The 72,089-nt window shown below is 44.6% G+C and overlaps 1 protein-coding gene across 1 annotated transcript; it reads left to right on the top strand.

Annotated features, from left to right (window-relative positions):
• The first annotated feature begins 17,371 nt into the window (after positions 1-17,371).
• On the top strand, positions 17,372-43,413 carry LOC147737352 (uncharacterized). The gene is made up of 6 exons (XM_086923707.1): positions 17,372-17,395; positions 17,762-17,902; positions 19,814-20,238; positions 28,577-28,756; positions 29,098-30,034; positions 43,393-43,413. Exons 1-6 carry the CDS (start codon positions 17,372-17,374, stop codon positions 43,411-43,413), a joined length of 1,728 nt encoding a protein of 575 aa, XP_086779833.1.
• The last annotated feature ends 28,676 nt before the right edge of the window (positions 43,414-72,089 follow it).

Genomic DNA, 72,089 nt, shown 5'->3' with positions numbered 1-72,089 from the left:
AGGCAGACCTTTGAACGTTTACAGAGTATTGGGGCACACTAACCTTTAAGTGATGAGCAGTGTGCTCTTCTCCCTGCTAGGAACCAGGCAGACCTTTGAACGTTTACAGAGTATTGGGGCACACTAACCTTTAAGTGATGAGCAGTGTGCTCTTCTCCCTGCTAGGAACCAGGCAGACCTTTGAACATTTACTGAGTATTGGGGCACACTAACCTTTAAGTGATGAGCAGTGTGCTCTTCTCCCTACTAGGAACCAGGCAGACCTTTGAACGTTTACAGAGTATTGGGGCACACTAACCTTTAAGTGATGAGGAGTGCGCTCTTCTCCCTGCTAGGAACCAGGCAGACCTTTGAACGTTTACAGAGTATTGGAGCACACTAACCTTTAAGTGATGAGCAGTGCGCTCTTCTCCCTGCTAGGAACCAGGCAGCCCTTTGAACATTTACAGAGTATTGGGGCTCACTAACCTTTAAGTGATGAGCAGTGTGCTCTTCTCCCTGCTCGGAACCAGGCAGACCTTTGAACGTTTACAGAGTATTGGGGCACACTAACCTTTAAGTGATGAGCAGTATGCTCTTCTCCCTGCTAGGAGCCAGGCAGACCTTTTGAACGTTTACAGAGTATTGGGGCACACTAACCTTTAAGTGATGAGCAGTGTGCTCTTCTCCCTGCTAGGAACCAGGCAGACCTTTGAACGTTTACAGAGTATTGGGGCACACTAACCTTTAAGTGATGAGCAGTGTGCTCTTCTCCCTGCTAGGAACCAGGCAGACCTTTGAACGTTTACAGAGTATTGGGGCACACTAACCTTTAAGTGATGAGCAGTGTGCTCTTCTCCCTGCTAGGAACCAGGCAGACCTTTTGAACATTTACAGAGTATTGGGGCACACTAACCTTTAAGTGATGAGCAGTGTGCTCTTTGATACATAATACATTACAGTGAGTATCTGAGGACAAATGGAGTAAGCTCTTGGTCCCCCCCCCCCCCTTGCTTTTTTATAACTCTAGGGATTATGGTGACACAGATTAACAATTTGTGTTTTATTTTGTGCCTATTGAGCCTTATAGGATGAACACATTAGGATGACCTTGATAATGGATGACACTATCTTTTCTGGGTATAAGGTGGCACGTCTGTACTGTATCACACTTGACTTATGTATAGTATAATGTTTGCATGTGTTCGGTCCAATCAATGTCCATATATAAAGAGTTTGTGTCGCCTTGGGCTAGTAACCGATGGACGTTTCCATACATGTTTTTTCCAGGTCTTCCCAGGGTGTTTGAGAACTTTTTTGTGTGATAATCTGCGGGTCCTGATGAAGGTGGCCTTATTATATGCTTATATTTGTTTAAATATCTTTATTGGTATTTTCTGATTTTATAATAATTGGCATCATATTTTTTTACTGTACTTTCTGTTGCCCACCGCAAAATTATTTAACCCCTGTGACATTCAATAGTGCAAGTGTCAACAATGAGAACATAAAACCAACACTGCAGTCCTGCTGCCAGATACATGCATTATGTTGGACACATATGGAAAAATCTCAGTGTGCTATTACTCGCCGGTGCTGCTACTTCATGGTCTATGAATCAGAAACAAGGCCATACATAGCATAATCTGTACATATCTTATCGGGGCCAGTACTACAATATCTGATGTACATTCTATCCTAACACACAAAAATAACCTGTTGTTCGGACTTGAACAACAATATAAGGGAAATATTATAGATTGGCATTTCGCAGTAGGTAGACACTCGTGGGTACAATTAAGACCTGTACCTCCAATAAGCATATAATCAAAACTGAAACATACAATACTACTAACTGCTATCTAAACTATGTAAGTCGGGTTGCAGTTGCATATCTGAGCATAATGATTCATTATCTGCACCTTATTATCTTTTGGCTCGCCTATGCAGGGGCTAAACAAAGGCATGTGCCTACGTATAGCCATAAAGACAACGGCTAGCACCTTCCCTCCCAAAAGTGTGCAGGACCTTGATGGTTACTACTGATGTACCAGGGATCTTATGAATACGTGATTATCAATTAATCAATACATTTATAGAGAGCGCTATTCACCTGTGAGGGTCTCAAGGCGCTGAAGGGGGGAGGGGGGTCACTAACTGCTCGAATAGCCAGGTCTTGAGGTGTCTCCTGAAGGTGAGATGGTCCTGCTTCAGTCGTAGGTGTGCCGGGAGGGAGTTCCATGTTTTGGCTGCCAGGTAGGAAAAATATCTTCCTCTGGTGGTGGTTCTGCAGATTCGTGGGATGGTGGCGAAGGTCGAGGTTGGCGTAGCAGAGCTGGCGGGTGGGGGTATAAAACGAGAGGCGGCTGTTGAGGTATTCGGGGCCTTTGTCGTGGAGCGCTTTGTGTGTGTGGGTGAGGAGCCTGAACGTGATCCTCTTGTTGATGGGGAGCCAGTGCAGGTTTCTCAGGTGGGCCGATATGTGGCTGTGGCGGGGGATGTCGAGGATGAGTCGTGCGGAGGCGTTCTGTATGCGCTGTAGTCGTTTCTGAAGTTTGGCTGTCGTTCCTTCGTATAGGGCGTTTCCGTAGTCTAGTCGGCTGGCAATGAGGGCTTGGGTGACGGTCTTTCTGGTTTTGGTGGGGATCCACCAGAAGATTTTTCGGAGCATGTGCAGGGTGTTGAAGCAAGATGATGAGATGGCGTTGACTTGCTTGGTCATCGTGAGGGAGGAGTCCAGGATGAATCCCAGGTTGCGTGCGTGGTCCGTGGGTGTTGGTGCGGAGCCCAGTGCTGTGGGCCACCAGGTGTCGTCCCAGGCCGATGGGGATTGTCCGAGGATAAGGACCTCCGTCTTGTCTGAGTTCAGTTTCAGGAGACTGAGCTTCATCCATTCTGCGACGTCTTTCATTCCGTCCTGGAGGTTGGTTTTGGCTGTGGCTGGGTCTTTGGTGAGGGAGAGTATCAGTTGGGTGTCGTCGGTGTAAGAGATGATGTTGATGTTGTGTTTGCGTGCGATGACAGCGAGGGAGCTCATGTAGATATTGAAGAGGGTTGGGCTGAGCGAGGAGCCTTGGGGTGCGCCGCAGATGATCTTGTTGGCTTCTGAGCGGAAGGGAAGGAGGCGGACTCTCTGGGTTCTGTCGGAGAGGAATGAGGTAATCCAGTCTAGGGCCTTTCCTTGGATCCCGGTGTGGAAGAGGCCGGTTATTAGGGTGCGATGGCAGACGGTGTCGAAGGCTGCCGAGAGGTCTAGGAGGATGAGAGCGATTGTTTCTCCTTTGTCCATCATGGTCCTGATGTCGTCTGTGGCTGCGTTGAGGGCGGTCTCGGTGCTGTGGTTGGCTCGAAATCCGGACTGGCATGGGTAGAGCGAGTTGTTTGCCTCGAGGAACGCAGTCAGCTGTTTGTTGACGGTCTTCTCGATGACTTTAGCCGGGAAGGGAAGAAGAGAGATGGGGCGGAAGTTCTTGAGGTCTATGGGGTCTGCTGTAGGTTTCTTTAGGAGGGCGTGGATTTCTGCATGCTTCCAGCTCTCAGGGAAAGTGGCTGACGTGAAGGATTTGTTTATGACGTTCCAGAGATGGGGTGCGATGATGGTGTCGGCTTTGTTGAAGATATGGTGGGGGCATTGTTCAGAGGGGGAGCCGGAGTGGATGGAGTTCATGACGTTGGTGGTGTCTTCGGTGCTAGTGGGGATCCAGGCGCTGAAGGTGTTGGTGGGGGTTGTTGGTTCGGTGACTGGAGGTGGAGTGTGGGGTCCGAAGCTGTTGTGTATATCTACGATCTTCCAGTGGAAGAACGTTGCAAGGGAGTTGCAGAGGTCTTGCGACGGTGTGATGTCGTTGTTTCTGGCGCTGGGGTTGGAAAGCTCTTTGACGATGTTGAAGAGTTCCTTGCTGTTGTGGGTGTTGTTGTCCAGCCGCTCTTCGAACTGTGTCTTTTTGGTGGTGCAGATCAGCTGGTGGTGTTCGCGAGTGGCGTTCTTGAGGGCTGTCATGTTTCCTGTTGTCCGTTCTTGGCGCCAGGTTTTTTCGAGGGTGCGGCAGGATTTCTTTGAGTCTTTGAGGGCATCTGTGAACCACGGGGTTTTCCTGTTTCCGGTTTTGCCTGGGTGGTTCTTCAGTGGAGCGAGGTCGTTGGCGCATTTGGTAATCCACTGTCAGAGGTAGTGGGCATCGAAGTTGATGTCGGCGGTGTCAGTTGGCGGGTTCTGTTTCAGTGATGCGAGTAGCTGGTCTGTGGTGATTTTGCTCCAGCATCTGCTGGGGATTTGTTGCGTGCGGTGGTGGGATGTAGTCTTTTTGAAGGTGAAGTGGATGCATCTGTGGTCGGTCCAGTGTAGTCCGGTGGAGTGGCTGAAGGAGACGTGGTTGCTGGCGGAGAAGATAGGATCAAGCATGTGGCTAGCGAGGTGGGTGGGGGTGTTCACCAGTTGTTTGAGTCCGAGGTTGGCAAGGTTGTCGAGCAGGGTGGTGGAGTTGTTGTCGTCTTTTTTCTCCAGGTGGAAGTTCAGGTCCCCTAAGAGGATGTATTCTGGTGAGGCTAGGGCGTGCGGGGTGACGAAGTCGGCGATGGTTTCTCTGAATTGTGTGCGTGGGCCCGGGGGTCTGTAGATGAGCTTTTCTCTGAGGGTGGTCTTGAGGTCGGTGTGAATCTGGAAGTGTAAGTGTTCGGCGGCAGGGAGTGTGTCTTCGGCGTTGGTCGTGATGTTGATGGTGTTTTTGTAGATGATGGCGATTCCTCCTCCGGTTGGCTTGATGCGGTCCTTCCGGATGATCTTGTAGCCGACCAGGATGGCTATGGCGATGTCGGAGGCCGAGGAAGCGTTAATCCAGGTTTCCGTGAGGAAGGCGACGTCTGGTGCTGTTGTGTCGAGGAGGTCCCAGATTTCGATGGCGTGCTTGTGGAGGGAGCGGGTGTTGAGGAGGATGCACTTGAGGTGGTTGTTGTTGATGTTAGGTCCGGGCGGTGGTCTGCAGGTTCGGAGGCAGGTGAATTTGCAGGCTTGACAGGTGAAGGTTCCGTGTGTTCGCTTCGGGGTGGCTTGGTAGCAGGCGGGTGGTCGTCCGATGTTGAGTGCATTGAGGGCGGCGGTGTCGTATCTCAGTCGAGGTCCTCTGCTCCGTCCGGGGCCAGGGGTTCTGGCGTTGGACGCGGTCCAGGCGTGGACAGAGGCAGACGGGCTTGCTTTAGGCGCGCCTTCGGTGCGCTGGCGGCGCGCCCGCTGCACGGCCTCCATATGAGGGGCTGTGGGAGGGAGGAGCAGCTGAGAGGCAGGAGCGGGGTGGCGAATGGGAACAGCGGGGGCGGGGCCGCAGGGGCACAGTGGTGGGAAAATAGCACAGAGGGAGGTGGGGGGAGAAAGGGCACAGAATCAAAAAATGGGGAAGGGGGCTCAAGGGCACAGAAAGCAAAAACGAAGGGAAGGGGGCACAGGACACAGAAGCAAAAAACAAGGAAACTGGGGGCTCAAGGGCACAGAAAGCAAAAATGAAGGGAGGGTGGCACAGGGCACAGAAGCAAAACGAGGGAACGGGGCTCAAGGACACAACACAGCAGTACAGGGGAAAAAGCGAGATGCAGTTGGCAAGGCCTCACGCAGCAACAGGCAGCGGGAGCAGGCTACAGCAGGCTACAGCGTCACTGGAGGTCCGTGTGGCCGCTGGGGGGGCAACCTACCTGTGGACAGGACAAGGGTCTGCATGTCTGGGCACAACATCGTCCTGTAATCATGACACTGGGTACTATCATGTCTATTGCAGATCAACAGGTTGCACACCTTCATCGTTCACCGCGGCATCGCTTCAAAGGGCAGCTAGCATAGAGTCCCAGTCCGGCGCTATAGGGTATTTACGAAGCCCTGCCGTTTCCTCCCTATGTAGCGCCGTGCTCTCCACCTGTGCCCATGTGAACTTTTCCAGCCAACCATCTCTCCGCATGTTTCCATTTTTTGGTTATTAGTCTTTTTGCCGCGATTAAACCCAGATCCCGGAAACTTGAAATGATTTTATTGTGTTTTGATCTGGCATAGAGTCCTAAAAGGCAAATCTCCCAAGACAGCGGTAAGGGCGTGCCTGTGCATAAGGATAGTGTAGTAACTACCCCCGCCAATATTGCTGCCGGGATGGGCAGGCCCAAAGCATGTGTAGTAAATCCGCGTCTGGTTGTTAGCAGCGTGGGCATGCAGAGGTGGCAATGTGGAAATAGCTATTTATCTTATCAGGCGAGAGATACGCCCTCTGGAAGATAAACATCTGTATACGTTTGAATCTTGAGTTTCTTGGTATGTGTCTGGAGCTTGCTAACACAGCATCCCATTCCTTATCAGTCCATGGCCGACATCTATCTGTTTCCCAACTAACACGAAGTCGCAACATGGGCTTGAGTGTGTGCATGAGGAGCGCTTCCACTAACCAGTGCACCACATGGCAGCCTTCCCCCACTACATGCAGGTATTGAAGTAGCAAGTGTGTCGATGGTGCCACCGTTAAGTCCCCCCAGACAGCTGATAGTGCTTTCAGAAGGGAGGCATGTAAAAGGAATTGACCTGCCGGCAACTCAGCGTCTTCAGGTAGTGTCGCAAAGGGCAATAGCCCACCGTCGCTGTAAAGATCACCCAGCGTGGTCAAACCCGCAGCGTGCCAGATCATCAGAGCTGTTTCTGATGTACCCAGCCTGCCACGTCGCGTACCGAGCAGTGGAAATATAGGGGCATATGGGAGGGTCGCATGGGTGATATATAAGCTTCTCCTATAACATTGTATTGCCAATCCGAGATGTAGTTGTTTTGGCCTTGGAAGTTTCGCAACAGAGTGAAACAGATGGCAGATCTGAGAGTGGGTCCAGGAACGTGCCATGGCCGCCGTGTCCTCCATATTCTGACCAGCAAGCCATTTTGTTGCCCATTGGAGTTGGGCAGCCAAATAATACAGTTCCATATTAGGGACAGCCAGTCCTCCCCAACCAGTGTGAGCGTGCAGTTTACACAGAACCACTCGTGGCCTCCCGTTATTCCATATGAAATCCCGGAGGAGCTATTCTAACTCTCGATAGCTTGAGCGGAACATAGAGCAGGAGATTTGAAAAATAATACAGCAGCTTAGGCAACACAATAATTTTCAACAGCGCATTACGACTCATAACGTTTAGGGAAAGTGTCTTCCAGAAGCGCATCTGATCCCGTAGTGCCGAGATTGCTCTCATCAGATTACCCTCAAATAGGTCGTCAGGCATCCGATATACAAAGATCCCAAGGTATCTAAACGTGGTGGGATACCATGTGAGAGGTGAGCCATGTAAGATCACAGCTTCTTCTGCTGTGGCAGCGCTGAAGGGATACATCTCTGACTTGGTCCAGTTAACCCGGAGTCCAGACATTTCCTCAAAAGCTCTCAGTATATCTGCAATGGACGTCGGGATCGCAGTGATATTCCGAAGATATAATAATAGGTCATCCGCGCACAGGGAAATAGTATGTAGCCCATCCCCTAACGGAATGCCTCATGCCTCCCCATCTCCTCGGAGCATCACCACCAGTGGCTCCATTGCTAGGGAGAATAGCAACGGGAACAAGGGACAGCCCTGGCATGTCCCACGCTGATTGGGTCCGTGATCAACCTACCGATGCGGACTCGGACATTGGGGCGCTGATACAATAGGCAAACCATATTTAAAAAGTGATCTCCCAGTTCAAATTTGCCTAAGACTGCTGCCAGATAAGGCCATTCCAGAGAGTCAAAGGCTTTCTCCAGGTCAAGAACTAAGCAACCCGACCTAGGCCAACTATGCGTTGCATAATGCTGTATTCTAAAAAATCTACGAATATTAAGAGAAGTGCACCGGGCTGGAACAAACCCGTTTTGGTCAGAGTGTACCAATGTTTTCACTACGGGAGATAGACGCCTTGCCAATAGTGATGCAAAAACGTTGTAGTCAGTGTTGAGGAGTGCTAATGGGCGATAAGAGCCCTATCTTCCAATTTAACCTTTTAATGGCAGACAGCAGCACACACAGAGGTCAAGGGTACTTACCCGAAACGCGTTTGGCGAAACATGACAATATTGCAAGCTAAGAGGATGGTGTTTTAATCTGCAGTCTGCCCAATAAAAGGATAAACCGATGTCGTGTGTGGCTCCTTCACTTTTGAGCACCTTCATATGGAATATATATGGCCTGCTCCGGCCAGGAAGGCGTCCTACTGCAAACATGCAGGTCCGTGCCTAGAAACTTGAAAGGTGCGTGTGGAACAGCGTGTCCGTTTGGGGTGAGGCGAAAAATAATGCAGAGGTTAACATCACCTACAAAAGCTGCTTAATGAACTTTTCTAACTTTTGGGAAGTATAAGCGGCATTCACTATGGTTGTGATAAGGCTGAACTGCACGAATCACAATGCTTAGCGCGCATACGCACATTGGGGCGTGACTTTAAAAATCAAACTCGAGTGCGACAACAGTTGTTGCCATTCTTCCATGCTGCCAGTGTTTGGCGAAACATGGACATTATTGCAAGCTAAGAGGATGATGTTTTAATCTGTAGAATGCCCAATAATGGTGTCAGTCAGGCCCCTGTAATGTAACGAAGGCTGTTTTTAAAATTACAACTTTGGCATCAAATTAGTGCACAGAGGCAGAAACTACAGGGCTGGTTGCTTATCTAGAAAGCCATTTTTGGGTAGTTTGGGTGACGAGGATTTGGATGTTGATGAATGTTTGTGGCAGCGATGTTAGACGCTGTCCATGATGATGCTTGTGCTGACTCAGGAGTGGTGCAAGTTAACAAGGACTTCATAGATGGTCTCCCCTGGGACTGGTGTGTAAGTGCTGAGATGTTTGGGTGTGCTCAAGTGGCGGCAGAGCTAACTGTGGCTCGGGTATGGTTGTGAGACCCGATTCTTTTGTGCTGCTTGGTAAGCCGAGACCGTGCTTGTTGAATATTCATCCAATGCGAGTGCTGATATCCGAATTGCTGGTCTGCCTGAAGTTGTGATGCTGCTGACAGTAGCGTGTCTGCTAAAAGCGATGGCGTGACTGGTGGAACTATAAAGCCAAATAAGAGAAAGTTATCTTCTGACACCGCAGTCTTCGTGACTGAGACCAGTAATACTGAAGACTCTGAGACTCACAGCAGTAATTTCTCCTTTCAGAGCGTTATTGCTGCAGATGGAGTGAAGCCAAGAAGTAAGCACATTACTAAGGTACGAACAAAGATTAATGTTTTTCCTTTGTATTAACTGTTCCTCTTTTGCAGCTTTTGAAAATGCATTTTCTAGTTGTGATGCTTTTTGTTTAGTTTTTTCTTGTAGGCTGTTACCTTTGGTTTAAAGGGAAAGATGTTGTAGTGTGTGACCTTAATGCTGCAGTTTGCATTTCATTACCATCATTCGCTTACCCTGGAGAATCTCCAGGGTGCAGGAGGTTTCCTGTTCCAGAGTTCTTTCATAAGCTTCTGGGCAGTTGTCACTCTGTGGCGATCTGTGGTCCTGTTTTTCTGCTCTTCTTGTAGTAGCTCCTATCAGAGCTTCATCCTCCCGCCAACGAAAATAAGATGCCAGGCATCACCCAGCACACAACACAGCCTATGAAGGGCTACGTCTATCTGCTTGGCACAGTTAGAGCGAGGATAAAGTTCTCCGGATCTATCAGGCTTTGACTGTAACCTAAGGGCTTAAGATGAAATGAAGAGCTCACCTCCTTCCTGAGTGGCTCCAGACTGCTGCGTGCAGACCCGATAGCTTGCAGCACCCTGGAGTATGTATGTATAAATGAGATTATGATGGAAGTAACCTGCAACACAGCGGCAGGCAGCACCCTGCCAACAAGTAGGATTTCTCATAGTATTTTATTTCCTGACACATTAATGGAGATAGTCTTTTAACTGGCAGAAGAACAACACTGACCATACATTTCCTGGCACCGTCTTTAAAATTACGTACACATTAGGAATGGCATTTCGTTCTGCTGGAATAATAGCACAAGTTATCTTGTACTCTATGTTGTTGCATGGATTGTTGGCTGCAATGCATTCAATGTTTCATTCAAACATGCTTTCTACAGGGCACATACATGATTTGCTGCTGTAGAGAAATAATGCTCCTGTGTAATCAGAAATATTAAAAATCTTCATGATTTCTCTTTCAGCACTTCATAGTAAAACCTTTCATTTTTTGACTCAATCATTTGGCAGAAACATAACTTAGTACCATTAAAATAGTTGTGATGGGGAACATTCATGTGGGGTTAGGACTGGCTCGACCAGAGTGCTTTCTGACTTGGAGGAGTATGGAGTTGACCACCTTGCCTGGTCCGGTGTGGAACCAAGCCAGCGATGCTTTGCTGCAGGCTCATTTGCCCTGATGGCTGGTCAACTGTTTGAAGAGGAGGAGTTGAAGAGCTGGCTAAGTGTGCCATAAGACCGGCAGTTCAGTACATCCCTGAGAAGTGAGCTTTGAGTCAATGTAGTGTTCCTCTTATACCACGTGCAATTCATCCTCTCCAAAGCCTCAAGAATTCCTGGGTGTGAAGGGCGGCTGATTCTGATTGGGTGCTTGATAGTTTTCCAGAAACTCATGTTCTTGATTGTTCATGTTTGTCAGTAGTTAATTAAATACGCCCTGGGGTTTTATCTCTTTAGTGACACAAGCTGCAATAAACGTTTCTTTGTTGTTGCAAAAAAATATGAATGGCCGACGAGCCTCTGTAGGTCAAAGAATGGAAGGGCTGGGGAACTGTCATTCATCTCACTGCTAAGCAGAGCCGTGTCATCCTTCACCCTCACTCAGGCCTCTGATTTTGGCCACTGGGACTTTAGAGCCCATCCTTTTAATGAGAAAAACAAAACTACAAGTCCCATAAGCAATAGTGGTGGAAGGTGTCTGTCACGCATGACCTGGGACAACATCCGATTCAGCACATCCAGTTCCATTTTTTAAGTATTTGACACAATATTGAATTTATAACCTTTGTTTTTTATGGTCATGAGTCACCAGAATACTAAAAACGTGTCTTTTATTTTCAAGGTCAAAAAAGTAATGGTCACTTGGAAGCTCTGTTAATTCTTCAGTATTTGTCATTGATCTCCACGTGTGGCTGGTTTGGGTCTGCCCCCTGCATCTTTCCTGATAACTCGCACAGGTAAGGAGCTTGTAGAAGCAACATGATAACGCCATACTCGTCTGTTAGAAGTGCGCTCGGAGGCAGGTATCTGATCATTTTTGTGAAACGAGCAAGCGCCAATATCTGCTATGTACATTTGTTAAAATAAAACAGTCAAATCACAGAATATTGTTCCGCAGGTTCAGTATCAGCAACATTATCTGTAACTGAACGCAGACACCCTAGGAAGCATGTGCTTTTAAGTCAAGTTGCGTTCACTCACCTAAAGGTGACATGCTTCATCATTGGGCTATACTCCTCACCAGGCCGGCGCTACAATGCTTGGCGGGCACCACAAGAGGGCACTTTGTTGGAATCTTTTATTTAGTACTCCGGATGAGCATAGTAGGACAGAGGATGTTGTGTCATAAGATGTGAGATTGGTGAAAGTCTGAATATAAGATCAACTATCGACCAGTTGCAGCAATATAGTTAATGTGATCTTCCTGGTCCATGTTGAGATTAAAAACAGTGGCAGAGAAATTGAGGAACTAATGGCCCCTATCACTGTGTGAAAGTGTTGATCACCTATTGACCTGCTGGTAAGCTGGGGTCTGTACATCAGGTCAACTTTTTTCCTGCTTTGTGTAGTCATGGAGCAATCTGTTGGCATTTCATCAGGACCAAATATGGGAAAATGGGTAAATGTGACCTAATCTTCTCCACAGCGTGAGGAGCTCTGTAACTCAAAGCCTTGCACCGTGCATAGGTGATAAGGTGCCTATTAACATCTTACTACCACAGGTGAGCACTCTCTAACAGAGTGCACTAGATACGGTAACCACCCTAAAATTCAGGACATATTGACTTATCCAATACCGAGGACGCCCCATCAGAGGGCAACTGGTTTGAAAAGCACATGCTTCCTAGGGTGTTCAGTTAGAGATAATGTCTGTGGGACTGAACCTCCAGAACAGTATACTCTGAGTTGATTCATATGAAGAATGTGTATACTGGACTGTCATTTTCCTCGTCATCTCTTGTGATATGTAAAATAAAACACAACACACCTGGAGGCCAACAAATCTATCACACATTAAATGCAAAAATAGCAAAAGGCCAAGCAAACTAACAAGTGACAATTGTCTTTGCAATGGACGAGAGCATCCACCCTACAGCAAGTTGGAGTATATAATGCTAATGCTACACAATGTATTTTTATACACTTTTCTCCTAATACAAGTCAATGAAACATGAACACGTGATAGAAACAGTTACTGAAACAACACTAATGAGGAGGAGGCAGGATCTTCCTTCGAGGGGAATGTGAGGAGTCTGTGAGGTGCAGATAAAAGATACACAGACAAGCTGCAGAATTCACTGTTTCTGGAAATAACACTTCTGTTTCAATTTACTACATGATGCAGGAAAGTGTTCAGATGGACATCACTAAATAAAAGGGTTCTGGTCCCTAATAGAATCATGTAACTTTGCAGGCATATTAAGGCGAACAGACACATCAAATTAATATAAGAATATTGTAATTTGGTAATGTAATATATCAATGCACGTTGTGGCATTAAGAAACCAGTATATCCAGTTATGCTTTCTCAATTCTTCCTTCCTAGAGGCCACCACTGCTGCTATCCAGCTGTATTCAGCAGTGCCTCCTGTGACCTGGAATCCTGCATTTAATCAATACCAAAGGTTGTCAATGCTTCTAGCCAATTCCGGTCACTGGTGCCACTCGCACCCCACCACCCTTGGGCCTGATATTCTTTTAGCCGGCTCCAGTCAGTAGTGGCGCCTTCGACCTGTATGTAAGCCTACTAGCCAGCTCCTGTTAGTACTGGCCCCTGGGACCTGTTATCATTCTAGCCAACTTGAGTCATTAGTAGCACCTTGGGACTAGTGATCATACTAACCAGCTTCAGTCAGTCATGGCTACATGAGACCTATTATCCTGCTTAGTAACTCCAGTCAGTAGTGACCCCTGTACCTTAAATCCTGCAAATATTTAAAACCAGAGGTTAACTCTACTGCCAACCAGTTCCAGTCAATATTGACATGTATTGTTACCCTGCCTGTAATGAATACCAGAGGCCAGCGTTGTTGCTAGCCAGCTCCAGTTACCAGTGCCCATCACATATTATCCTCAATAGGATCAATGCCCAAGGCCTGTGCAGTTGCTGACCTGCCCTAGTCAATAGGGAGATTTTAACTATCACCTAGAACTGTTAGACAACCTAGACTCCTCCAAACTACTAGACACCCTGGAGGCGTATGGGTTTAGTCAAATAGTCACAGGATCGACTCACAAGGCAGGCCATACTTTAGATGGCATTTTCACCAACAATCCCAACCTTAAGTTCCGAGACATAAGGCCTTTGACTTGGACGGATCACAAGGATATCTATTTTACTCTCAGAACCACAAATCCGGGCCGAGAGCCTGTGACGAACCCTGGTAAAATCAAGGTTCGAGGTTGGAAAAAGGTGCAGGGCAGTGTTTTTGAGACCGCTCTGAATATGGGCCCTGACCTACCCTTATCTGATATTGACGCCGCTGCCTCTGCATTCAACGAATGGATTGATAGGGCAGCTAAACAGGTAGCCCCTGTGAAAGAGATAGCCTTAAGGAAGCCAAGGATATCTTCTCCTTGGTACAGTCCTCACCTTAAGGCTCTAAAAGTTGAAAGTAGAAGAGCGGAAAGCCGGTGGAGACAAGATTATAGTGAGAGTAGCAAAATAATGTACAATCTTGCATTGCAGAAATATAAAAATGAGATCATCTCTGCAAAAGAGCATTATTTTTCCACCAAAATTAGAAATGCGGCTGATAGTAGTAAAGAACTTTTTAAAGTAGTTAACTCTTTGTCAAAACCTCAGCAGAACAATGCTTTTAAGGCTGATCAGGAGATATGTAACAATCTGGCCCTTTTCTTTCAAAATAAGGTACAGATGATATATGATGATCTTCTAAAAGCTCAGGGACTCCAGTATACTATCATACGCAATGCACAGGATGCCTGGCCGGCGACGCAATGTAAACTCTCCTGTTTCCCTGAACTGGTAAACAAGGAGGTGCAAGAGCTGCTCCTCTCTATAAAATCAGGTTCTCCAAGCGACCCTTGCCCCCCTGCCATCATGCATCTAGCCCCTAAGAAGATTTGCGAAAAGTTGACGCCCCTTATCAACCAAGCACTGACAACGGGATTATATCCGGCTCGGTGGAAACAAGCGGCCATTAGGCCCTTACTAAAAAAAAAAAACAACCTAAACCCAGAGGTTTTAACGAACTACCGCCCGATTACCGATGGTGGCGAAGGTCATTGAGAAATCAATGAACAAATTGCTGGGTGATTATTTAAATGCTAACAAGCTATTAGACGCTACTCAACATGGTTTTCGCGCCTGCCATTCCACTGAATCGGCTCTGATTGTTGCAACTGAGAAAATTCTACGGGTGGTCGACGAAGGGGGTAGAGCAGCCCTCCTACTCCTAGACCTATCGGCTGCATTTGACACCGTGAATCACACGGTGTTAGTGCAACAGCTGAAGGATCTGGGGTTGTGGACGCTGCCTTTTCCCTGCTCACCTCCTTCTTGGAGGGGTCCAAATGTGTGACCTCCAATCCCCGCTGCATAAGTCCTAGTCAGTGTGGCCAAAGCCACTCTGCTATGTGTAATGGCTGTGTTGAAAGATTTAACAAGACCATGAAGGGCATGATCGGTGGACTTCCTGAAAAACTCAAAAGAAGATGGGATGTCTTACTTCCATGCCCACTTTTTGCCTATTGGGAAGGGCCATAGAAGGGAGTGGGGTCCTCCTTATTTTAGCTTCTGTTTGGGTTTCCTGTCAGGACCTCTGTGCCGTGTGAAGGAGGGATTGGAGAAACCTCTTGTTCAACCTTAGCAATATATAGTGGACTTTGTGCTTGGCGTTTGCTCCAGGATGTCTGAGTACGTGGAAAAAGCAAGCAAAAACGTTGCGGCCAGCCTAGAGCTCCAGAAGCTCTGGTAATGCTAAAAGGCTGCTATGGTTGAGTTCCAGCCAGGGCAGATGGTGTGGGTTTTTGGGCCTGTGGTTCCTTGGGCACTGCAATGTAAGTGAAGTGGACCCTACCCTATCCTAGAAAGGAAAGGGGCGGTCACCTACCTGGTAGACCCTGGTTCTGACAGGAATCATAAGAGGGTCGTCCATGTTCACCGCCTTACACCCTACTATGACATGGCCGATGTGACCTTGCTCATGGTTACAGATGATCAGGAAGCAGAGAGTGAACCTGTCCCTGACCTGTACAGCAATCCAAAAGATGGGTCAGTGGAAGGTGCGGTCTTGTCAGACACCCTACCTGCCCATCAGGAGGCTGATTGCAGGCGAGTCCTAAACCAGTTTGCTGTGCTCTTCCTTTTGACCTCTCGACAGACTCGCTGGTGTATCCATGATGTAGATGCTGATGAAAGCCTACCGGTCGAGAATAAAACATACAGGCCGACTGAACATGTGAAAGAGAGCATCAAAGCTGAAGTAAGCATGATGCTGGAATTGGGAGTTCTAAAGCCTTCTGAGAGCCCCTGGACCTGCCCAGTTGTCTTAATCCCCAAGCCTCATAGCCAGGATGGTAAGAAAGAAATGAGGTTTTGTGTGGACTATTGGGGCGTGAATGCTGTGACCAAAAGCGATGCATACCAAACTCCATGGGCAGATGAACTTATTGACAGGTTGGGAGCAGTCAAGTATCTGAGTATGTTTGATCTCACATCAGAGTACTGGCTGATAGGTTTGACTCCAGGAGCTAAATAAATATCTGCATTTTCAACCCCAGATGGGTATTACCAGTTCACTGTAATGCTCTTTGGTTTGAACAATGCATCTGCCACTTTTCAAAGGTTGGTGAACTAAGCCCTTGCTGGATTGGAATCCTTGAGTGTAGCATTTCCACACAACATTGCTGTCTTTAGCTCCACCTGGCAGGATCACCTGATCCACCTTAGGAAAGTACTGGAGGCTCTGAGAAGTGCAGGCCTCGTTATCAAGGCATTCAAGTGCCAGATAGGGCAGGGAAAGGTTGCATACTTGGGTAACCTTGTTAGTGGAGGCCAGGTTCAACCCTTACAACCCAAGATCTAGACCATTCTGGACTGGGTGGCTCCAACTACCCAGACTCAAGTGAGGCCTTCCTTGGTTTCCCTTCGACCATAGGAGGTTTGTGAGGGATTATGGCACCATTGTGGCACCCCGCACAGAACAAACTTCCAAAAGAATGCCGACAAATAGTGAACTTGACTGTGAGCTGTCTAAAGGCTCTTGAAACGCTGAAGGAAGCAATGTGCTCTGCAGCTGTTCTGAAAGCTGCAGATTATGTCAAGTAATTCATTGTAAAGACTGATGCCTCTGAACATGGTATAGGAGCAGTGCTATCCCAAAAACATGACCAAGGGCAAGATCAGCCACTGGCTTTCATCAGTAGAAGGCTAATCCCCAGGGAGCAGCATTGAACTGCCATTTAGATGGACGACTTTGCTGTGGTTTGGTCCCTTGCGAAGTTTAGGTCAAACCTGTTTGGCTCTCACTTCCTAGTTCAAACCGACCACAGGCCTCTCCGATGGTTAATGCAAATGAAAGGTGGAAATCCCTCATGGCTAAAGGAGTCCATCTCCCTACAGGGAATAGACTTCGAAGTGAAACAGAGACCTGGGACTGCCAATGCAGATGGACTTTCCAGGTTGTCCCATTTAGACGATGTTAAATGCTATGCTATGTTAAAAATACTTATAAAGCGTGCGTACACCACAAGGTTTCAGTTCGCTGCGGACAAGGGAGTCCTGCCGCTAAGTGATTCATTCATAAGTCTGGCGAAAGAGCCAGGTCTTTAAGATTTTCCAAAATTGAAAATATGATATTATCGATCTAATGTCCTGAGGGAGAGAATTCCAAAATTGAGGGGCCAGAACCGCAAATCTTAGTTCCCCCAATGTCTAGTGTTTAAAGGACGGAGTAGCTAGGGGATTCCAATGGGAAGACCTAAGATCCTGAATGTGGATATATCTCTAGACCCTAGTAAATACAGACACTGGGCAGTTGCCATGGAGAGCTTTAAAGAGGAGGCATCCCAACTTGAATGCACTGAGTTAGACTACCAGAAGCCAATATAACTTTTTCATAAGAGGGGTGACATACTGCATTCTTGGCTGGCAATAGATTAATCTAGCAGCCTGGTTTGGCACTAGTTGCAGTCTTTTAGATTGATATGCCGGAATGCCAAAGTAAAGAGTTAGTGTAGTCAATTTGCGAGATGACTAAGGCTAAAGCAACTTGGGTAAGAGCTTCAGTAGTGAGAAATCTGCTGTTCCCCAGTAATGGGGAATCTTTCATAGATTCACATGCTTGAATTATTGCCTGTCGTCGAAGTGGGAGTCCCAAGGTACATAGAATAGCAATAGCATAGCGAAAGCATAGTTAAAAGAGCAATAGGAAGTATTGTAACATAGACGTTTACAGGAAAACACGTGTCACTTTAATAACTTGTCCAAGTCATTAGATATGGTCCAAACTCCAACCAATCAGGCGACAGCACCCTCTGGAACCTTCTCCTCTGAGGCTCAGGTTCTCAGATTTTCTACTGCACGTCGTGTGAAGGGAGTCTCCCTGAGCTTTGCTCTGTACCTCTACTTTTTCTCTTCAGAAACTCTTCAGAATATCTTCACTGCTTTGTCTACTACAAAGAGGTCACTCATCAGACACTATGAGTCTTGTGGGAAACTCCGGCTTCATTCCGAAGACCCCCACAAAAATTTGTATCTACGGCCTCCACCCTGAAAGTCAGGTGAGAGATTGTAAAATTCTACAGGACTTTCCCTCAAAAGACTTTAAGAGGCAGAGAGGGACGTCTACCTCTGTGGTTACAGAAACTCACGACCAAGGATAACCCCTTATCAGGTGTTGAGAGTGATTCCGCTCTCAGGACTGTCATCTCTAAGAAGAGGGCTAGTGAGGCGGAGATGGTATCTACTAAGGTGCTCAAGAAAGACCACACCTCTACTCATGAAGGTCAGACTTCTTCCTCAAAAAGGGTTCCTGCTCCTTCTAAGGGACTACCTGTGCCCTCTATGCCTCCGAGATCTGTCTCTAAGTCTCAGGCATCTAAGTCTCTTCCTGAGACAAATTTGCCTAAAAAAATGGGTCCCTTGTCGACGAAGACTTCCGTCGCCACTGCTACAACGACTACTTCCACCTTCTCTTCTCCTCAACCTACAATGATTATGTCATCAGAGTCCTCTCCATTGACGTTTGTCATGGTGTCGGTGAAGCCTCGCTCGTCTGCCACCTCCCTCACTTCGTCGTCAATGAAAAAGAGGACAGTCTCCGGTCGGTCGTCGACAGATGCCTCTTCGCCGGCGAGACGGTCGATGGCTCTCAAGGCTCTACCTGCTTCGTCGACGGATGCCTCGATGTCTGTAACGACCTGACATTCCCAAGATCGGGGACAGACACCCACAGAACACAAAACCACTTCTTGTGAGTTTCAGGATTTATTGATAGTGTGCAAGGTAGCGGGAAGTATATACATAGAATGTTATTTTGAATTCACCAGGTCTGTATTCGTTACCCCATTCACAGCGCTGGTGTTATGCACCGTCCTCCGCAAGTACAACGGTCCCGTTGTACGCCAACGGAGGGCACTGTGCTAAAAGCGGCCGACAATGCCGTTCGATAGCGGTGAGGGGTCTTGATCTCTGACGTTGGGGTAGCAGACGTGAGGAAGGTGGGAGTCGCCCAGCCGGGTTCTCTACCACTCCTTCCTTGGGGATACGGGGAGCAGCCGCTCTACCGGTATCTCAATCAGGCGATTCTCGCTGCTTATCACCCAAGAACCAAAAGAGAGAGGTGGTCGAGAGCAGCCGCTCGATCAGACCTACCTCTGGATGCTAGGACCGTGGAGACGCCGCAAACTCCTCCCGGAGTGCGTCTCAACACTAATCCCTGACTAGTACAAGGACGGGGGCTGGGAGCTACGGCTCACACCAACCTCCGTTTACCTGGCCTCCGAGAAGACCCTTGGACCGGGCTGGGAGCAGCCGCTCCTACCAGCCTCAACTCGGGATCCTGAGCCGAGCCTCGCTGACTCGTCAGAGTCAGAGGACGCTTACGCGCTGCAGACCACTGTTCCGCAAGTAACAGAGACACGGGGCGTTCCTAACTCCGTTCTCTTGAAGATCCTTGATAGTTTCTACAGTCTCTGCTCACAGAGCGCTCTGCTTCAGGATACGTTGGCTTTGGAGTCTGAATATCCGACACGGCGTCCTTTCCCTTTCCGCCTATATAGGCGGTCCTTCATGTTATGCAACACGTCTATAGGTGTTGCGTAATCACGCCGCGCTAGGCTTCCTGGGATTTGTAGTCCGCTCTGCCAGCAGCGCGCGACAACGGCAAAGGCATGACGAGGGCAGGAAATCATGACAATGTCGAAGGTTGCCTCGTCATTGACGGGTGCTTTGTCGACGATTGCTTCGTCGGCGGTTGGCTTGTCGGCGGTTGCCTCATCGACGGTTGCCTCGTCGACAGCACAGAAGCTTTTTCTTACGGAACTTCAACCACGCTCTTCGTCGTTGACCGCTGAATCGGTGGCGGCATCCTTGGTTCCACCTTCAGCTTTGATGTGTCTAGTCCTCTTGAAATCTTCAACAAAACTTTTGCCGCCTTCAGGAACGACGGATGTTTCCCTACTTCAACGTAGGAACTCTTCTTTGGGTCTATTGCCAACTCAACCATCACCAAATCTTCCTGTGTAGCTTTTGACTATGACGCTAATGAGGAGGATTTGGAAGAGGATGACCGGTTCCGTACTGCTCGTACTCCTTCCGAGCTTCTCATCAAATGCCAAGATATTGATGATGACCAAGGATATGATTATTACCCTGAGCCTAATACTCAACCACCACTTGAGTATCCAGCTGTGCAGATGCCCATGTCTCTCATCTCTAATTTGCAACATATGCTTGATTACTACTGCTGTCGATTTCCTCCCTCGGAGTCGGCCTCATCTGTCCCACAGATGCCTCTTCCTCTACCTTCATCGATCATCGGGCCGACCCCTCCGGTGGCATCAGTGTCTCATCACCCGGAGGACGCACACACAACTGACGACGACAGAGAAGGGGAGTGGGTGATAGATCCCTCCTTACTGAGTAGGACAATTATCAAATTCATACTCTGTCACCTTCCACTCCAATTCCTGTTGAATCTCCGCCAGCTGACATAGGTGGGTTTCATGTTCTCATGGACAGGCCGGCCAAGAGATTACAACTTCCTATAGTCACGAAGGACGACGACTGTTTCTTGTATGATTTCAAAGACCAGCCACGGAAACTGATCTGGGCTATCCCAATCATTGACTTCATCTGGCAGGACGGTTTGAAGGTCCACCCCTCTCTCTTCTGAATGAGTCCCTATTTCAGGGTTGTGTCCCTAAGGCCTTTAAAGAGGCAATTGTGGTTCCCCTTCTGAAGAAATCAGGGGCAGACTCCCAGATCCTGTTGAATAACTGCCCAATCTCCTTGCTCCCATACCTGGTAAAGGTACTGGAGGCTCATGTGGTGAAGTGCCTGTCCAATTTTATTGAACAATCCAACTATCTCGACTCACACTAAGCTGGGTTTCGGCCTGCCCACTCAACGGAGACTGTAATACTGGCGGTATTGGACTCCCTGCGAAAGAAGGCTGACATGGATACTCCTCAGGCTCTGGTGCTGTTGGATGTCTCGGTCGCTGTTGACATGGCCGACCATGGGATCTTGGTGGACCGTGTCAAGGAGGCCGGCATTCAAGGCTCATCCTTTGGCTGGATTAGCTCCTTTCTAGAGGATCGATCCCAATCAGTCTAGAGCGAGAGTCCACCATGAGCTGACCTCGTCTGGATTCCTCGATGTTACCTCCAGCCTCTGCAAGGAGACTCCCTCAACTGTGACCTGCTCTGTCAGGTCTTGGTCTAGTGCGTCTCGGTCCTCATTTGTTAGCATTGGCAGGGTCAGGCCTTTCAGGAAGATTCTCCCAGTATTTCCATCCCCTTGTTGTCAGTGTCCTCAAGGATCCAGTTCCGTCCTTTGTCTTGTCTCTCTAGCCATGTAAGCAACTCATTGGCTTTATCACCAACATCATAGATACAATGCTGGGTAGCCAGGGCATGAGTGCCCGCTATTTTCAATTAGTGCTCTTAATGTGTGCTGCTTCAGTTGATGGTGAGAAACTGATTCCCCACTTGCCAAGCGTGCCTCCAGGAAAGCACATTCCCTGCCTTGAATTCACCCTATAGCACGCAAGCTGATTCAACAGGCCGCCCGTTCTCCTTAAAATAGAGGTCTGTTCCATCTCTCATACAAGCTTTGAACGGATCAACCCTTGGGGGTAGCATGAAGTCTACAACCGGACCATCGAGTTGCACCTCCACCAGCGAATCGTCTGAGATTCCCCCTGCTATGTGTGTAGCGGCACTAAAATCATCTTTATGGACAGTCTGGGTGAAAAGATAGTGCAGGCATGCCAGACTATCATGTGCTGCAGACAGGTGCGTCCGGTACTGATACCGTCTTCCCCCTCTAGGGGCATTTAGGAGTATAATGAATATAGTATAGGTGCAGTTCTGTCACTCCAGTCACCCCAATGCTTATACAGGATGATAATCTATTCTAGACCTATGATCCCCTGCTTGAAAAGTCCATGCTGGTGGCGAATATTGAGGAAATCGCCCATTTAGCTCTCTTAGACCTATGGTTTCTAATTCTAATTATGGTTTTTTCTAATTCTTTTACAAGAGTCTTGCCGATGTTTTCATTCTTTTGTTCCCTCATGCCCATTGTTGATGAAAGACTTGGAATTGACCATAAGTAATTTTGCCGTTGTATTTCAACATTTCTATCATAAGACCATTGCATATTCATGTTATAAACACCGGTAATAATAATCTCAGGTTGGGTGCCATTGTCCAGTTGCTGCAATATCATAATTATCAAATTTATCAAATTGGTCGCCATTGTTCTTCGTAATTATATACGTTGATTACTACAAGAGATTTAATTATAATTTTTTACTTGTATCGTATTTTGACAATTAGATAATCCTTTTGACTTTGGACGTCCATTTCACTTTCCATTTTTAGCTCAGTTGATATAAAAATAGCCAAACCCCCAAAAGGTCTGCCATAGTTACTTGTTCTCTTAGCTAATGAGTAATAACCCTATAACCTTCCCATCTAAAAGGAACTAAAGCCCAAGTCTCTTGTAAACAAATGATTTGAAAACAGCACAGAGTAGCTAGTTCGTTATTCTGAATCTTTGCTGGAACCCCATTTATATTCCACAAACATAATCTGACCCTTTCATTCATAATTGTTGGGCCCCTTAAAGGAACTTCAGAGTGTAGATGTCAATCCTGCCTGACATTATGGAGGGCTGCTGATAGCCAACCTAATTTGACAGTGTCATATAATCGGTTTTCTATTTTTACGTCTACGTCATACCTATGGGGTTTTTAATATTGAATATTTCTTATTATTCTTGGTTCTCATTTGGTTATGATTTTGTAGTTTTGATGAAACAAAAGGGCTAGGATAGGAAGGTTGCAGGGGAGTTGTTATTTTTATTCCCCAGTCCTGAAAGAGATTATGTCCTTGCATAATACGGCTGGCGGCAGTAGAAGATGTCTAAGTTACTAATGTTGATTCACGATTATTATTCTTGATTGTGAGGAATTCAATTGATTCTATGTCGGTACATTTAATTTTCTTTAATGAGGGTACTGCATTACACAATTTATTGTAATATGTTCCCACGAGTCAAGATATCATTATTACTCCTAGATTTATATTCCGGCGTAATAATTACCTGCACCACTCCTTCTTTTTGATCTGGGTTATTTTATTTATTTGTTGCAGGCTATTTTCACCTTGAGCATGCTCAGTTAACCTTCCATTATGATTACTAACAGTTTGAGACCATGATTGTCGATGTTTATGTAACTGCTCCGTTTCGGTTCCCAGATCTTGTGGTAATTTAATATCCTTCCAGGTTTTTAACAATTCTCTATTCGTTTCATCCCCTCTGATACTCTCCCTCTTTGCTCTATTTGTTTCCAATTGCGATGGCTTATCTTCCACCTGTTTATTAATTTCCTCCACTTGCAGCATTTCTAAGGACTGAATTTTCCAATTCTCTATCATTTTTATACTATCAGCTTGATTGTTTAGGCATTTATTTTTCATAACTAAAAGGGTTTTGTTGGAGACATTTGTTTACCCTCACCTTCACTATATGATATTTGGTCATGGTTGTTTCCAGTGTTCAATCTTACTATATCTGATGCATTTGTATTTTTTTATACTTTTAAAAACTTTATTTCTTGCTACCGTTGTTTTTTCGTTTCTCTTTTTGATAGATGAACTTCCGGAGCTGCGTCTGTCATTGTTGATTGTGTCGAGCATAGGTTTATCACTTCTTGATCTTTTGTTATATCATCTATTTTTTCTTTAACAACAACAATATTGTCTTTACATTTTATTGTATCTTTAGCGTGGCAGTCGGTCTTGATGGGTTGAATTCCCACATTAGGAAAATTCGCTTTTACATCGTCAATTATTGTTTTTAAAATATCCGGAATGGTAGTTAGTTTGTTAGTTAGTGGGGCACAACTACACTCTGCATACGTAGATATTGGCTGAGATTGCGCCCTTACTATTAGATTATTTTGCGTTTTTATCTTCTGCTCAATTCTGGTAACAGAGGATGCCATAGCGCTCAAGGTCTATTTGGACCTCCTTTTTGTTGGACTGATATGTTAAAGCTTCCAGAGTTAATTGCGAGGTTTTGAAGAATAAATCCCAAATTGCTCCTGCGTTCCCACTTCCTGGTGCCTGAGTACCTGGGCTATGGTGTTGCCCATTTATGAATGATAGGTCCTTATACTCCTCTTTTTGTGGTCCTTGAAAATCATCTCCCTCTTCACAAGAATTAATGAATTGTGGCCTACTATTGAAAACGTCTTTTTGATACGGAGTACTCCAGCGCTGCAGAGTTTCTGGATTGCTGTTGTATTCGTCCTTATTAATTTGAGATGCATTATTTTGATTACATTTCGTCTGGTACTGTTTTTTAGCTGAATTTATTTTAGACAGAGTAAGATCCGATTTCAGTGGGGGTATTGGCTTCCCTTATGATTTTCACCACACCATTTAGTTAATTTGGAGCATCTTGCTCTTGTTGATTTATTTGGCCCAAATTAGATGGTTCCCCTATCCCGTTAGCTTTTCTGATTTTTACTTGCACTTCTATTGGCATTGGCTGCCTAGTTTGTAGTAAGTGCCGAGTATCTCCCATTGTTAGATTTGTGCATTTTGCGTCCTCTTATTGTGAACGACCAGTAAGTGGAATAGTTAACATCTCTAGGTCCGTTATTTGACCCCAATGGTTGTCTTGGTCCTTATTTGAATTTGACATTCGTTCGACTTCAGCTTCAGACTCAGGGTGGCCTGGTTCACTTACTCCTTGCTTAGGGGATATAATATTTGTTCTACTCAGTGGTTTAATTGGAATTTGAAGATCACATGGGTTAGTTAGCACTGTTAGCATAGCACCAGTTGGATCTTTCATAAAATCAAACTTTGACTGCAACTTTACCTAGTATCGCAAATGTATGGACCTTAGATGATTTAAAGGACTATATGTCACCTGCCTGTTTTATTTTAAACGTATCTAGTATTAGTGTTTGTTGTATTTTTCTTTTCCTTTTGATAGCAGGGAAAGGTGGCCGCTCCTTTCCTGACCTCATAATAGGTGAAGAAGTCTTGCTTCTTTCAGAGAATCAAACGGGCCAGTGACAAGACCAAATGGTGCTTTGATTGGACAAAACACCACCAAATACCTTCAAGGGAAAACACCCCCAAAGCACACCTCGGTACAGAATCTGCTGGTACTGCTGGTTACTTAATTAATTAATTAATTAATTAATTAACCGATTCATTAATATCCGGGCTCCAGGTAGGGCTGGAGTCTAGGCATGCAGAGTAATTCAGGGGTCGAGGGGTGCTTCAAGAGGGTCAAAGTCTATTGTCACTTTCCCCTTTGCATAATTTCTCAGATTTTGTATTACGGACTTGTTACAGGCTCCAATGGCTCAGCGACTTAAGGACCGATCAACCTTAACTACTCGCCACACGCCACACACCTCTTGCCACTTGTCACTCACCACTCACTGTTCATTGCTTGTTCGTTGCTATTCACCGCTGTCAAGAGTACAAGGGAGAATGCTGGGAATCCTTCAGGAGCAAGAGCGGGATCCAGAGCCAGTCCCACTACAGACGGCAGATGTAGGCACTTCACGCCACTCCTCGGCTCAGCTCTGCTCTGCTCAATGCTTTGTGTATACGTAAAATCAGACGGCAGTTCCCTGAGATCTGAGGAAGAGAAGGGAGGCTCCAGCTATTTCCCTATGGCACTCTCATCTTTGGAGACTGCTTAGCCTAGAACGTATGGCTCATATTTTCAGGGATAATGATAAGAATTTCGAATTTAAATGGGGCCCCCTTGTCTCCTTCCTCTCCCAGGGCCGTCCGTCTGCGGTGTGTCCCTCCACCATCGAAGCCCGCCATCTCTTCCAGTTTTGATCACAATCCCAGTGTCGACCTACCTCTCGTTAGTATGAACACACCGCCACCACGGATGGGGTGGGGGGTGGATTTTTTTTGTGTTTTTTATCTTTGTTCCTTGTTAGATTCATAATTACTTATCCCATGTTAGGATGAGTTTGTCCACGCTTTTTGGCTATTCCGCATGCAACACCTCGGTGGAGCAACCTGGAGAAATTACCGTTACAGAAGGCCGTTAAGTTCTCTTTAGACCTATCTGCTGGCTTAGCAAAGTTGCATGACGTTCTTCTTTTTTATCTCTCTGTCTCAGCTCCGGGGCACTTAGAAGCTGTATCTTTCATCTGACTCATCTAATAAGAGGAGGAGCTGGTTTATATTAATCGATGTACTTTGTCCACCTGTTATAATTCTGTTGAGGCTTTCTGATCCCCTGCGTGGGACCAAGTGATGGTGTAATTTTTGCCTGTGGACTGTGGAAAAAAAAAATGAATGAACACATTTTTGACATAAATCAGGTGGCAGGCCAAGGCTCCTCTGTGCCTTGCAGCAGCCGCCGCACGAGCAGCACCACAAGCGACTTAGCGCCGCGGTGCCGGCAGCGTCCGTTCCTGCCCCCAAAGCAGATCTGTAGAACTTAAAGCGCCCGTATAACCGGACGCGGGTGAAGCGGGAACCGCTCACAAAACAAACCCTGGCAGTCGTCCCAGGCTCCGCTCCGCTTGCTCGTCAACTCCTCTTCGGCTCTGCCCCTCGGCTCTAATCGATACGCTCTGCACTCAACGCCGAATCACAGGCCGACAACAAATGTGAACACCAACAGAGGGAACAATTCTACAAATCCTCACTCCTACATCCAATTACTCTCATTCTACCATTCTACACTCTACTCTGTCTGAAAAGCAGCTCAGCATTTTCAAAATTCTGCATTGATTTGGCTTGTAAATTATATTTTTGGAAATGCACATGTATTAACTATTTAATTTTAATACTATAGGTGATTGAAATTACGGACGAAGAAAGCAAGGTTTGAATGTCAGTGCCAGAAGAAGGATTATTTTGAAAAACTGAAGGACATCCAGCATTCTACGTTTAAACAATTTCCAAAAATCTAAGTGTGGCGAGGAAAGTACTATACCTGTAAGTGAAGTCTCTAATTTTGCATTTCATTAACCCAGAGCAAAGCCATATCTGTGCACACAGCATCAGAAATAATGTAGAAAGACCGCTTCAGCATCCTCATCTGAAATATTATCAGAAAGACAAATTGCCTCAGCATGACAGAATAACGTACATCTAAAGCATCATGTAATTCTAGAGAGGAAGCACACACTGCATAAAAAGTTACAACTAAAGGTTTCTTCTGCATACCATCAAAGAAAAGACGCTGAAAGAAGACTCCGAAGCTGACACGTTAACAACTAAGAGATTGGAAAATCGCCTTTGTTCAACAACCGTTTTAACCAGTTATGCAAGTTTGAGACTATCTGCCTCGGGATATAACACCACGACCCACTCTGATCACTCTTGCGAAAACCTTAAAAATTCACCACTTTATTGTGTTAATGACCATCTCAGATTGTTTCCTTTTTATTGTGTACTGTTCTGTAATTCTATGTAAATCACCTCAACATTATCTGTTGTGCAGTAGTGATATGTAAAACTGTTAAATATAAAAATGTATTAAAGGAGCACCGTTGCGCTATAGCTAATGTAAATAAATCCTCATCTTCAGAACTACAAACCTTAACCTTACCCCAAACATAGAAAGGGTAGAAGGAACTGATGTTCTGCGACTAATGATCCACAATAGTACTGTGCACGTTCTAACGCCTTCAGTTACTGCCATTACATCAGAGCAAAAAGGTACTTATCAGTTTAATCATTAAATATCAGACTAACACCTTATTACTGCATTGCTAAGAACCTATACAAATCGATTTGAGAAAAACTTCAGTCACAAATTTAGTTGCTGCCGGAGAGGCTATAACCTAAAGACTATTATCTGCTAGGAAAATTTCAACAGGTGTTACAGGACTGCTTCCCGACATTTTTTGCTCAATTCAAGTGTTGAGAAATTTACACACAATTTCTTTTAGAGATAAGTGCTGAACATTATCTAAACAAGCCCGACTCTAAAATCGAGGCAAAATAACCGAAGTTGGGAAAAAAAGTTACCTGTGTCATAAAGATACAGCCATAAATCTTATCTCACAGAATTTGACAGAATGCACACAGGGGTAAACCACTTTCAGTGCAAAGTATGCCAAAACGTTTTAGGCGTAAATCTTATCTCACTGAGCATATGAGAATCCACACTGGGGGAAAACACTCTCCGTGTAAAGTATGCCAAAAAAGTTTCAGGCGTAAATCTTATCTCACTGAGCATATGAGAATCCACACTGGGGGAAAACACTCTCCGTGTATAGTATGCCAAAAAAGTTTCAGGCGTAAATCTTATCTCACTGAGCATATGAGAATCCACACTGGGGAAAAACCTTTTCAGTGCTCTGAATGTCAGAAAAGGTTTAGTTTCAAACTGAGTCTATATCGACATGCATTAACCCACTCTGTGGAAAAACCTTACCAGTGCGCTGAATGCCCAAAAAGATTCAACCAAAAATCTCATCTCACTGAACATATGAGAATCCACTCTAGGGAAAAACCTTACCAGTGCTCTGAATGCCCAAAAGATTTAAAACTTAAATCACTACTAATGGCACATGTGAGATTCCACACTGGGGAAAAACCTTATCAGTGCTCTGAATGCCAGAGATGTTTCATTGACAAATGGAGACTCACTAAACATACAAGGGCCCACTCTTGGGTAAAACGTTATCGGTGCACTGAATGTGACAAATGTTTCAGTGAAAAAAGCAGTCTCGCTCAGCATACAAGAACCCACACTGGGGAAAAACCTTATCAGTGCTCTGAATGTTACAAATGTTTCAGCCAAAAAAGCAATCTCACTGAGCATATAAGAATCCACACTGGGGAAAAACCTTATCAGTGCTCCGAATGCCAAAAATGTTTCAGCCAAAAATCTCATCTCACTGAACATATGAGAATCCACTCTGGGGAAAACCCTTATCAGTGCTCTGAATGCCAGAAAAGGTTTGTAAGAAACAGAGTCTATCTCGACATGCAATAACCCACTCTGTGGACAAACCTTATCAGTGCCCGGATTGTCAGAAATGTTTCAAAGACAAAAGCAGTCTCACTCAGCATACAAGCTACCACTCTAAGACTAAGGAAAAACTTTATCAGTGCTCTGAATGCCAGAAATGTTTCGGTAATCAAAGCACTCTGACTCAGCATACAAGAACCAACACTGGGGAAAAACCTCATCAGTGCACAGAATGCCAGAAATGTTTCATTGACAAAAACAGTCTCACTCGGCATACAATAACCCACACTGGAGAGAAACCATATCAGTGCACGGAATGCCAGAAATGTTTCAATGAAAAACGCGATCTCACAGTGCATATAAGAACCCACACTGGGGAAAAACCTTATCAGTGCTCTGAATGCCAGAAAAGGTTTTGTTACAGACAAAGTCTTTCTCATCATGCAATGACCCATTCTGTGGAGCAACCTTATCAGTGCTCTGAATGCCAGAAATGTTTCGGTAATCAAAGCACTCTGACTCAGCATATAAGAACCCACACTGGGGAAAAACCTTATCGGTGCTCTGAATGCCAGAAACGTTTCAACCGTAAATCACTTCTAACTGTACATGCGAGATTCCACACTGGGGAAAAACCTTATCAGTGCTCTGAATGCCAGAAACAATTTAACCGTAAATCACTTCTAACTGTACATGTGAGATTCCACACTGGGGAAAAACCTTATCAGTGCTCTGAATGCCAGAGATGTTTCAGTGACAAAATGAGACTCACTAAACATACAAGGACCCACACTTGGGTAAAACGTTATCGGTGCACTGAATGCAACAAATGTTTCAGTGAAAAAAGCAGTCTCACTCGGCACATAAGAACCCACACTGGGGAAAAACCTTATCAGTGCTCTGAATGCCAGAAATGTTTCAATGAAAAAAGACATCTCACGTTGCATATAAAAACCCACACTGGGGAAAAACCTTATCAGTGCTCTGAATGCCAGAAATGTTTCAGTATAAAAAGTAGTCTCACACAGCACATAAGAACCCACACTGGGGAAAAACCTTATCAGTGCTCTGAATGCCAGAAATGTTTCAGTATAAAAAGTACTCTCACACAGCACATAAGAACCCACACTGGAGAAAAACCTTATCAGTGCTCCGAATGCCAAAAATGTTTCAGCCAAACATCTCATCTCACTAAACATGTGAGAATCCACACTGGTGAATAAAATTATCAGTGCTCTAAATGTCAGAAAAGATTCAGAGGTAGAGATGGTTACAAGCGCCATAAGAAAACACACTGTAGGAAGGTGGATATCTGAGTATGGTTACCCCCAACTTTTTGCCTAGTGTTTAGCTGGTTTTCGACTTAGTTGGCCTGGGATCCTGCTATTCAGGGCCCCAGGCTATCGGCTCTCTCCTTAAAATGGACTCCATGTACCTTAGGTACATACACAATTGGATATTGGTTCACCTTATGAGTCCCTGTATAGTGTACCCTAGGTACTCAGGGCATAGGTGCAACCAAGGCCTACCAGGGGCTGCAGCATGTTTTATGCCACCCCTGGCTGGCCACCCAAATAGACACAACTGGCTGATCACTCAGCTGGGGCAAGGTCGTGTAATTACCCCTTGCTTAGGTGTAGTATTCCTATACCTACATACATATAGATACATAGTAACCTATAAGTCACTCCTATGGCAGGCCTTAACAATCCTGAAGGCAGAGTGCTTGGTTATATGTGAGATGGTGCTCTAGCATGAGCTGAGCCTGTCTGCAGCGTTCGGAACTACTTCCTTATAGCTGTTCTATGATATTGCCATACTATATACTCTTAAGTGCATTATAATCCTCGCGGTTAATGCTAACTTTGGTTTGGCTTTATCGAAACATGTCGTGTAAGGTGTCATACGCTTTGGAATACTACCCCCTCGCCAATTCTGGAGACGGGGTTAGTATTCCACTCTTCTAGACGGAGAAGACATGTTAGTTCTGACGATCACGGTTAAAGTTAACCAGAGCCCCAGCGTTACAAAATGAACGCTGCTGCCCCAGACACAAGTCTGGCCTCCTGCTGCTGGGAGTCCTTCCAGCTAGGGAGGCCTGGACAATAGGTTTACTGCCTGGAGAGGTGCGAGCACCGCCCCATACAGCAGTTTGTGTATTAGGACAGGGAGGGTTGAAAAGAAACACACTGCCTGGAGCACTCTAGGTGCTCCATGCATACCCCAGTTCAAACCGGTTGCTGGGGCAACCCTGCCCCAGCTCTGGCGCGAAACTGGAGAAAGGAAAGGGTGTGTAACCACCCCCCTTCCTGGTCCCACCTATAGGAGGGACCTAGTAGGTAAACTAGCCCACTTTAGTTGTATAAAGATAGGAGCTGACCCAGGAGACTTTAGATTAATCCTGGAATCGAACTGAAGACGAAACTCTGGACCCTTCGACATTCACCTGAGCTGAAGACTGAAGAATCTCCCTTGTGGCCAAGGAGTGACCACCCTGGGCAACCAGGCACCATCCAGCGACTTGAAGGCTTGCTTTGCCCCCATTCCCGCCGGAACCCGAGCGCAGTGCCTGACAAGATCCTGACTCCCTGAGCCCTCTGACCCCACTGCACGACTCCAGCACAGCTGAGCACTGTGGACGGTGTTGGACCTTGTGGACCGGACATCTTGAAAAGTCCTTCTTCTTGCTACCAGCGCAGCTCCTGAGGCATCCTCGAAGCTGTGCACTGGGGACTGAGACTCCCCGAGACTGAGCACCACCTGCACCGAAGATCAGCCCTCCGCATTCCACGTGTTCTGCGTGGGGCCCTTCTGTTTGTGTTCTACTCGACGTGTTGTCCCGGTTGCTGGCCAGTTGGCTAGTAGCCCTGAGACGACTATGCTTTAAGAAATCCATCGCTGGTCTGGTTGCTCCAGACTGGCACTTGCTTCCCTGAAAAGGTGAAGTACCTCAGACCCTCCTGGCCTGCACCAGAAGCCTTTTGTGTATTTATTTATTTATTTTGCATATTTGTAGAGCGCTCTGATACCCGGAGGTGTCCTGGCGCTAGAAGGATAGACTGGTGTGAGGGAGCGAGCTTACTGAGTGAAGAGCCATGTTTTTAGACCTCTTCTAAAGGCCATCAGATTCTGGGTTTGTCTGAGCGCAAGAGGAAGTTTATTCCAGGCCTCAGCCGCCCGAGAGAAAAACTCCTGCCTCCCCAGCGAGCTTTTTTAATTCTGGGGACCGTAACCAGAGCCAGTTGTCCTGACCTCAGGGTTCTTGCTGGTTTATGCCAGCAGAAAAGTGATTTCAAGTGCCTAGGGCCCGTATCGTGGAGGGCCTTGAAGACCATACATACTGCCTTGAAGGTGATTCTTTTACGGATGGGTAGCCAATGTAGCTTAGCCAGCTCCTGAGATACCGAGGCAAATTTGGGTGTGTCAGTGATTAGGCGGGCGGCTGCATTTTGCAGAAGTTGGAGTTTATTAAGTACGCTCTGCTGGGCGTTTAACATCAGTCTGTTGCAATAGTCTAGGCGTGAGAGCACTAGACCAGTGACTATTGTTTTCCTGTGTTTCTTCTCAAGATAAGGTAACATTTTTCTAATGGTTTTGAGTTTGAAGTGGAGGGAGGAGGAGAGGGTGCTCACCTGGGATTTAAAGGTCAGGGTGGTGTCCACCAGTATACCGAGATTTTTCACTTTGTCCACCGGCTCGGGGAGAGGTCCCATTTCGTCTGGCCACCACCTCGGGGACCAAAAGTTGTCTCTGGCACCAAAGAGCAAAACCTCAGTCTTTGAGGAGTTTAGCTTAAGGCAGCTTTGTGCCATCCAGCGACCTACTTCAAGCATGCAGTTTCTGAATCTATCGGGTGGGTATCCTGGGTGCGTTACCTTTGCTTAGGCTTGTTGGCTCCGATATTGAAGTCGACCCCTCCTTCTGCGAGAACCTTCGAGGGACAGCTCCTCGCTAGCGCCTGGCCGTTCTCGACCCCTCCTGGTCCGCGTGGCTGCAGAGACCAGCTTCACAACAGCACCTGATTGCTCCTCGACGACGTCTGGTTTCTTCCTGGTTCCACCCGGTCACTGGCTAGTGACCTAGACTCGTCCCCTCTGCTTTTAGGCCCTTTTTCAACTTCGATCCACCCTTGGATCCACCCGGACATCTTCCTCCTGGTCGCCTGCAGCATCTTTCTTCACGGCTCCATTGGAATCAACGGCGAAACCTGACACACTTTGACACCTATGCACCCGCAGCCCGTGGGTGAGGTAAAGCGAGTACTTCGGTGCTCCTGTAGGGATTGACTATCCTAGAGTCCAGATTTGCTTGTAGTTTCCTCCTATCTAAACCGGAAGTGTCCTATAACTATAATTACTTACCTTTTAAGTTCCCATAGACTTTCTATTGACTCCCGCGTGAGTGTTCCGACTCTGCACGCGCCGCCTGTGGGCCTCCTACTCCTAACCTAAGGGTCAGATAGTGTAGCCCCAGCGATGCCCTAGGCCTTCTCCTTTCACAAGTCGTGGTTCTTATACCACTTAAATTAGTATATAGTTTTACACGCCCCTAGGGCCTAACTGTAAATTGTGCTATTTAAAGTATTTCTAAGAGTAACTTGTTATGTGCTTTTGCCTCTGTCCTCATAAAGAGTTCAGAGGAGTGTGTTAGTGAATAAATACATATATATTTTATATATATCCTGTGTGGTGTCCTTTCATTTGGTATTCAAGCGGTTACGTATGGTAAAACAGCTGACTTTACACGCCCTCTAGAGTTATAGCCTAAGACTGCTCTGTCCATGTTACCCCTAGGATAGCTGGTCTATAAGGTGTCACGTGTTTGTAATTATACCTTCACACTGTGTTAAGTTAGCATGAGCGTTTTACAAGTTTAAAAGCCATTTTCCTTTTCTGCTGCCTCTGCACACGGCACATTATGTTATTACAGCTTTTCGCCTAGTTGCATATTTTGCTTGACGTGAGAATAACAAGGTTTGCTTGATAATCTATGTCTGTACAGTGAGTGCCGAGGCCTTCAAGGTTTTTCAACACAGTGCTGGTTGTTCGAGTTGATCAGCGCACGGTCTAGACATAACACATATGCAGCTGTGGCCAACTTTGGGTTTGAGCGGGTTTAATAATGCACTGCACAGAGAAGTAAAACACACTTGATGGAGCTCGTATGCTGAGTGTTGGTGCAGGAGATGATGTGATCCGTTTCTGCTAAGACCAAGAGGTATGGGTCTGCCCTTCTAAACCCAAAAGAGACCTTCTTTAGATATAATATAATATACTGGCTAGGGAGGTTAAACTTAGGTTTAATGTAATCTTTTACTATTAGCATTTTGACATGCATTCTCCTTTTGTATTTTATGGAATAGTAACAATGCTGATAACCTTGTTTTTGATAATATGTTTCCTTGTATTATCTAAGACACTGCGCTTAAGAACACGGCATTAGAAATAAACATTTCAAAATTGCACGTGTCTTCATTTACTCCTCGTTCTGGACTGATATGTTGGTATGACGAAAGAGTGTTCATGTATTCCACTTTACCTGAGGTGTTCTGAGTTCATGTTCTGGGTTTTCTAATCATTGGGGATGAGAAAGAACCAATGAGACACTGATTGCTAGTCTGGTAGGAGATTTTGGATACTGAGGTGAGTTTTTGGCACACCCTCATTCACTGAGGTTCTGGGTCTCTATGCACAGTTCTGTATAGGTACAGAATCCCTGCTACAAATGTTGACTTTACAACCATCACCATAAGGGTTGTTGGACTTGTGCAAGGTGCTCACTAGAAGAGTGAACATCATTTATGTGTGTTCTGAATGTCAGATAAGGTTTAGTCTTGAATACAATGTCATTTCACATGAGAATTCACACTGGACTAAAGCATTATACAGGAGGGGAAAGCCAAAAACGTTTTACTCAGAAAGGAGATCTCACTAAACATGAGAAATGCATCCACACCAGGTGAAAAGTAAGGCGTATCTTGAGTTGCAGAAAAGCTTCTAACAACCTGACTTTACATGAGAGAGCACATATTGTAGTTGCAATAGAATTCATCAAGAAACTCTGCATGATAACCTAGGCTGCCCGCTTGCAACCTCCAAAGAAATTTCAGGCCTGGAAATATTTTTCATTGAAACAGAATCCACAATTTGAGTATATGAAAGTTACAAAACTCTCAAGGTCTTTACTTTACACAGAGAAGTGTTAGTGCTTGCAAAAATCAACTAATTGCCCAAAAAATCACAATAATAATGTCTTAAATTTTACTCCATCCAAAAGGTTTCGGCTCACCCTTGTTTCTTAACATATGACTGATATCTATTTTTTCATGATAAGATTAAGCCTATGTGGAGTTCTTCAGTGAGGAACTCCGCAAAGTGACAAAAAAACTCTGGCGGTCTACGCGGAGTTCTGCAAGCAGCGGAGTGCGTAAGGTTCATGCAGTTTGTGGTGATTTCATCCCATGTCGGAGGATCATTTGGCCTTTCTCTTCCAGGAAGTTATGGATCTCTTTGTCAAGGGAGCTATCAAACGCATCCCTGTGCCAGAAGTAGGTCGGCGTTGCTACTCCCACTACTTCTTGGTACCCAAGAAGGACAAAGGCCTGCATCCTATCTTTTTCCTCAGGGACATCAACCGCTTCCTCCGAAAGGCGAAGTTCAAGATGTTAACCTTGGCTCATGTCTTGTCTGCCTTCGACCCTGGAGATTTGATGGTAGCGTTGGACTTACAGGACACTTAATTTCACTTCCCCGTCTTGCCTGCCCACCGGCATTACCTACGGTTCACGGTAGGCCACACGCATTTTCAGTTTACCACGCTCCCCTTTGGCCTTACCAGCCCCCCCCGGGTGTTCACGGAAGGGATGGCGTTGGTCGCAGCACATCTGCGCAGATCAGGGATTCCAGTCTTCCCCCCTCTCGACGACTGGCTGTTGAAGGTGAGCTCGCCCAGGCTGTCGTCTCCCGCCACCAGACTATAACGGACTTCCTGCATTTGCTGGGGTTCTCAGTTAACGTGCTGACGTCGCACCTGATTCCCTCCTATAAGCTCCTTTTCATCAGAGCGGTTCTGGACACAGCACAGTTTTGGGTCTATCCTCCCTGTGAGCAAGTCCAGGATATTCGGGCTATGATACCGATGTTTCAGCCTCCATCCCGGTGTTCTGTGAGAATGACCCTGAGGCTGCTGGGCCTCATGGCCTCCTGCATCCTGCTGGTGCATCATGCCAGATGGCATATACGTGCTCTGCAGTGGGACCTGAAGTTCCAGTGGGCGCAGCACCAAGGGAATCTTTCTGATGACTTTCAGATTTCGGAGGGGACTCAAAGTTAGTTGCAGTGGTGGTTCACAAACCAGGATTGGGTCAAGGGCAGATCCCTCTCCCTTCCCCAACCTGAGTTCACAGTAGTAATGGATGCGTCACTCCTGGGTTGGGGCAGCCATATGGGAATGGTGGAGATCAAAGACCTCTGGTCTCTGGCGGAGTCCAGGCACCACATCAACCTTCTGGAGCTCCGGGCGATTTGTCTTGCACTGAAGGCATTCCTTCTTTCTGTCAAAGGAAGAGTGGTGCAGGTGTTCACGGACAACACCACCGCCATGTGAGACTGTAACAAACAGGGCAGGGTGGGGTCGTGGACCCTATGTCAAGAGGCTCTTCGCCTTTAGACATGGCTGGAACATCAGGGCATACCTCTGGTGGTTCAACGCCTAACAGGTTCACTGAACAGCAGGACGGACAAACTCAGCCTCCAGTGCATGATGGATCACAAATGGCATCTTCACTCGAAGGTGATGCTAGGTCTCTTTCAGTAGTGGGGAGAGCCTTGGTTAGATCTATTCGCCACCGAAGAGAACGCTCAATGTCAGCAGTTCTGCGTGTTAGAGTTTCCAAGACGGCTTTCGCTCGGCGACCCTTTTCGTTGCGAGTGGAGTTGCGGCCTCCTGTACCACTTCTGCCAAGATTGCTGAAGAAGATCAAACGCGTTCAGTCCTGGTACCCCGAACCCTTGAGCATGGTCAACAATCCTATTGTTAACAGATTTTTGAAGTGCATTACTCTTCTCTTTCCTCCTTCTCCTTTCGTAATGCCCTAGTCAAGTCAAGTCAAGTCAAAAAGATTTATATAGCGCGCTACATACCCATAGGGTCTCAAGGCGCTTGAGGAGGGCTGGGGAATTACTTGTCGAATATCCAAGTTTTAAGTTGCTTTCTGAATGCTAGGTGGTTCTGAGTAAGGCGAAGGTGAGTAGGAAGAGAGTTCCAAGTTTTAGCTGCCAGGTAGGAGAAGGATCTGCCTCCCATGGTGGTTTTGTTGATGCGAGGTACAGTGGCAAGAGCTTGGTTGGAGGATCGTAGCTGACGGGAGGGGGTGTAGAAGGACAGTCGTGAGTTGAAGCATTCAGGTCCAAGTTCGTAAAGTGCTTTGTGTGCGTGGGTTAGGAGGCGGAAAGTAATCCTCTTATTTACGGGGATCCAGTGGAGGGTTTTCAGATGACCAGAGATGTGTTCTTTACGCGGGATGTCTAGTATGAGCCTGGCAGAGGCGTTCTGGATGCGTTGGAGTTTTTTCTGGAGTTTTGCGGTGGTACCGGCGTAGAGGGTGTTTCCGTAGAATCTTGTCCTCACTTATCTTATGTTTGCTCCCTTTGAGCGCCTACATAATTGTCCTCTTCGCCTCCTTTGAAGACTGCTTTTTTGCTTGCCATCACCTCTGCTTGCAGGATGGGTGAGCTTCAGGCTTATCTTCCAGACCTCCCTTTCTTGCTGTCCATCCGGACAAAGTAGTCCTCTTTTCTGCCCAAAGTGATTGCATCTTTCCACATAGGTCTGACCATCACATTACCTACCTTCTTCCCACCTCTGCTGTGTTTTTCTCTGCCAGGCGCACAACATATAGACTGTTCACACACTTTCTGTAGTATGCTTTGTTCTGGGCAGATAAACTCTAATAACCACTCTACTTCTATCCTCGTGTTAGTGCAGCCCGATGTAAACAGTAATTGTAATGTATTTAGATTTACATAACACTTACTACCCCATATGAACTTTGAAGCACTTTTTCGGCGAGTAGCACACTACTCTAGGATCCAAAAATGATTAGTGGTGAATTAGTATAGGGAAATATAAAATGTATTTGAGAGCTGTACATGTTGGTCTGTTAGTTGGGTTAAAGAAGATAGTGGGGGGATAGAAGATGGAAGGTTTTGCATTTATATAGCGCTTGCTGTGAGAAGTTGGCCTGGTATATGATGCTCACTAGTTCTAGTGATCACCTTGTACCATGCCAAGCAACCCTTATGATGATTGGTTTTAAGTCAACCTTATAGACCAGCTATCCTAGAGGTAGCATGGACAAAGCAGTCTTAGGCTAAACTCTGTAAAGGCATGTGAAGCAAGCTGTTTTACCATATACAATCCCCTTGAATACCAAATGAAAGGACACCACACAGATATGTATTGAAAATAAATATATATTTATTTACTACAAGTAATCCCCTATACTCTTTATGAGCACAGAAGCAAATGCGTTAAAACAAAACACTGTTTAAATATACAAAAGTTGCACAATATGGATAGGCCCTAGGGGCCACTCAACTCATATACTAAAATAGTGGTATAAGTATCACTAATCGAAAAGGAAGTAGGCCTAGGGCCTTGGGAATCGCTGGAGCTATGCGGGAGTAGCAGTGATGAAGTCGGGAAAGGCCCGCGGGACTCGGGTGCAGCGCTTAAAGCACACGCATGCACCAATGCAAAGTCAATGGTGCGTAAAAAGTACAAAGTTACTGCAAAGGAAACCTTCCGGATGACCTAGAACCTAGCAACGTGGAACAAAGACACTAGAGGTGTATTGCTACCCAGGAGCACCGGAGTGCCAGGGTTACCTCACCCAAAGGAAGCGGGTGCATATGTCTCAAAGTGTGTTGGGTTTCGTTGCGCTGGTCTATGGAGCCTGTAGATGAAGATGCTGCAGGCGGGTCGTCGAGAAGAGTTCCGGTGGATCCAAGGGTGGATCTGAAGAGGTGAAGACCTGAAAGCAGAGGGGACAATGTTCAAAGCAACTAGCCAGTGACTACCGTGTAACCAGGAGGGAACCAGGCGATGTCGGGTGTAAACAGGTGAAGAAGTGAAGATTGTCTCTGGCGCCACGTGGACACAAAGAGGTCGAGGATGTCCAGGAGTCGATCACGAGCTGTCCCACGAAGGCTCTAGCTGATGGCGGTGTCGGCTTCTTGATCGGAGCAAACAGGCCTTGGCTAATGCAAGCCACGCAGGAAACGATGCAAGCTTCTCACTCGGACCAGCAAGGTCAGAGGGGCTGCTCCTTTTTACAGGAGTGAGGGCCAGTCTGGAGTAACCAGACCAGTGGTGTTAATTTCGGATTTTTTTGCCAAGATGGCCACTAGCCAACGGGCCAGTAACCGGGATGACGCGTCGAGTGGCAAAATGCAAAAGGGCCCCACACAGATTGTGGAGATGCTGGGGGGCTGATCTTCAGTGCAGATGCTGCTCGGTGGCAGGGCTTCTCAAACCCCAAAGCACAGCGTTGATGGTGCCTCAGGTGCTGCGCAGTCAGCTCCTCATGGATCTTCCAAGATGGCCGGTCCCACATCTCTCGGTGCCTCCACGGGTCTCTTCTTTTCAGGGACTGTGGATCGGGCTCTGAGATGTCTGAGAATCCAGGTCTTGTCGGGCTCTGGGCTCGGGCTCTGGCGGGAGGCGGCGGCAAAGCAGACGTCGAGTTGCTAGATGGTGCCTGTATTCACAGGGTGGTCACTCCTTGGCCACAAGGGAGATGCTCTTCAGTCTTCTGTGCAGCAGAATGTGGAAGTCCAGTTTTCTTCTTATTTCAAGTCGAGTTCTGGATGATCTGAAGTCTTGGGACACAGCTCCTACTCTTATTCCAAATCTAGGGGCCGGAATCCTGTCTGGGGTGGTGCTAGCACCTCCCTAGGCAGGAAACTCTTTGTCCAAGCCTCCCTCACTGGAAGGACTCCCAGCAGCAGGTCAGACTTGTGTCTGTGGTGGCAGCATCCATTTTGTGATGCTGAGGCTCGAGTTAACTTTAACCGGGGTTCAGGTTATGTACATGTCGTGTCCTTCTAGAAGGGTGGAATGCTACCCCATCGCCAGAATTGGCGAGGGGGTAGTATTCCAATTCGTATGACACCTTACTCGACATGTTTTGATAAACCCAAACCAAAGTTAGCAAGTAACCGCGAGGATTATAATGCACTTAAGAGTATATGGTATGGAAATATCCCGGAACAGCTAAGGGAGTTGTTCCCGACAGCTGCAGACAGGCTCAGCTCGTGCCAGAGCACCATCTCACATGAAACCAAGCACTCAGCCTCCAGGATTGTTAACAATATTGATAAGGGGGTTATACCCAGTTAGAGTCACGGGGACCTGGGTGGACAATTAGTGATAGGAAGGGGTCCCAGTAACATAGAAGTAATGCTCACACGATACAAATGGAATCAAGCAAAAAGCAACTTAGTCCACAATGTTTTATTCACGCTGTGGAAGCATATTGAATATACAATGATTCAAAGCAATTAGTGGTTTTTTGCAGTGCCCCAAAGTGGTAGAGAAGAAAGGGAGTGGGTGATAGTGTAAGGAGGTAGTGAAAAAAGGAGGGGGAAATTTTAGATACTGGTGTAATCAGCAAATATAACGATTAATTGTATATGTTACATAGAACTTTACACAAAACAGGACCGTTAGGTTCATACAACTGATTCAGGCAAAAATCATACTCCACATAGTTCATAAATGAAGGCAGTCTGGAGTGGAGTTGATATAGAGAGACTGGTAGTTGTCGACGTTTCGACCCTCATATATGCAGACAATAATATTCTTGCTGTAGGGTCTTCATCAGGACAAGGAGAGTGGGACACAAAACCTATTTAATGTAAAAATATATAGTTTTTAGAGTCAGGAAAAATTATCCCTATGTTTAGTACGGACAAAGAGCACATCGGCACATGGGGAGGTGGATTGGCATATTCCCGCCCAAATTTACTAGGGCTAAGACTGGGAAAACTTAACATTGCGTTAAAACGTCACAATTATTTAAATCTCTGAAGTCAAGAGCAGTTGGGAATAGGCTGGCCGTCATCAATGGACATGGACAACACACTTATAAGGGAAAACATTCTAGGGGTTCAGAGCTGTTGAAGTCATAGACTAATGACCTCTGAATTAGTTCAAGACTGATCATACATTCATCGAATGTCGAACTTACCACGGGAGTGGTATAGTCAGGACCCGATGTCGTCTGTATTAAGGTCGATCTAGTAGATCTATGGGTTAAAAATTCAAAGAGGGACGATGTAATCGTAATGAAATAAAAAGGGTCAGTACGTCACATGGTTGGTCAGCCGGAGATAGATGACTCACCATATTGTAAAATTCATAATTTCTGTTGTTTAAAATGCCTGTCGTAGTCCTGGCTTCAACGATGATGCCAATCCTGTCAAATATAATGATAATTGGCCATTTAGGGAATCATATCACCTCCCGGATAACTACTTGTCATTTCACATACAAGAGAGGCACTCACCCGATCGCCGTATTTAAAACACGTCCGACGGGACTGGGGTTGGTTTGTAGATTAGTTCGAAAAACAATCAAGATGCGTCTGGAAACAAGGGTTAGAGTAACGTTAGGGACATTGCCCGTACAACCGTTGAAATGGACTATGACTAGCGAGTACGATTGTTAGGGATTTTCGATAATGCTTACCAAGTACGGAGTGAATCACGTCCTGATCGCTGCTCCAAATCGCAATGGCGAAGTTGGGTTCCGGCTTTGGTAATATCACCAAGGGAACGGGATCACGTGATCTACTCAGACCGTATCTGCATGGTAGATAGACTATTATGGGTTGCTAAGTTACCGCTTGTCAGCCATAGACATGGTGAAAAGACTGTCCGCGTCGCTCAGTAACATACACTCTGTATGACACCTGGTTGGAACGTTTAGTCAAAAGTTGTTGATATAAATATAGGATCTAGACCTCAGTATGACATTTGAAGGCGAACCACGGGTCAACGTTGTGATAAACATTAGGTAATTGCAGGAGATGCATAGCACCTGATACATTGATATTGATGATCATAAATACATTATGTCAAATAAACCTTTTGAGAGAAAAAAGAGGAAAAAAGAAATCTGTCCCCTTGTAAATGCAATATGAGCCAAAAATGGTGTACCTCTCACAAGAGGGTATAGGCCATTTCTTGGATCCAGAGTGGTGTACCTCTCACACGAGGGTAAAGACCACATCACCTGGTCGATAGATTATAGAGAGATTGAACATTAGGTGGCGACTGTGTCATTCATTGGAGACATATAAGGTTTGCTACATAGGAAACATGGAATAGCTATACATTAGTACAATGTCCCAAATTACGAGAAATGACGTACCTCTCACATGAGGGTAAGGCCATACCCATGATAGATGAAGCGGTAATTACGATAAAGTGGCTAATTGGGAGAAAGAGCTATCCTGTTCATTGAGCCCAGATTCTATTGAGTCTAATGTGTACATCCATTTTAACTCCCGGGTGTTGAGGATGTTGGCGATATTCCCACCCCGGGGTCCCAGTGTGGCCTTTTCAATGATTACCCATGTAAGGCTCTCAGGTGAATGTCCAGCTGTGGTGAAGTGATCTACCAACGGAGCCCTTGGCACTTGGCACCAAATTCTGCTCATATGCTGGAGTATTCTTACTTTGGCTTTCTGCTGTGTCTGGCCAATGTATATCAAGAGACAGGGACAGAGGATGGCGTAGATGATATTTGACGAATTGCAGTTAGTGTGCGTCTTCATTAGGATCTTGTGATGACGGTATGTGAATTCTTTGGTTTGAATGGTGCTGTCACATGCTTTGCAGCTGCCACATCTGAAGTGACCGACTATAGGGGGTAGGTTCCACAGAGTGGTGACAGTAGGATCCATTGGTGTCTTGAGGAAAGAGCGGACCACATGGTCTTTGATGCTTCTCGCTTTTTTGAAAGCATGTAGAGGCGGGTCTGTTTGTTTGATATCATCTGATATGAGTTCCCAGTGGTGGTTGATTATGCGTCTTATTTTATTACTTTTGGTATTGAAAGTAGTTACACATACTATTCTTTGTTCTGGGTGATCTAGGTCGGCCTTGGGAGTCAACAATTCTTCTCGGGGGTAGAACCAAGCCCTCTTCCTTGCTCGTTTGATTAGTTGTCTGGGATAGCCTCTGCTTGTGAGTCTCTGCTTGAGTTCTTCTGATTCCCTAAAATAGTAATCTTTGTTCGAACAGTTTCGCCGTATACGTAGGAATTGCCCGAAGGGCAAGTTGTCTCTTAGGGCCCTCGGGTGATGACTGTCATAGTGTAACAGTGAGTTCCTTTCTGCTGGTTTGCGGTATAGTTTCGTTAGTAGGTGTCCAGAATTCTCATAGATGGTAAGGTCAAGGAAATTTATTTGGTGATTGTCAGATTGAATGGTGAACTTTAAAAATTGAGACTGCGTATTCAACCAATAAAAGAACCTTGTTAATTCCTCCAGATTGCCATTCCATATCAGTAGGATGTCGTCTATGTATCTCATCCAGAGACCAAGGTGGTCTCTGAATGGATTCACCTGATTCAACACAGTGTCTTGCTCAAAAGCTGCCATGTATAGGATAGCTACATCCGGTGCAAAAGGAGCCCCCATTGCTACTCCCGATGTTTGGATATAGAATTTATCCCTGAAAATGAAAAAGTTTTTAGTCATGGCTATACGGAGTAGAGCCACAATGAATTCCGTGGGCACTTGAACTGGCGCTGGTCGCTGTTGTAGGCACCGAGTGATGACCATCAATGCTTCATGTTGTGGAATACACGTATATAAAGATACAACATCGCAAGTCGCCAAACGTTGTTGTTGTGTATCAAAGGATACGTTTTCAACAATGTTTATGGTGTGCATGGTGTCACGAAGATATGCTGGTGTGGCCTCTGCAAGCGGTTTAAGAAAGAAATCCATGTATTTTCCCAAGGGCTCAAGGATGGAGCCACATCCCGAGACTATAGGACGGCCTGGAGGGTCTGCCATGGATTTATGAATCTTCGGTATGGTGTAAATTGTAGCCAACCGGGGGTGCTGTTTGTTTAGAAAATTGAATTCCAGTTCCGATAGGAAGCCTTGGTCAAGGCCAGCCTTGGTGATCTCCAGGATTTCTAGAGCAATGGCTTTCGAAGGGTCCGCTCGTAGTTGTTGATAGCTAGTTCCATCATTTAATTGGCGATAGATTTCAGACTCATACGAGGTGACATCCTGTACCACGATTGCACCACCCTTGTCCGCAGGTTTAATAATCAGTTGCTCATTGCGAGCTAGCGATTGCAAGGCCAGTTTCTCTTCTTTGCTGGTATTGTATCTGGTAAAGCACTTGGTTCCCAGTAACTGTAATACATCTCTTAGTACCACCGATTCATAGGCCAATATTTTGTGCGACATGACACTGTTGAATGGGACAAAAGTTGATGGGGGTCTTAGCCCAGTTACAGAAGATTGAATAGTTGGCACTGAGTTACGGAAAAAATATTTTAACCGTATTTTGCGGAAAAATTGGAATAGTTCAGCACGGATGGTGAAGGCATCCGGGTGGTTGGTAGGTACATACGATAATCCTTTACCCAGTATTTTGATTTCATTCTAGTTCAGAGTGTGCTTAGATATGTTTACAACAGGGCTGGCAGCCGCCTCAGGGGCACCGCCCAAGAGTCTTAATCGGGGATAATTCTCATGGTTGCCTACCATCTGTAGGTTTTGTTCCTGGTAACACGTTCCCCGTGTTGTGGTTCCGTCTGGAAATGTACCTGTTTTTGTGGTTGGCCACGACCTCCATTCCATGCATTTGTGTTCTGTTGAGATCCACGTTGTTGGCCGCGTTGCCAGGTGTTGCCTCTGCCGCGAGGGGGTCGCCATGTCCCCTGGCGTTGCCCTAAAAAAGGGGGGTTTTGATACTGATATTGCTGCTGATATCCAGAGTCCGAGTAGTTTTGCTGGAAACTGGGTCCCGGTTGTTCTTGCTCGCCCTCCGAGCTATAGGAGGAGTCTGAAAAGGTGTAATAGTTTCGTCTTCCTCTGGGTGTTCCCCGGCCTCGATTGGTAAATCTACCTTGGTTATCTTGTCGGAAGTAATCCTCTTGGAGATAGGGATAGGTCTTCTTTTTGTCATACAGCCGAATATCACGCGCCAATTTCTCTAGTTTTCGATTTTGAGTTGTTAGATCAAAATCCTTTATTGTTGCTTCTAGGTTGGTTAGGGTCTCCTTAGCACTCGCGAAGTTTGCATCAGCCGCTATTTCTTCTTTTAAGGTCTTGATTTCCGCTGTAATTAGATGGATTTGTTCAGCGGCGGTTTCCACGCCTAAGACCATCCAGTGACGGGAGCAGTTGTTCGCAACGTGACTGAAACCCTCTCTGAATTTTGGTACCTCCACAAATATAGCTGGCTCGATCTTTATTTGCAACCCAATGGGGATAATGTTTTCTTTAAGGTACTTGGTGAGGAGGTGACCATGCCACCGAGTCCGGACCAGCTTCTTCTCCAGCCGCTCAAGACGGGAAATTTTATCTTTCAGTGTAAAGTCAATGGTCGAGATATCAGAGGAAATGAATACGTTGTTTGGATCTTCTAATAATTTGTCTATATAATCCTTAGAGTAGGATAAGAGTTCTGCCATGATGTGCAATGATCAAATAAATTGAACATGAAGTGAAACCTCGCAGAGCATTTTCTGCACGAAGTACAATATTGATAAGGGGGTTATACCCAGTTAGAGTCACGGGGACCTGGGTGGACAATTAGTGATAGGAAGGGGTCCCAGTAACATAGAAGTAATGCTCACACGATACAAATGGAATCAAGCAAAAAGCAACTTAGTCCACAATGTTTTATTCACACTGTGGAAGCATATTGAATATGAAATGATTCAAAGCAATTAGTGGTTTTTTGCAGTGCCCCAAAGTGGTAGAGAAGAAAGGGAGGGTGTGATAGTGTAAGGAGGTAGTGAAAAAAGGAGGGGGAAATTTTAGATGCTGGTGTAATCAGCAAATATAACGATTAATTGTATATGTTACATAGAACTGTACACAAAACAGGACCGTTAGGTTCATACAACTGATTCAGGCAGAAATCATACTCCACATAGTTCATAAATGAAGGCAGTCTGGAGTGGAGTTGATATAGAGAGACTGGTAGTTGTCGACGTTTCGACCCTCATATATGCAGACAATAATATTCTTGCTGTAGGGTCTTCATCAGGACAAGGAGAGTGGGACACAAAACCTATTTAATGTAAAAATATATAGTTTTTAGAGTCGGGAAAAATTATCCCTATGTTTAGTACGGACAAAGAGCACATCGGCACACGGGGAGGTGGATTGGCATATTCCCGCCCAAATTTACTAGGGCTAAGACTGGGAAAACTTAACATTGCGTTAAAACGTCACAATTATTTAAATCTCTGAAGTCAAGAGCAGTTGGGAATAGGCTGGCCGTCATCAATGGACATGGACAACACACTTATAAGGGAAAACATTCTAGGGGTTCAGAGCTGTTGAAGTCATAGACTAATGACCTCTGAATTAGTTCAAGACTGATCATACATTCATCGAATGTCGAACTTACCACGGGAGTGGTATAGTCAGGACCCGATGTCGTCTGTATTAAGGTCGATCTAGTAGATCTATGGGTTAAAAATTCAAAGAGGGACGATGTAATCGTAATGAAATAAAAAGGGTCAGTACGTCACATGGTTGGTCAGCCGGAGATAGATGACTCACCATATTGTAAAATTCATAATTTCTGTTGTTTAAAATGCCTGTCGTAGTCCTGGGTTTCAACGATGATGCCAATTCTGTCAAATATAATGATAATTGGCCATTTAGGGAATCATATCACCTCCCGGATAACTACTTGTCATTTCACATACAAGAGAGGCACTCACCCGATCGCCGTATTTAAAACTCGTCCGACGGGACTGGGGTTGGTTTGTAGATTAGTTCGAAAAACAATCAAGATGCGTCTGGAAACAAGGGTTAGAGTAACGTTAGGGACATTGCCCGTACAACCGTTGAAATGGACTATGACTAGCGAGTACGATTGTTAGGGATTTTCGATAATGCTTACCAAGTACGGAGTGAATCACGTCCTGATCGCTGCTCCAAATCGCAATGGCGAAGTTGGGTTCCGGCTTTGGTAATATCACCAAGGGAACGGGATCACGTGATCTACTCAGACCGTATCTGCATGGTAGATAGACTATTATGGGTTGCTAAGTTACCGCTTGTCAGCCATAGACATGGTGAAAAGACTGTCCGCGTCGCTCAGTAACATACACTCTGTATGACACCTGGTTGGAACGTTTAGTCAAAAGTTGTTGATATAAATATAGGATCTAGACCTCAGTATGACATTTGAAGGCGAACCACGGGTCAACGTTGTGATAAACATTAGGTAATTGCAGGAGATGCATAGCACCTGATACATTGATATTGATGATCATAAATACATTATGTCAAATAAACCTTTTGAGAGAAAAAAGAGGAAAAAAGAAATCTGTCCCCTTGTAAATGCAATATGAGCCAAAAATGGTGCACCTCTCACAAGAGGGTATAGGACATTTCTTGGATCCAGAGTGGTGTACCTCTCACACGAGGGTAAAGACCACATCACCTGGTCGATAGATTATAGAGAGATTGAACATTAGGTGGCGACTGTGTCATTCATTGGAGACATATAAGGTTTGCTACATAGAAAACATGGAATAGCTATACATTAGTACAATGTCCCAAATTACGAGAAATGACGTACCTCTCACATGAGGGTAAGGCCATACCCATGATAGATGAAGCGGTAATTACGATAAAGTGGCTAATTGGGAGAAAGAGCTATCCTGTTCATTGAGCCCAGATTCTATTGAGTCTAATGTGTACATCCATTTTAACTCCCGGGTGTTGAGGATGTTGGCGATATTTCCACCCCGGGGTCCCAGTGCGGCCTTTTCAATGATTACCCATGTAAGGCTCTCAGGTGAATGTCCAGCTGTGGTGAAGTGATCTACCAACGGAGCCCCTGGCACTTGGCACCAAATTCTGCTCATATGCTGGAGTATTCTTACTTTGGCTTTCTGCTGTGTCTGGCCAATGTATATCAAGAGACAGGGACAGAGGATGGCGTAGATGATATTTGACGAATTGCAGTTAGTGTGCGTCTTCATTAGGATCTTGTGATGACGGTATGTGAATTCTTTGGTTTGAATGGTGCTGTCACATGCTTTGCAGCTGCCACATCTGAAGTGACCGACTATAGGGGGTAGGTTCCACAGAGTGGTGACAGTAGGATCCATTGGTGTCTTGAGGAAAGAGCGGACCACATGGTCTTTGATGCTTCTCGCTTTTTTGAAAGCATGTAGAGGCGGGTCTGTTTGTTTGATATCATCTGATATGAGTTCCCAGTGGTGGTTGATTATGCGTCTTATTTTATTACTTTTGGTATTGAAAGTAGTTACACATACTATTCTTTGTTCCGGGTGATCTAGGTCGGCCTTGGGAGTCAACAATTCTTCTCAGGGGTAGAACCAAGCCCTCTTCCTTGCTCGTTTGATTAGTTGTTTGGGATAGCCTCTGCTTGTGAGTCTCTGCTTGAGTTCTTCTGATTCCCTAAAATAGTCATCTTTGTTCGAACAGTTTCGCCGTATACGTAGGAATTGCCCGAAGGGCAAGTTGTCTCTTAGGGCCCTCGGTGATGACTGTCATAGTGTAACAGTGAGTTCCTTTCTGCTGGTTTGCGGTATAGTTTCGTTAGTAGGTGTCCAGAATTCTCATAGATGGTAAGGTCAAGGAAATTTATTTGGTGATTGTCAGATTGAATGGTGAACTTTAAAAATTGAGACTGCGTATTCAACCAATCAAAGAACCTTGTTAATTCCTCCAGATTGCCATTCCATATCAGTAGGATGTCGTCTATGTATCTCATCCAGAGACCAAGGTGGTCTCTGAATGGATTCACCTGATTCAACACAGTGTCTTGCTCAAAAGCTGCCATGTATAGGATAGCTACATCCGGTGCAAAAGGAGCCCCCATTGCTACTCCCGATGTTTGGATATAGAATTTATCCCTGAAAATGAAAAAGTTTTTAGTCATGGCTATACGGAGTAGAGCCACAATGAATTCCGTGGGCACTTGAACTGGCGCTGGTCGCTGTTGTAGGCACCGAGTGATGACCATCAATGCTTCATGTTGTGGAATACACGTATATAAAGATACAACATCGCAAGTCGCCAAACGTTGTTGTTGTGTATCAAAGGATACGTTTTCAACAATGTTTATGGTGTGCATGGTGTCACGAAGATATGCTGGTGTGGCCTCTGCAAGCGGTTTAAGAAAGAAATCCATGTATTTTCCCAAGGGCTCAAGGATGGAGCCACATCCCGAGACTATAGGACGGCCTGGAGGGTCTGCCATGGATTTATGAATCTTCGGTATGGTGTAAATTGTAGCCAACCGGGGGTGCTGTTTGTTTAGAAAATTGAATTCCAGTTCCGATAGGAAGCCTTGGTCAAGGCCAGCCTTGGTGATCTCCAGGATTTCTAGAGCAATGGCTTTCGAAGGGTCCGCTCGTAGTTGTTGATAGCTAGTTCCATCATTTAATTGGCGATAGATTTCAGACTCATACGAGGTGACATCCTGTACCACGATTGCACCACCCTTGTCCGCAGGTTTAATAATCAGTTGCTCATTGCGAGCTAGCGATTGCAAGGCCAGTTTCTCTTCTTTGCTGGTATTGTATCTGGTAAAGCACTTGGTTCCCAGTAACTGTAATACATCTCTTAGTACCACCGATTCATAGGCCAATATTTTGTGCGACATGACACTGTTGAATGGGACAAAAGTTGATGGGGGTCTTAGCCCAGTTACAGAAGATTGAATAGTTGGCACTGAGTTACGGAAAAAATATTTTAACCGTATTTTGCGGAAAAATTGGAATAGTTCAGCACGGATGGTGAAGGCATCCGGGTGGTTGGTAGGTACATACGATAATCCTTTACCCAGTATTTTGATTTCATTCTAGTTCAGAGTGTGCTTAGATATGTTTACAACAGGGCTGGCAGCCGCCTCAGGGGCACCGCCCAAGAGTCTTAATCGGGGATAATTCTCATGGTTGCCTACCATCTGTAGGTTTTGTTCCTGGTAACACGTTCCCCGTGTTGTGGTTCCGTCTGGAAATGTACCTGTTTTTGTGGTTGGCCACGACCTCCATTCCATGCATTTGTGTTCTGTTGAGATCCACGTTGTTGGCCGCGTTGCCAGGTGTTGCCTCTGCCGCGAGGGGGTCGCCATGTCCCCTGGCGTTGCCCTAAAAAAGGGGGGTTTTGATACTGATATTGCTGCTGATATCCAGAGTCCGAGTAGTTTTGCTGGAAACTGGGTCCCGGTTGTTCTTGCTCGCCCTCCGAGCTATAGGAGGAGTCTGAAAAGGTGTAATAGTTTCGTCTTCCTCTGGGTGTTCCCCGGCCTCGATTGGTAAATCTACCTTGGTTATCTTGTCGGAAGTAATCCTCTTGGAGATAGGGATAGGTCTTCTTTTTGTCATACAGCCGAATATCACGCGCCAATTTCTCTAGTTTTCGATTTTGAGTTGTTAGATCAAAATCCTTTATTGTTGCTTCTAGGTTGGTTAGGGTCTCCTTAGCACTCGCGAAGTTTGCATCAGCCGCTATTTCTTCTTTTAAGGTCTTGATTTCCGCTGTAATTAGATGGATTTGTTCAGCGGCGGTTTCCACGCCTAAGACCATCCAGTGACGGGAGCAGTTGTTCGCAACGTGACTGAAACCCTCTCTGAATTTTGGTACCTCCACAAATATAGCTGGCTCGATCTTTATTTGCAACCCAATGGGGATAATGTTTTCTTTAAGGTACTTGGTGAGGAGGTGACCATGCCACCGAGTCCGGACCAGCTTCTTCTCCAGCCGCTCAAGACGGGAAATTTTATCTTTCAGTGTAAAGTCAATGGTCGAGATATCAGAGGAAATGAATACGTTGTTTGGATCTTCTAATAATTTGTCTATATAATCCTTAGAGTAGGATAAGAGTTCTGCCATGATGTGCAATGATCAAATAAATTGAACATGAAGTGAAACCTCGCAGAGCATTTTCTGCACGAAGTACAATATTGATAAGGGGGTTATACCCAGTTAGAGTCACGGGGACCTGGGTGGACAATTAGTGATAGGAAGGGGTCCCAGTAACATAGAAGTAATGCTCACACGATACAAATGGAATCAAGCAAAAAGCAACTTAGTCCACAATGTTTTATTCACACTGTGGAAGCATATTGAATATGAAATGATTCAAAGCAATTAGTGGTTTTTTGCAGTGCCCCAAAGTGGTAGAGAAGAAAGGGAGGGTGTGATAGTGTAAGGAGGTAGTGAAAAAAGGAGGGGGAAATTTTAGATGCTGGTGTAATCAGCAAATATAACGATTAATTGTATATGTTACATAGAACTGTACACAAAACAGGACCGTTAGGTTCATACAACTGATTCAGGCAGAAATCATACTCCACATAGTTCATAAATGAAGGCAGTCTGGAGTGGAGTTGATATAGAGAGACTGGTAGTTGTCGACGTTTCGACCCTCATATATGCAGACAATAATATTCTTGCTGTAGGGTCTTCATCAGGACAAGGAGAGTGGGACACAAAACCTATTTAATGTAAAAATATATAGTTTTTAGAGTCGGGAAAAATTATCCCTATGTTTAGTACGGACAAAGAGCACATCGGCACACGGGGAGGTGGATTGGCATATTCCCGCCCAAATTTACTAGGGCTAAGACTGGGAAAACTTAACATTGCGTTAAAACGTCACAATTATTTAAATCTCTGAAGTCAAGAGCAGTTGGGAATAGGCTGGCCGTCATCAATGGACATGGACAACACACTTATAAGGGAAAACATTCTAGGGGTTCAGAGCTGTTGAAGTCATAGACTAATGACCTCTGAATTAGTTCAAGACTGATCATACATTCATCGAATGTCGAACTTACCACGGGAGTGGTATAGTCAGGACCCGATGTCGTCTGTATTAAGGTCGATCTAGTAGATCTATGGGTTAAAAATTCAAAGAGGGACGATGTAATCGTAATGAAATAAAAAGGGTCAGTACGTCACATGGTTGGTCAGCCGGAGATAGATGACTCACCATATTGTAAAATTCATAATTTCTGTTGTTTAAAATGCCTGTCGTAGTCCTGGGTTTCAACGATGATGCCAATTCTGTCAAATATAATGATAATTGGCCATTTAGGGAATCATATCACCTCCCGGATAACTACTTGTCATTTCACATACAAGAGAGGCACTCACCCGATCGCCGTATTTAAAACACGTCCGACGGGACTGGGGTTGGTTTGTAGATTAGTTCGAAAAACAATCAAGATGCGTCTGGAAACAAGGGTTAGAGTAACGTTAGGGACATTGCCCGTACAACCGTTGAAATGGACTATGACTAGCGAGTACGATTGTTAGGGATTTTCGATAATGCTTACCAAGTACGGAGTGAATCACGTCCTGATCGCTGCTCCAAATCGCAATGGCGAAGTTGGGTTCCGGCTTTGGTAATATCACCAAGGGAACGGGATCACGTGATCTACTCAGACCGTATCTGCATGGTAGATAGACTATTATGGGTTGCTAAGTTACCGCTTGTCAGCCATAGACATGGTGAAAAGACTGTCCGCGTCGCTCAGTAACATACACTCTGTATGACACCTGGTTGGAACGTTTAGTCAAAAGTTGTTGATATAAATATAGGATCTAGACCTCAGTATGACATTTGAAGGCGAACCACGGGTCAACGTTGTGATAAACATTAGGTAATTGCAGGAGATGCATAGCACCTGATACATTGATATTGATGATCATAAATACATTATGTCAAATAAACCTTTTGAGAGAAAAAAGAGGAAAAAAGAAATCTGTCCCCTTGTAAATGCAATATGAGCCAAAAATGGTGCACCTCTCACAAGAGGGTATAGGACATTTCTTGGATCCAGAGTGGTGTACCTCTCACACGAGGGTAAAGACCACATCACCTGGTCGATAGATTATAGAGAGATTGAACATTAGGTGGCGACTGTGTCATTCATTGGAGACATATAAGGTTTGCTACATAGAAAACATGGAATAGCTATACATTAGTACAATGTCCCAAATTACGAGAAATGACGTACCTCTCACATGAGGGTAAGGCCATACCCATGATAGATGAAGCGGTAATTACGATAAAGTGGCTAATTGGGAGAAAGAGCTATCCTGTTCATTGAGCCCAGATTCTATTGAGTCTAATGTGTACATCCATTTTAACTCCCGGGTGTTGAGGATGTTGGCGATATTTCCACCCCGGAATCCCAGTGCGGCCTTTTCAATGATTACCCATGTAAGGCTCTCAGGTGAATGTCCAGCTGTGGTGAAGTGATCTACCAACGGAGCCCCTGGCACTTGGCACCAAATTCTGCTCATATGCTGGAGTATTCTTACTTTGGCTTTCTGCTGTGTCTGGCCAATGTATATCAAGAGACAGGGACAGAGGATGGCGTAGATGATATTTGACGAATTGCAGTTAGTGTGCGTCTTCATTAGGATCTTGTGATGACGGTATGTGAATTCTTTGGTTTGAATGGTGCTGTCACATGCTTTGCAGCTGCCACATCTGAAGTGACCGACTATAGGGGGTAGGTTCCACAGAGTGGTGACAGTAGGATCCATTGGTGTCTTGAGGAAAGAGCGGACCACATGGTCTTTGATGCTTCTCGCTTTTTTGAAAGCATGTAGAGGCGGGTCTGTTTGTTTGATATCATCTGATATGAGTTCCCAGTGGTGGTTGATTATGCGTCTTATTTTATTACTTTTGGTATTGAAAGTAGTTACACATACTATTCTTTGTTCCGGGTGATCTAGGTCGGCCTTGGGAGTCAACAATTCTTCTCAGGGGTAGAACCAAGCCCTCTTCCTTGCTCGTTTGATTAGTTGTTTGGGATAGCCTCTGCTTGTGAGTCTCTGCTTGAGTTCTTCTGATTCCCTAAAATAGTCATCTTTGTTCGAACAGTTTCGCCGTATACGTAGGAATTGCCCGAAGGGCAAGTTGTCTCTTAGGGCCCTCGGTGATGACTGTCATAGTGTAACAGTGAGTTCCTTTCTGCTGGTTTGCGGTATAGTTTCGTTAGTAGGTGTCCAGAATTCTCATAGATGGTAAGGTCAAGGAAATTTATTTGGTGATTGTCAGATTGAATGGTGAACTTTAAAAATTGAGACTGCGTATTCAACCAATCAAAGAACCTTGTTAATTCCTCCAGTTTGCCATTCCATATCAGTAGGATGTCGTCTATGTATCTCATCCAGAGACCAAGGTGGTCTCTGAATGGATTCACCTGATTCAACACAGTGTCTTGCTCAAAAGCTGCCATGTATAGGATAGCTACATCCGGTGCAAAAGGAGCCCCCATTGCTACTCCCGATGTTTGGATATAGAATTTATCCCTGACATAATGTATTTATGATCATCAATATCAATGTATCAGGTGCTATGCATCTCCTGCAATTACCTAATGTTTATCACAACGTTGACCCGTGCTTCGCCTTCAAATGTCATACTGAGGTCTAGATCCTATATTTATATCAACAACTTTTGACTAAACGTTCCAACCAGGTGTCATACAGAGTGTATGTTACTGAGCGACGCGGACAGTCTTTTCACCATGTCTATGGCTGACAAGCGGTAACTTAGCAACCCATAATAGTCTATCTACCATGCAGATACGGTCTGAGTAGATCACGTGATCCCGTTCCCTTGGTGATATTACCAAAGCCGGAACCCAACTTCGCCATTGCAATTTGGAGCAGCGATCAGGACGTGATTCACTCCGTACTTGGTAAGCATTATCGAAAATCCCTAACAATCGTACTCGCTAGTCATAGTCCATTTCAACGGTTGTACGGGCAATGTCCCTAACGTTACTCTAACCCTTGTTTCCAGACGCATCTTGATTGTTTTTCGAACTAATCTACAAACCAACCCCAGTCCCGTCGGACGTGTTTTAAATACGGCGATCGGGTGAGTGCCTCTCTTGTATGTGAAATGACAAGTAGTTATCCGGGAGGTGATATGATTCCCTAAATGGCCAATTATCATTATATTTGACAGAATTGGCATCATCGTTGAAACCCAGGACTACGACAGGCATTTTAAACAACAGAAATGATGAATTTTACAATATGGTGAGTCATCTATCTCCGGCTGACCAACCATGTGACGTACTGACCCTTTTTATTTCATTACGATTACATCGTCCCTCTTTGAATTTTTAACCCATAGATCTACTAGATCGACCTTAATACAGACGACATCGGGTCCTGACTATACCACTCCCGTGGTAAGTTCGACATTCGATGAATGTATGATCAGTCTTGAACTAATTCAGAGGTCATTAGTCTATGACTTCAACAGCTCTGAACCCCTAGAATGTTTTCCCTTATAAGTGTGTTGTCCATGTCCATTGATGACGGCCAGCCTATTCCCAACTGCTCTTGACTTCAGAGATTTAAATAATTGTGATGTTTTAACGCAATGTTAAGTTTTCCCAGTCTTAGCCCTAGTAAATTTGGGCGGGAATATGCCAATCCACCTCCCCATGTGCCGATGTGCTCTTTGTCCGTACTAAACATAGGGATAATTTTTCCCGACTCTAAAAACTATATATTTTTACATTAAATAGGTTTTGTGTCCCACTCTCCTTGTCCTGATGAAGACCCTACAGCAAGAATATTATTGTCTGCATATATGAGGGTCGAAACGTCGACAACTACCAGTCTCTCTATATCAACTCCACTCCAGACTGCCTTCATTTATGAACTATGTGGAGTATGATTTTTGCCTGAATCAGTTGTATGAACCTAACAGTCCTGTTTTGTGTACAGTTCTATGTAACATATACAATTAATCGTTATATTTGCTGATTACACCAGTATCTAAAATTTCCCCCTCCTTTTTTCACTACCTCCTTACACTATCACACCCTCCCTTTCTTCTCTACCACTTTGGGGCACTGCAAAAAACCACTAATTGCTTTGAATCATTGTATATTCAATATGCTTCCACAGTGTGAATAAAACATTGTGGACTAAGTTGCTTTTTGCTTGATTCCATTTGTATCGTGTGAGCATTACTTCTATGTTACTGGGACCCCTTCCTATCACTAATTGTCCACCCAGGTCCCCGTGACTCTAACTGGGTATAACCCCCTTATCAATATTGTACTTCGTGCAGAAAATGCTCTGCGAGGTTTCACTTCATGTTCAATTTATTTGATCATTGCACATCATGGCAGAACTCTTATCCTACTCTGAGGATTATATAGACAAATTATTAGAAGATCCAAACAACGTATTCATTTCCTCTGATATCTCGACCATTGACTTTACACTGAAAGATAAAATTTCCCGTCTTGAGCGGCTGGAGAAGAAGCTGGTCCGGACTCGGTGGCATGGTCACCTCCTCACCAAGTACCTTAAAGAAAACATTATCCCCATTGGGTTGCAAATAAAGATCGAGCCAGCTATATTTGTGGAGGTACCAAAATTCAGAGAGGGTTTCAGTCATGTTGCGAACAACTGCTCCCGTCACTGGATGGTCCTAGGCGTGGAAACCGCCGCTGAACAAATCCATCTAATTACAGCGGAAATCAAGACCTTAAAAGAAGAAATAGCGGCTGATGCAAACTTCGCGAGTGCTAAGGAGACCCTAACCAACCTAGAAGCAACATTAAAGGATTTTGATCTAACAACTCAAAATCGAAAACTAGAGAAATTGGCGCGTGATATTCGGCTGTATGACAAAAAGAAGACCTATCCCTATCTCCAAGAGGATTACTTCCGACAAGATAACCAAGGTAGATTTACCAATCGAGGCCGGGGAACACCCAGAGGAAGACGAAACTATTACACCTTTTCGGACTCCTCCTATAGCTCGGAGGGCGAGCAAGAACAACCGGGACCCAGTTTCCAGCAAAACTACTCGGACTCTGGATATCAGCAGTAATATCAGTATCAAAACCCCCCTTTTTTAGGGCAACGCCAGGGGACATGGCGACCCCCTCGCGGCAGAGGCAACACCTGGCAACGCGGCCAACAACGTGGATCTCAACAGAACACAAATGCATGGAATGGAGGTCATGGCCAACCACAAAAACAGGTACATTTCCAGACGGAACCACAACACGGGGAACGTGTTACCAGGAACAAAACCTACAGATGGTAGGCAACCATGAGAATTATCCCCGATTAAGACTCTTGGGCGGTGCCCCTGAGGCGGCTGCCAGCCCTGTTGTAAACATATCTAAGCACACTCTGAACGAGAATGAAATCAAAATACTGGGTAAAGGATTATCGTATGTACCTACCAACCACCCGGATGCCTTCACCATCCGTGCTGAACTATTCCAATTTTTCCGCAAAATACGGTTAAAATATTTTTTCCGTAACTCTGTGCCAACTATTCAATCTTCTGTAACTGGGCTAAGACCCCCATCAACTTTTGTCCCATTCAACAGTGTCATGTCGCACAAAATATTGGCCTATGAATCGGTGGTACTAAGAGATGTATTACAGTTACTGGGAACCAAGTGCTTTACCAGATACAATACCAGCAAAGAAGAGAAACTGGCCTTGCAATCGCTAGCTCGCAATGAGCAACTGATTATTAAACCTGCGGACAAGGGTGGTGCAATCGTGGTACCGGATGTCACCTCGTATGAGTCTGAAATCTATCGCCAATTAAATGATGGAACTAGCTATCAACAACTACGAGCGGACCCTTCGAAAGCCATTGCTCTAGAAATCCTGGAGATCACCAAGGCTGGCCTTGACCAAGGCTTCCTATCGGAACTGGAATTCAATTTTCTAAACAAACAGCACCCCCGGTTGGCTACAATTTACACCATACCGAAGATTCATAAATCCATGGCAGACCCTCCAGGCCGTCCTATAGTCTCGGGATGTGGCTCCATCCTTGAGCCCTTGGGAAAATACATCGATTTCTTTCTTAAACCGCTTGCAGAGGCCACACCAGCATATCTTCGTGACACCATGCACACCATAAACATTGTTGAAAACGTATCCTTTGATACACAACAACAACGTTTGGCGACTTGCGATGTTGTATCTTTATATACGTGTATTCCACAACATGAAGCATTGATGGTCATCACTCGGTGCCTACAAGAGCGACCAGCGCCAGTTCAAGTGCCCACGGAATTCATTGTGGTTCTACTCCGTATAGCCATGACTAAAAACTTTTTCATTTTCAGGGATAAATTCTATATCCAAACATCGGGAGTAGCAATGGGGGCTCCTTTTGCACCGGATGTAGCTATCCTATACATGGCAGCTTTTGAGCAAGACACTGTGTTGAATCAGGTGAATCCATTCAGAGACCACCTTGGTCTCTGGATGAGATACATAGACGACATCCTACTGATATGGAATGGCAATCTGGAGGAATTAACAATGTTCTTTGATTGGTTGAATACGCAGTCTCAATTTTTAAAGTTCACCATTCAATCTGACAATCACCAAATAAATTTCCTTGACCTTACCATCTATGAGAATTCTGGACACCTACTAACGAAACTATACCGCAAACCAGCAGAAAGGAACTCACTGTTACACTATGACAGTCATCACCGAGGGCCCTAAAAAACAACTTGCCCTTCGGGCAATTCCTACGTATACGGCGAAACTGTTCGAACAAAGATGACTATTTTAGGGAATCAGAAGAACTCAAGCAGAGACTCACAAGCAGAGGCTATCCCAAACAACTAATCAAACGAGCAAGGAAGAGGGCTTGGTTCTACCCCCGAGAAGAATTGTTGACTCCCAAGGCCGACCTAGATCACCCAGAACAAAGAATAGTATGTGTAACTACTTTCAATACCAAAAGTAATAAAATAAGACGCATAATCAACCACCACTGGGAACTCATATCAGATGATATCAAACAAACAGACCCGCCTCTACATGCTTTCAAAAAAGCGAGAAGCATCAAAGACCATGTGGTCCGCTCTTTCCTCAAGACACCAATGGATCCTACTGTCACCACTCTGTGGAACCTACCCCCTATAGTCGGTCACTTCAGATGTGGCAGCTGCAAAGCATGTGACAGCACCATTCAAACCAAAGAATTCACATACCGTCATCACAAGATCCTAATGAAGACGAACACTAACTGCAATTCGTCAAATATCATCTACGCCATCCTCTGTCCCTGTCTCTTGATATACATTGGCCAGACACAGCAGAAAGCCAAAGTAAGAATACTCCAGCATATGAGCAGAATTCGGTGCCAAGTGCCAGGGGCTCCGTTGGTAGATCACTTCACCACAGCTGGACATTCACCTGAGAGCCTTACATGGGTAATCATTGAAAAGGCCACACTGGGATCCCGGGGTGGGAATATCACCAACATCCTCAACACCCGGGAGTTAAAATGGATGTACACATTAGACTCAATAGAATCTGGGCTCAATGAACAGGATAGCTCTTTCTCCCAATTAGCCACTTTATCGTAATTACCGCTTCATCTATCATGGGTATGGCCTTACCCTCATGTGAGAGGTACGTCATTTCTCGTAATTTGGGACATTGTACTAATGTATAGCTATTCCATGTTTCCTATGTAGCAAACCTTATATGTCTCCAATGAATGACACAGTCACCACCTAATGTTCAATCTCTCTATAATCTATCGACCCGGTGATGTGGTCTTTACCCTCGTGTGAGAGGTACACCACTCTGGATCCAAGAAATGGCCTATACCCTCTTGTGAGAGGTACACCATTTTTGGCTCATATTGCATTTACAAGGGGACAGATTTCTTTTTTCCTCTTTTTTCTCTCAAAAGGTTTATTTGACATAATGTATTTATGATCATCAATATCAATGTATCAGGTGCTATGCATCTCCTGCAATTACCTAATGTTTATCACAACGTTGACCCGTGCTTCGCCTTCAAATGTCATACTGAGGTCTAGATCCTATATTTATATCAACAACTTTTGACTAAACGTTCCAACCAGGTGTCATACAGAGTGTATGTTACTTAGCGACGCGGACAGTCTTTTCACCATGTCTATGGCTGACAAGCGGTAACTTAGCAACCCATAATAGTCTATCTACCATGCAGATACGGTCTGAGTAGATCACGTGATCCCGTTCCCTTGGTGATATTACCAAAGCCGGAACCCAACTTCGCCATTGCGATTTGGAGCAGCGATCAGGACGTGATTCACTCCGTACTTGCTAAGCATTATCGAAAATCCCTAACAATCGTACTCGCTAGTCATAGTCCATTTCAACGGTTGTACGGGCAATGTCCCTAACGTTACTCTAACCCTTGTTTCCAGACGCATCTTGATTGTTTTTCGAACTAATCTACAAACCAACCCCAGTCCCGTCGGACGTGTTTTAAATACGGCGATCGGGTGAGTGCCTCTCTTGTATGTGAAATGACAAGTAGTTATCCGGGAGGTGATTTGATTCCCTAAATGGCCAATTATCATTATATTTGACAGAATTGGCATCATCGTTGAAACCCAGGACTACGACAGGCATTTTAAACAACAGAAATGATGAATTTTACAATATGGTGAGTCATCTATCTCCGGCTGACCAACCATGTGACGTACTGACCCTTTTTATTTCATTACGATTACATCGTCCCTCTTTGAATTTTTAACCCATAGATCTACTAGATCGACCTTAATACAGACGACATCGGGTCCTGACTATACCACTCCCGTGGTAAGTTCGACATTCGATGAATGTATGATCAGTCTTGAACTAATTCAGAGGTCATTAGTCTATGACTTCAACAGCTCTGAACCCCTAGAATGTTTTCCCTTATAAGTGTGTTGTCCATGTCCATTGATGACGGCCAGCCTATTCCCAACTGCTCTTGACTTCAGAGATTTAAATAATTGTGACGTTTTAATGCAATGTTAAGTTTTCCCAGTCTTAGCCCTAGTAAATTTGGGCGGGAATATGCCAATCCACCTCCCCATGTGCCGATGTGCTCTTTGTCCGTACTAAACATAGGGATAATTTTTCCCGACTCTAAAAACTATATATTTTTACATTAAATAGGTTTTGTGTCCTACTCTCCTTGTCCTGATGAAGACCCTACAGCAAGAATATTATTGTCTGCATATATGAGGGTCGAAACGTCGACAACTACCAGTCTCTCTATATCAACTCCACTCCGAACTGCCTTCATTTATGAACTATGTGGAGTATGATTTTTGCCTGAATCAGTTGTATGAACCTAACGGTCCTGTTTTGTGTACAGTTCTATGTAACATATACAATTAATCGTTATATTTGCTGATTACACCAGTATCTAAAATTTCCCCCTCCTTTTTTCACTACCTCCTTACACTATCACACCCTCCCTTTCTTCTCTACCACTTTGGGGCACTGCAAAAAACCACTAATTGCTTTGAATCATTGTATATTCAATATGCTTCCACAGTGTGAATAAAACATTGTGGACTAAGTTGCTTTTTGCTTGGCTCCAGGATTGTTAAGGCCTGCCATAGGAGTGACTTATAGGTTACCCTGTGTCCATATATGTTAGATATAGATATACTATATCTAAGTAAGAGGTGATTACACCAACTTACCCCAGCTGAGTGATCAGCCAGTTGTGTCAAATATGGAGGCCAGGCCAGGGGTGGCACAATACATGCTGCAGCCGCTGGTAGGCCTTGAAAACACCTATGCCCTGGGTACCTAGGGTACAATGTTACATGGGCCAATAAGGTGAACCAGTTCCAATTGGTAATGTACCTAAGGTACATGGAGTCCATTTTCAGGAGAGAGCAATTAGCCTGGGGCCCTGAATAGCAGGATCCCATGCAAACGGAGTCAAAAACCAGCTAAACACCAGGCAAAAAGTTTGGGGGTAACCATAGTCAGGTATCCACCTTCCTACACTTGCTACCCCTGATGAAGTGTTGAAGTGCTTTTCGGCGAGTAGCATGCTACTCCAGATCCTAAAAAGATGAATAGACAGATCAATTATGGTGGGTAGGTTGTTTTATTGCATACACACAACTGTACAAAATTAATAAAATTCTGTTGTAATGTTTTACCCAAGAGGCAAGTATAGTCTCTGATAATAATGTATACAATACTGATAAGTTTTAAGTTGGCTTGCCATCAAGACTGATGCCCCGTAATGTTGATGCAAAGTCAGTTGTGCTGGAGTATCTTAGACTCTTGTTTAATTGTAATATCCACCTTGTAGGTACTGCTATTCGTATCAGGTCCACGTTGTAGGCAGACACAAACGCCTAAATTGTGCACTATTTCTATTAGGCATAATGTAAGTGAGCAGATGACAGTAAGCACTGTACAAGCTGTATTAGGTGCTTAGAAGAAGAGTGACATAGAGGGCAATAAACACTCCACTAAATCTTTTATTATTATTAACAGTGCTCATAAGACCATACAATTCAATACCATGTACAAATAGCCCATTGGGGAGCAGTTCAGGCATCATCTGGGGATTACACATCCGAGAAACACAAGTGTCTTTCATGAATACAAATTGACTACTCCTCCAAGGACTGCCCTGTATTATTGACACGGGCGAAGAGGCAAACAAGCAGTCAGGAGGCGCACTGATTGTATACCCCCCACCTGACAGGATGGTGACAGACCCCAACCACCTGCAGGGGAAACGTGCCACCTTACTTAATAGCTGCCAGACGCTTTACTATGTAAGCAGACTGGTGGTTTACAACTGCGCCTACTTTGGGGCATCACATGTTTTTTCCATCATAATCTGGTGTGCTCCCCCCTGTGTGGGATGAGAGCACCCACTGAAAACTGCACCGTTGTGTAGTCTGGGACAGTGCATCTTCCATGTAATTCTGAACTGGGCCTTTAAATACGGTACTATTTTGTGTGCCTATTTAATTCAGGTATACAAAGAATGCGGTACTACTTGTATACTAGGGTAGGACAAGGAAGATTGAATTTCTAAGGTGGCAGAAATGTTTTTGTCAAAGTGCTTTATGCCCTAAACACTCTCCCGTACCCTGAACATAATGAGATTACGTAGAATACACCTCTGCGTGCCTAATGCTGCCATTTGTATTTCAAGACCAGTGATTAATGTGGCTTTATGAAGTTCAAAGCCATTAGGCGTTTCCGACCTGTCTGATATTTGCATATGGAAAAGATGGGTCATTTGAACCTAAAGATAGATAAACATATTCATAGGTCACGATTTATGTCTGCATCTAATATAAAAATGTACATTAGGAGAGGTGATAAGTGAGAAGTTAAAGGCAGACGATAATCGAGCTGCATTTGTACATAGGCCTTCCTATATTATGATATCTATTCCTGCTTCAGTCTTTAATTGTAATGAATACTTTAATACCCAGGCATGAAGTCATCGTCGAGCTGTTTAGATAATCCACCTGTCTCGCCACTTCTTCCCCACTGCATCCTTAACCAGTGCCCTAGCCAGTGTGCCCTGGGCCCCAAGGCAAGAAAGGAAATGTGACCTCTCTGTGGAAAACAGCAATAATCATTGTTCTGTGGGCCCCTCAGGCCTCTGCTTGAACTGTGACAAACAGCAGTTATCAAGGTTCAGTGGGCCTTTAAGGCACCTGGGACCTGGTGCCACTGCACCTGCTGCACCAATGGGAAGCTAAATCCCTGCCCGTAACAGCTTTTATTCTAGCCCCACTGGAGAACCAAAACAGCCAAGTACTGATCTGGCCATATATGCAGGCATGCAGCCGCCTCTTTTCACTGAAGGGATTTAAGTCGCATGAAAGTAGCATGCGGGAAACAACCATTTTCTGAGGTAAAGTCAACCAACACCTCGTCTGTTCCAACCTGAATCCATTTAAAACCAGGGACGAAAAAACGGTTCATCGTCATCCCTTGCTTTTCAGAAGGGTAAAACAGATTCATCTAACATTACAGTGTACCACATAACAAATTGTGATTCTGTTTACAAATTAAAACTAGCATGCATATAGGAGGGGGAGCCTTTGGCCAAAATAGCTTTTTTCCCAACCCATACTTTTAACACATCTTATACAAAAAATGCTAATTACATTCTCATCCGGAAATAGTCATTAGCGCCTACTCATAACCAAATGTCACTTAGAATTGTCTTTCAATTCAAGCTTTCAAAGGTAAATTGATATAAAAGCAGTATTTAAATTTTTGACATTGTGTACTCTTATCAAAATTTAGAGCATCAATTTTATATGACACACCACAGAATAAAGGAGTTGTTTATATATACTAAACCTCCAGAAACGTTTGATTAACCAGTTATAAAGTCATGTCTAGCTTAGTTAGTTTATAGTCTTCTTTTTTTCATAGTAATTATTTCACATTGTTACTGAATATGCATGGCTAAACACTTATAAGGTCCCAAAGGCGAGACCTATTGGCTATGACAATGCTTGTTATTGATTGAGTACATTGAGCGACAGAACCTTTGATTACGTCCTGATGAATGCCCCAAACACCTCTTTGGAGGGTTAATAGGCTGAAACATGTTGACCTCCTATTGACTCTAACAGTGCATATATATTTCTCCCACAGTGTCCTGCTTTTAATCCTGGCCCAGGGGGGTACAAATAATGCAAACCACATACCCTTTATCAAGTTTTAACTTTCACTCTGCTGCCCCCACTACCCTGAGCTCATTATTGTGGTATTTATTATACCTTTCTCTATAACAAAATATGCCTGAACTCCTCTCTCTCAGTGAGGGGGTTGTTTCACGGTGCAAGGAGATTCCAATAAGGAAGCATGCCAACTAAGGTGGGTGAGGGAAATTGTCCTTTTAAATGGATATTTCATCTTAGCTAGGTTTTCATTTGCAACAGTAATCCTCAGAGATCCAAGGGGATTCTTGATTGTGGTAGAAATGCATTTTTACTCCTTCATTGTACGTTCAAGCACAGACCATTGCATGAAATGTTGTGATCTATGTAGGGAAAATACTCTGTGCACTAACAAAATGTGTTAAAATAATAGAAAGTTGATAATCGCATTTAATAACTTCTCATACCTGGATTTATCTAGAAGAGAAGTCTGTTAATTCTAACAGATTTTTGATACCACAAGGTATAAGAAATTTGTGGATCATTATCTGATATCTTTATCAGTAAATTATCTGAAATTATTGAACATAAACTTTTCCAAGTATTATTTCTAAAGATTAAGGAATTGATCTTTTCTAAACTAACCCCAGTGTGTATGATTACAATAACCACCTCTCTCAAATCAATATTGTTCTTTGTTTAGTGAGAAAGCTAAATGATCTAGGAGAAACCAGGAACTGTGCGTCAGAATTATTCTTAGGAAGCTTCAAGTTAGAGAGTGAAAAAACTTTTTAGAATGCCCCAAAAATTGTGATAAAGATATTTCAATATGTTTGACAAAAAGAATAGGTACATTTCATGACAATATTGAAAGGGGAACTAACTGGAACAAATATTTACACAACTATTAGAGACTAAATTTCAGCAATATAGGAAATACTGAGGTTCATGTACTAATAATCCATTTGGTAAAAAGTGGTTGCTTGTAGAGTCAGCACACTACTTTGTCTGTGATAGCTTTTAAATAAAGGCATTTTTTAATGCACCCCATTTTACTTTCAGATTCACAAATGTCCCCTTGGGTTACTACCTCCTGCTACTGTTTTTCAGTCCACATATGGTTTCAAAGCTCAATACATACCTTAACAATGTATTAAATATTCAGAAGGGAAACTATTAACATTCCCCTTCCAAATTCTGAATTGTTAAATGGGCTTAGTACATTTCAAAAAGGGGTTTAGCACTTGCAAACTCTGTGAATTACTGAAACAGTGGATTTTTTTAACAATAAAACATGAGGCCATTTTTCTCAATTCCCTCCAAATTAAGTTTGCTAATAATGTTAGTTGGATGATAACCGGTGCATGTACCTATTTAGTGTTAGTGTTGCTTCAGATCAAATAAAAACCCTCACACATAACCTTTACACAATACTTAAAGACCGAATTTCTGACATCCAGCGTTAATGTTTTGTTAAATATAATTGCAAATGTCACTTAAACAGGAAACTAGCTAAAGCAGTCTCTGGACATAAAATAGGATGTAATCATAATCTTTAGATACATTTTCTGAGTTTCAGGAACAATGTGTGTCTTCTGGGTTTACTCTAAACCACTATAATAAACATATTCAATGATTTTAGATTTGATCTGTTTGTACTGGTTTCTATTGCAAACAATAATCTAGATTTAGACCAAGGATCAATTCCACCCATGGCTTTTAAAATCTATTTATCAATGATCTCTATTAGTGTTATCGCAACTAAAACTGTACTAGAACTGATCTGAGAGATGGACCTTCAAGTATTATGCTCAGTCAATTTATTGAACAAACTATGGAGTTAAAATATGAATAGATTAGATCCACAAGCATTGCCTGACCACTGTATTTTACATCAATAGATTACTTATCAGCACATTTTCTCTAAGTACAATTCAGTCATCTTCTATTTTTCGGTGAGCTCGTGCTGGGTCTGTTAGAAGTCTTTCAAAAATATGACATTTAAATGTCCCAAAAATCAGGAATTCTAGTTTAAAGCCTCGTCCATCCTTAATGAATGCTACACCAAAATATGCCCTTGTGTTCCTACATTTTATTGTGCACCATGATTCAGAAATGGCATGTTTTTGCTTTCGGAGGTAAAATTCTAAATATATTTATTGTTGTTGCCAGCCGAAACATTATCACTAATTGGGAAGATAACAACAAGTGGTCTTGTGATGCTTGCTGGAATGGGAAGTGTTTGATCAAAAAGTGGATGGAATTCAAGTTTAGGAGACAATTTTACAAACGTGTATGGATGCTGTATATATTTCAAACTGTTGATCTCCAAAATGGCCTAAATCAATGAATTGAATTGAAATTCAAGTTTATCATTTGAATCCTATTGTTGGAAAAGATGTGATTTTGAACCCCATGAGGTGGTTCCTTTCCAGAAAGCATTCAGGTTGTAATCATGAGTCAAATAATGCTTAGAAGGATACAATATTCAAATTGAATTCTAATTACATATGAAATGTTCATTGTTCAATATATTTCTCTTAGTATTTTAATGTGAGGACTTTATTGCCTAAGCAAAATAATTAGTATTTGTTTTTCTATATGTAGGAAGCATTACATTAATGAAATCACTGTTTCCTACCTTCTTTGTTTTCTTTCCTGTTCTTTATGAACGTTTTTATTGTTGAACTTTAAGGATTGCCCGAAATTAGGAATTGTGCTCTACATAACTTTGCTGTGTTACAGCATGTTGATTTTTATGTACTACTTTTGTCTCTTATGTGTATGGCAACTGATGTTTTGTTTTGCTTTAATAATCAGCTTATGTTTATTAGGTTTTATTATTCAATAAAATGTTTCAAACACAACAAATGGTAGTTGATATGTATTTACAACTGCAGCATTTTTATTGTATGGGCAGTTTCAAAGGGGCCAAAAATATGGTCTGTGGGATGACGGAGGACCACATTGGCATCAGCAGGGAGAGGTTTGGGCAGGTTATTGGGGTATATGTAAGGTTGGAAGTAGGGGGAACAAAGCATGTACATTGTGTGGACTGTGACTCCTGGAGTTATTGTGAGGGATACCATGCTACCCTGTAAATGAATCCCCTAGTGATTATTATCAACAAACTTTACTCGGTTATATAAAAGAAAAACATCTTCCAAGTTACAGATTGATAAATATAATATGTCCAAGTTAATCAGAACACAAGTTAAAAATTCATGAATTACGGTAGTAGCATTTTGCGTCTGTGAAATCTCACTGAATGCCGTCATCCGTATCGGTAGCCGCTGGGGACAACATAGTGCATGGGCCGTTACTGGCTCAAGCAAAGTATCAACATCCGTTGGCATGACTGATGGGAGTGTGAGACATTTGTCTAACACTCATTCTTCTCCGCATAGCAGGCAGCGTAGAACAGGTAGGATGCAATTTTGCCAAATTGGCCTGAATGACAGAAACCATGTGGTATTTAATTCTCTTAGACGAGGTAGTCCCAACATTTGGACGATGCGCTCACGACACTTCATTGCTAGTAGAGTTGTCTCCAGGGAGAACTAGGTGTCGTTTGTGAAATTACTTGCCATATCGCAGCGATAGGAGCAAAAATAGTATTCCTGCAGCGAATCCCAAAATGAGAGGCAATCCGCCAAACACTGAGTGCGCAAAGTTTGGAAATATTACTAGGACTGCTTCAAAAGGTGCTAACAGTCCAGAAATTACGGTCTTAAATACATGTAGAATACAACTCGTAACAGACATATTTAAGATACGACTTAACATTTCTGAGAAATGTATAGGGCAATTTGTAGTTAAGAGGGCATGTAACTCTGCAGAAGTCCTTGCGACTTGCAGATCATAGGTTTCTTTGGCCGAGGTCAGTCACACAGTTTTTAAAAAAAGAATGGCTTACATTCTGCTTTAAATGAAGTAATCAGGGTTCCCAAGGCCTACATGCTCCGCAGATAACCCACTTACATTCAAGAACTGTTGGCACGGAAGCTGTAAAATTCAAAGAACAAGTTTATTAAGACCCCATGGGGTGGTGGTACACTCATACAGCACCCTTCGGTAATGCAAGAGGTATCACACCGAACATCGGTGTGACCCCGTCTTTTATACAGTTTTCAGGTAATAAAGATAGGCGGCACAAAGTTACAAGACATTATGTACATATATGGTCATGTTTTGGAACACAGCCAGCTCATTGGAGGGGGTACAACTCCGCTGGTCAGTTTGGCGGCACATTCCTGAGGGGTGACTGGTCAGTGGGGACTGCGCATGTACGAGCTTGACCAGTACTAAAAATAGCCTGTTGCTGGGCAAACTGAAGTGGTCAGTGGTACGGACAACGGACTAAAGGGCACACTAGCAACGAGGCCACTTATGATCTAAGATAGCCGCCGTAACATTCAAAATGGCGTTTTCATGTATAGCCAAGTTAAAGAGGAAAACGTGTAGTTTCAGCTAATCGCTAACGCGGCCATATCAAATACGACAGACGACCCTTTTAGCGTTTAGCTGAAGCTACCTCATAGTGAACATAATCAGGATGTTCGTCCTCAATGTCTATTGACATTATTTGCGTCACTTCTTTATGAAGCATCATTTTGTCATGAGCAAGAGCTCGTCTTGATGGTACACAAGCTGATAAACACATAGAACATAAAGCTGGGCCACATTGGATACATAAGCACACAAAGAACAGTACCCCTACAATGATACATAGAATCGTTAACAGTTTCCAGCCCCAAGCAGTAAGTATTGACCAGAACCATCCTGAAAGTGTCCAAGTTCCATTGTCCGGGTGTATTTCAGCTGCTATTTTATGCAGCTTCGATATGGCATCATAAACAGATGGTGAATTGTCAGGTATGTACACACAGCAGCTACTTCCGATAATTCTACATGCCCCCCCACGGTCAGCTAGAACTACATCCAACACCATCCTATTTTGGAGCGTAACGATCCTAGAAATCTGGAGTTCCTCAGTAATATTCCCAAGTGCATTGGCAGTATCATTTGCTACAGCCTCAACAACACGTGTCAATCGTCTTATTTTCTGACTGTTCAATGCGGCCCCCACAAAGGAAAACAGTCCCAAATTGAAGTCCACATACTGCTGCAAGGCAGTATCAGTCTGGTCGATGTCATCCAGAACAACAGTCCGCTTGACTCTATTCAGGACAAAATCGTGATACAGGACATAGTCATTATGATACATCGGCGGGGCAATGAATACAGGGGGTAGTACAAACGATACATAACACGTGCCTAACCATCCCAATGGAAGCTGATGATAACCTTTTGTTCCACAAATGAAATACGTATTTCGAGAAGCTACAAACGAGATGCCATTCGGACTATCAAAAGTAAGTGTGGTATTGCATTCACTTTTCCCTACCAGAATCGAACCTTTATTTCTTATACACAAATCGGCTTTAGTAGCAATAACATTAATGACATGTGAGCTGGATACGTTGATATTTCGTTGATTGCTGTACACACGCGGGGCAGATATGTTATCGGGCCGGTACTCCTTCCATTCAAATCGAGTACCTTTCAGCCCGTGGAAACCCATCCTTGACATGGAAACATATTTTATTCAAGCAAAAAAGCACCCCCCCTTTCGTTGGCCATCTCAGAGTAAAGAGGAGGGTGTACCAGGCATTGCAAGATCCATTATGTGAGAACGGGAGTGGAATGAGTGGGGTGCCCCCTTTCTTCTGGTGCCCCGGCAACATCCCACACACCCAGCAATTGAAAGTATTAGTCATATTATGCGTGAGATGGAGAATCTGGATAAAGCTGTTGTTCAGATACGTTTGCCGATGCCGTTCTTCATGGTAGGGTAAGGTAAAGTGAAAATGTTCAGATGGAGCCGGGGTAGTCGGCAGCAAATGTTCACGTGCAGGTACCACAAGTTCAACTACCCAGGCTATTACAGCTATCCCCACAATAGTCAAGACAAAGAGAATGGCACCTAATATTCGTTTGTCTCGTGATGCAGATGACGCCATAGTTCAGGAAAAGTTCTTACAAAGTCTCAAATAGTTCGAATTGTTCACAAAGTCTCAAATACACATGTGTGTATACCTAAAAAAGAAAAATACGGTGCTGAGCTCCGAGGTAGCCGTTGTTTTCTTCTCCGGGCCAAGACGGGTGTCGCTACACTGGGCAGAACTGATCCCCCCCCCCTTGGAATTCCCGGACTCCGTTTCACAAACCCCAGAGCGGTAACCAACCAGTCATGAAAAAAACAAAAAAATCTTCTTATCGTGGCCGCAGATTGTAACGCTCTCGTCCGGCAACAGCGTGGTCCGGGAAGGCTCCCTCAACTTCGGCCGACGTCACAGCTGGGCTCTTTTCTTTCTCCAGAATCTCTTTGTAGTCGGTCAACACAGCAGGATTCACCAGATTAGGAGAGACACGACGGCAGTGTGTCGAGTGCACCCACCGCTTCCTGTTGGTCACTCGTACAGCGGTCCGGGTCGCCAGGAGGACCTGCTCGGGGCCCTTCCACCTCGGCTCCAAACTGCTCGCCCTCTCAAACGACCGAATCATTACATGGTCGCCGGGGCGAAGATCATGGCCCTCTCCAGTAGAGTTGTCAGGGAGCGCTTCTCGAACCTGTTGATGAATAGAAAGCAAATCATTTGTTAATCGTGCCAAATAATCGTTCATCATTATACAAGGCACATCATGTATCAATCGCGGCTTGGGCACCCCCCAGATATTCATAGGGCGACCAAACACCACCTCATATGGTGTGAGGCCAGTTCGTGAATGGGGTACTGATCTAAGAGAGAGCAGCGCTAGCGGCAAAGCATCAGGCCACTTCAACGACGTGGATGCCACAATCTTGGCCAATTTGAGTTTTAACGTAGCATTGTACCGCTCAACCAGTCCTGCCGACTGAGGGTGGAACACAGCGTGAAACTTCTGCTGAATCCCTAACCCCTTCAGTACATACTCCACAATCTTCCCAACAAAATGAGGCCCATTATCGCTCCACAAAAATTTGCAAACTCCAAAGCGAGGAAAGAATTCCTTAAGCAACACCTTAGCCGTTGTTAGGGCTGTATTGTCTTTCGTGGGGAAGGCCTCAACCCATTTGCTAAAGGCACATACCACCACTAGGACGTACTTCAGGTTGTTGCAGCGCTCGAGTTGGATATAATCCATTTGGAGTACCTCAAATGGTGCAGAGGGTGGAACGAACCCTCCTTTCGGAGTATGGGTCCCCTTTTCAGGATTGTGTTATAAACATACCAGGCAGGTCTGCACTACTCTCTTGGCAGTATTAGCAATCTCGGGATGTTCCCAGACTCGTGTTAACAGTCGAGTGATTGCAAGAGCTCCGACATGCGCCAATCCATGTGTCATCTGGACCATCGCCTGCAAGTAAGCTGCAGGCAATTTCCATTTTTCCATGTCCTTGCTTCTCCAACAACCCTCATCATCTAGTACCCCATCTGCTGCCCATGCCGCAAGTTCTGATTCAGTAGCTGA

This window comes from Lissotriton vulgaris, chromosome 1_1, assembly GCF_964263255.1.
Source record: "Lissotriton vulgaris chromosome 1_1, aLisVul1.2, whole genome shotgun sequence".
NCBI classification, from domain to species: domain Eukaryota; kingdom Metazoa; phylum Chordata; class Amphibia; order Caudata; family Salamandridae; genus Lissotriton; species Lissotriton vulgaris.
The sequence above is the reverse complement of the archived record's forward strand: the minus strand, read 5'-3'. Positions and strand labels throughout refer to the sequence as shown.

What these genes read in the sequence shown, in the direction of transcription:
- LOC147737352 (XM_086923707.1), top strand. Translation starts at nt 17,372, where the DNA reads ATGACTAAGGCTAAAGCAACTTGG. An exon ending in CTAAGGCTAAAGCAACTTGG is followed by an intron (nt 17,396 to 17,761) that starts GTAAGAGCTTCA and finishes TTTTCTCTTCAG; the next exon opens with AAACTCTTCAGAATATCTTC. An exon ending in GACGACGACAGAGAAGGGGA is followed by an intron (nt 20,239 to 28,576) that starts GTGGGTGATAGA and finishes CAAATGTTTCAG; the next exon opens with TGAAAAAAGCAGTCTCGCTC.